The 60,948-nt window shown below is 38.0% G+C and overlaps 2 protein-coding genes across 2 annotated transcripts; one reads left to right on the top strand and one right to left on the bottom strand.

Moving 5' to 3' along the window:
- Positions 1-647: 647 nt before the first annotated feature.
- Positions 648-39,210, top strand: AIMP1 (aminoacyl tRNA synthetase complex interacting multifunctional protein 1). The gene is made up of 7 exons (XM_074147406.1): positions 648-687; positions 19,746-19,879; positions 20,643-20,756; positions 22,931-23,089; positions 26,161-26,372; positions 31,925-32,093; positions 37,833-39,210. Coding segments are annotated over exons 1-7 (957 nt in total). The 5' UTR covers positions 648-685; the 3' UTR covers positions 38,000-39,210.
- Positions 39,211-39,939: 729 nt separating this feature from the next.
- Positions 39,940-43,222, bottom strand: GIMD1 (GIMAP family P-loop NTPase domain containing 1). The gene is made up of 2 exons (XM_074147404.1): positions 42,830-43,222; positions 39,940-40,212 (listed from the first exon to the last, which is right to left on the bottom strand). Exons 1-2 carry the CDS (start codon positions 43,220-43,222, stop codon positions 39,940-39,942), a joined length of 666 nt encoding a protein of 221 aa, XP_074003505.1.
- Between the last annotated feature and the right edge of the window lie 17,726 nt (positions 43,223-60,948).

Genomic DNA, 60,948 nt, shown 5'->3' with positions numbered 1-60,948 from the left:
CTGTCAGGCCCTATAAGCGCGCTCATCCGAGACACCTATCCCCCCACACCCACCCACCCGAGGCACTACACCCAGGCCGCCGTTCGCAGCCCAGAACCCAGCCCAGAAAGGTGCGAACCGGCGCTGCTGCCTTTTCGCACCTCACGGCGCTGCGGGGGAGCGCTCACCCGGCGGCCCCCAACCCTCTCCGCCTCGCTCCCGCCACACCCGCCGGGCCGGCCGCTCGCCTCAGCCCCTCTGTCCTCCACCAGCCACCGGCAGGGGCTTCTCTCGGCGGGAGCTGCCGGCCTAAATCCGAGCACAGTCTAGCGGGGCAGGGGCCAGAAATACCTGAGGGAGCGCCGCCGCCCCGCCAGGCACCGTGGCGTCACTGCACCCCGCCGGCCGCCCGAAGGACCCTAGCGCAGAGGCGTCCTAACATGGTGCCTGAACTGTCGTTTTGTTTGGGCGTTTTAAAACCAGGCACACACACCACCTACCCCCCGCGTGTGTACTTTGTCAGTAGTCTGAGAACGATGTGATGAGCGCCTTGGCAGTAAAAAAAAAAAAAAAAAAAAAATGCTCGCTGCGGGTAGCGAGGCTTTCCTTGGCGACTTCTTATCAACCTTAGGCACTCACTGGGCAACCCGGAGGCGGGGGTCCTTTTTCCCTCAGCGGGTGAAGGAGTGTGGCGGCGGTTCGGTTCATGTGAGTGTCTCTCGGTGGGGCCTGCGGGCGCCCAGCCGCTTTCCAACACCGGGGGTGGCTTCGTCCCTCTCAGCGCGCCCGTGGGTGCCTTAGTTCGGTCGCCCCTCGCCGCTGGGGGAGCTGCGTCGCGGCGGTCTGGTGCCTCAGGGCCAGGCCGAGCTCTCTGGGGCGGGCAGGTAGGAGCCCGGCAGGGCCCTGTTTGCTTCGAGCCGCTGGTGCAGTGTGTGGGGCGGCTGGAGCGGGAGTTCCCCGCGGGCTGTGTGGTGCGGCGGTGGTCGTAGGGAGGCCGCTCCTGTCCCTCTGAAGGGATTTTCCCTGTAGCGGAGGGGCAGGATGAGTGTCTCGATTTAGAGGAAACGGCGTTATGTTCGATGTGGTTTAATTTGTGTAAGGAATTTAATCTCGAGGACGCTGTAGCTGCAGGATGGCATTGTAAACATAGATACCGCACTTTGCGGGTAGGAAACATGCACGTGAAGTGGTTCTTCTGAAATCAGTTGTTTTCCTTTGTTCAGCCCATCGACTGACGTGACAGTTTGGAAGTGTTGTAGTGGTGTGCTGTTGAAGAAAATGCTGCAATAGCCTGGAAAGCACAGGCACGGAGTATCCACTGAGCTTTGCATAGGAATGGCTGTTACTAACAGAAAAGTAGATGCTCTTTGTATATGTTCCTTATGGTTTTGCATGGCCATTAGTGAGTGAAAAACAATATATAACTAAGTATTTGGTCCGTCCTCCGTAGAGGTACCTGCAAGATTTAACCCATGTTCTGTGCAGGGTTGTATGGATTGGATAACAGGGATGAACTTAATGATTTGTTGCTTGTTAGATTGCGTTAAAAGTCCACAGCTGACCAGCATACGGCAGTGTTACTGAAGTACTGTATATCTTGAGCTAATCAGTAAGAGTTCTTGTACTGCGTTTAGCAGCTGGCAAAATGAAGAAAATACTACTGCAAAATAAGTTATCCTTGTGTTTCCTGCTCTTTCTGTTTCTTTAGTTCGGATACTTATTATTTTTAATACAGTCAATGCTTTTAACAAATAGTTTTGTGATTCAGGATACTTACATGAAATATATAGTAAGGTGAGACAGTAGTGATTAAATATAGCACCCCATTTTTGAATGCCCTTATCGTTCACTTACTGTATTATTTTTCAGTTCTGTTTAAATAATAATATGTTATTTGGTAGACCTGTTGAAAAGTAAGCCCCAAGTCTGCAAAATAAAACTGAAGTCCCTAAAAGTTAACTTTTAATACTGGATATTATTAAAAGGGATAAGGCCTTAGAAATGAGTAACTAATAGAACTTTGATAAGTCTTATTCAAGGATCTTTGCTTGTCAGCATGGTTTCATCATAACTTAGATTATCATAATGTATTCTCCCCACCCTGTTGCACTTTAGCAATATATTCTTGCTATGGTAATTTTGACTTTAAAGAATTTTAAGAAATTGATGAGTTGCTTTGATGTTTTAGCAGCACTGAATCCTGGAAGTGCAAGATGTCGCAGGCAGAGAGATTTAAGTCAAAATGATTCTTAAAGCTATCTTCAGCAAACTTGGGCTTGGAATGTCTTTTTCCAGTTTAAATATGAAGCTTGTGCATATTTTCTGTATATTGCTATAGGTGTATTTGTTTCTTTTACACCTTTAAATGTAAATAGAGAAGGAAACAACTTTTCATTCCCCAGAGTGAAAACAGTGGACAGTCTGGAGAGAATACTATCAGATGAATAAGGTATTTGCTAAAAGATGGACATTGTGCAAATCTGAAAAGTGTCAATCAGGCTGGAAATAATAGGACTCCTGAGTTGTCTAGCACCTTAAAGACTTGATACTTCTGATGATGAACCATATGTGAGTGGGAAAACAATCTGAAAAAATAAGTTTAATGCAGAAAAGGTATGTTGAAGTTGTTTTGACATCATTATAACTCTATTTTAATACAAATTTAACAATGGCAGGCTAATCTAGGGCCTCTATATTGAAGGTTGGCCAGACAGCCCATGGATATTGTTTCATCCTTTCTATTTAGGAGATATTCTCTGTAATAGCTTTTCTCCTAAATATATATCATTGAAGTCTGTTTAATGCATTATTGTTATTTCAATTATATATGTTATCCAAGAAAAGACTAGCAATGAAGTTAATTGTATGCCATGATGTGGGGAAGCAAGCAACCCCCTAGGACTTCTTATGCTTTTGCAAAATCTTTTAAATAAATTCACGGCATTTTCTTAAAGTTCTTTCTGAAAATCAGTCAGGGCTAGAGTCTTTGACTTTCTACTGACCTGGAAATTTCACAATATTATGTTTTTCTGAAAAAATGACTATAAAATACCATGTGAGTAATGCTCCATCATGCAAGGCGTATTGGTGGCAGACTTCCTTTTTCCTGCTCTTGTTCTTTCTGAAGTTGCCTGCTTAATATACATGACAGAATCACATTTTTGAAGAACAGAGTCCTAATTTAGAGAACGTTGAAATATATATATTTAACTGTAATGTTTATCACTGAAATTCCATGCTATGTGCTTGACACACTGAATTCCTAATTTAAGTGACACATCATCGCAATAATTTGATCAGTATTTCCAGATTATCTATTAATCTTTTGTTTGCTTTTCTTCCATAAACTCCATGAAATTGTTTGTGACTTTGAGAGTTGGGGGCTGCAGTGAGGGTTGTTGTTTCTTAAATTAGGACTAAAGTAGAAAGTAAAAAACTTTGGGTTTATATTAGTCTGTGATATATTGAGATACAGTGCAAATGTGTCAGTTGGCCTGAAGGTTTAAAACAGCTTCTGGAAATATTGTAAAAATGCCTCAAAATATTTCTATACTTTTATTATACAGCACGTTTTATACTATAGAACTGTGCTAGATAGTAAGAAGTAACGTAAGGTAATAATCAGCTGTAGTGATTTGTGTGTTTTCTTTTTAAAACTGCTGCTCTGTGTAAATTTACCAACTAGCAGTAGAAACAAATTTAGAAAAGTACCAGTTTTTGTTTTGGGTCATCGTCGTGTCCCCCTCCCCCCCCCCCCGCCCCTTGCCTCCTCGTCCTCCACCCCACTTCAAAGTAGAGTAAATACTTTTATGGATGCGGTGTTACTCTGTTCATTTCTGAAAAAGCCCCAAGAAGCAGCAGAGGTAGCTTGTACGTACTGAGGGTAAGAACTCAAATAATGCATCAGAATGAAGAGTGGATCTTGAATTGGCAAGAAAAAAAATGTATTGAGATGCAAAATAGGAGACAAGTTTTATCCAAGGCCTGTCTAGACCAAGGGTGAAAATAAAAATTGAGCTCTTGGATGCCTCTACAAATCCCACCTACTTTACAAGACCCCATAAGCATGCTGGGGAAATACCTATATAATAAAAAGAAGGTAAAGCAGTTATCATAAGAAGGATTGATCAAGTGTGCAGGAAGACAAATCTGATAGCTACCATAATATTTTTGAACTTTTCTGATTATGTCTTGATTGCTGTGTGGCGCAGCTGCTATATGAATGAATTCATTCACATTTGTCTTTTCTAAGGAAGTGTTTTCTAGAACCTAAGAATGTCAAATGCTAGACAACACAAATAAAGCTGAGGGGTCAGCCTAGAGGGCAGCTGCTAGGAACATCAGATGTGAAGAAAGTAAATAGCATCTCTTGTTTCTTGTAGTGATATGAATTATATGATGTTAGTCCAGCAGGGACCCCCAGAAACCACTGTTTATTCTCCTTCTAAACAGTTACCTGTATGTTTCTTATTACCATCACCAAGAAACGTTTCCCTTGTTAGTTTTCCTGTCGTACTGGGGGTAAGGGGGAAATCAGTGTTTAGTTTTCATTTCCATGGTTACATTAGTATTAAACAGTAGGGGGGAAAAAAAAAAAGAGTAAAAGAATCTGTCTTTTTCCCCTGTTCCCGACGTGGTGGAAGCCATCCTTACTCATAGTTTAATATGGTTTCAAAAAGATTTGGATAATTCTCAAAGCAGCCTTCTGAACAAAACTGCTTTCATTGTTTTGTTTTGGTTTTTTTTTTTTTAATATTTATATAAATAATATTTTTTTTGTGCTTGGGAAGAAGTGCTTTCCTTTAAAAAAAAAAACCCTTTATGCAAAAGCTGAAGTATGGTTTACTGAGAGCTTGGTGACCACAGAACAGTCAGTCATCAGTTGAAGTTTTCCCAATTTTCTTTTCTCTTGGAGAACAAGAAAATATAGTGCTGTCTGTGTTATGACATCAGAGGTCAATTTCTTCAGAGTGAGGGTAAAATTAATATATTGGTGTTTTACTTCACAGGTGGTTTATTTATCCTGCTTTCATGGTTATCAAATCTTGACATGTTTTGTTCTCCCAAATAATCACACTTGAATGTGTGGAAATATCACAATTAGAAGGGTAGGTTTTACTATGTGTTTTTTAAAGTTAAGCGCAGGGACATAAAAGAGGGACATATTATTGGTTTTGTAATGGTGGGTGTAATGAAAAGACTTTAGCAGAAGAGGAGCAAAAGATCTCAAGTTCAGTCTCATCTATTATACCTTAATCACGTCTGACAGATGTTTGCCTAACCTGTTTTTAGTGATGTTCCACAACCTCCATAGGCAGCCTGTTCAGTCCTTTACTTGAAAGTTTTCCAAATGTCTAACTTAAATCTTCCTTGCTTTTTCCCGTCTGCAGCAGACCTGGTGAACAGTTTAGTCCCATTCTCATACCAACTTCCTTTGCGTTTGAAGAACGAGACCAAGTCTCCCATCTATCTTCTGTTCTCTAGACTAAACAACTACACATCTTTCAAGCTTTTTTGATCTTCTTTGAAGTGTCTTTAAAAAGTAGAGAGACAGGAAAGGAGAATCTGAACAAAAGCAAATATCTGTGGCCATTGTGGGGGGTCTTGAGTATGCTTGAGGCAATGTGAATATTGCTGGGGAAGGCTCTTGAGCAGCTGAGGCAGTTTGACTGTAATAAAATGTGGCTAGGCAGGCCTTTCCTGATTTGCCTCTCCTTTATTTCCTCCTGTCTCCCTCACACTTCTTTTCTAGAGAAATTTCAAGTTTGAGCTGTTTTGGTTTTTTTTTTTTTTTCCTTTGAACTGGAGGGGAGAGGCATGGCAAGGGTAATAGATTCCCAGGTGAGAAGTTGTTAATTGGTTCATTCATTAATTAGTTGCCTTTACACTTTTTGAGACATGAAGTCTTCCAATGGTGAAGTCCATAACAAGCGTAAAACATTTTGCTAGCATTTCCCTCCTGAAAATGTAGCCCCCTGTGGTTCCAGTCAGTTGAACAGATCTGATAGACAGAAAAAGGGAAAGACTGTTTTGGGCATAATAAAAATGTGCTAGTTTGCTTGGGTAGCATGACAGCTCCAAATGTTTTGAGATTGTCACCATATTCATTTGAATATTCCTAAATTGTCCAAGCATACATCTTTATATTTAAATAAGAAAAGTACTTTGCCTGAGCATGCTTCTGAAAAAAGCTTATAAATTCAGTGTGGTTACAAATTTGCAATCAATTATAACTGTGGTTTCAGGCATGGCAATTGCTGGCATTCCTGATGATAAAATTAAGTGTGCCAGATTCCTGTTCAGTTTTTCAGGGGACAGTTGCTAATGATGCCAGTCATGGCCTGCTCCTGGATGGTGCTCTGTAATACCAGGTGATTGGCCAACACAAGAAGAAATCAGTATAATTTATAGGATTTTTTTCTAAATGCTAGTTTTGACTTTTTATTTTCTTTTTTTTCTAAAGAAACCATCTTAAAAATGGCATGCCTTTCAGGACTTGCAGATATTTCAGATCTTAGTGTCCTCTTGACTGTCTTACTGCTAGCTTGTAAAATAGTTTGCAATGTCATTTTTCAATATCATATTTTAAATAACTGGCTTGATGAAGTGGAAAAAGAAGAGGAGCAATTCAATTGCTCATTTGTTCCTTTGTATGCTATTTATTATGCTATGGTAATTAATCTACTCCAATAAATCTAATGCTGCTGCTTATAGGCTAACGTTGAGTTCCATGAGCAGTAGTGTGTGACCGCTAAAGAATTTGTTTCTGGATCGTCATGTATATTCTTCCTCTTAAATGTCCTTGGCTCTGTTACTCAACAAATCTTGCCTCCTACCATGAGGGGATGTTTGTCCAAAAAATGTTTATTGTCCATATGGAGTGTGAACATTAGTTTGGAATAAAGTTAGGAATTACTTTTAAGGGCATATGTGAGGAATCATCTCTACCTACCAAGATGAAAGATAAAGCTTCTCTTAAGTTACATTTACGACTAAGAGTCATGATAGTCTGAAAAGGATCTATTTTGGTGATTAAATGCATCATCGGGGTCTGTAGCAGCAGCTGTAATCACTTGTTGACACTTGCTGTTTCTAAAGAAAATGACTTTGATACCTGACTGAAATGGGAATTAGGTAAGTTCCACTCTGCTATGTACAGTTTTTGGAGAGAAATTCCAGAAAAGAGATACCTGCTGCTGATCTAGCTTTCACAATTTTTGTTACACTCCACAACTTTTTGTACCATTCTTAAGTTCTTATGCCACTTTATGTAAATTAATGGCCTAGAAAACTGTTCCTTGACTTCAAAAACTGTAGAGGGAAGCTTAAACTAGCATTCGTATTAGAAAGCAATACATACTGTATTTAACCATCGTTTGTTAAACACAATTTATGTAGAAGAACCCATTCTTCTTTCCTCAGAATGCTGGAAAAAACCTGACAGAGATTCTGTGCTGGATTAGAGGAAAATTGAATTCCTGTCATAACTGCTTCCCTGGAGTGTTGTCTCCTATCCTAATTATCTGAAAGCTGACAGATCCTGAGATGCTTTTTACATTTGAAGGCGGCTGGCAATGCATAAAACATCTTCAAAAATTGCCTCAAGTTAGCAAATCTCTTCTTGAGATCATTTGGTACAATCTTTTGGCATAAAACTACCTATTATAGAAGGCTTTTATTTCCATTTCCTTCTCATCAGGAGCTTTCCCAACATAACTTCAACTGAGTATGAATTAATAGTTTAAAGATTAGTCTCTGACTTCAGGACTCTCTCTCAGAAACGATCTGTGGCTATTGGATCTGTTTTCTATCCCAGAGTGTTTTTCAATTACAGTTTAATATACAGCTTTGTAGTGGCATCTTGTTTCAGACTCTGAAGATAAGTGAGCAGATCCTTTCAGCAGGTCAGTTGGCCGGGGCAGCCAGGGACTGCTATTCCCCACAAGAGTGCATGGGCTTGCACATGGCACGCAAGAGGCACTATGTTTGGCTTGGTAGCAGCTGCTCTGGAGCCAAGGCCGTAAGTTCACATTTGTGCTTGTCTTACCATAAGGTTTTGAAACCTTCTGTGTGAAGTGCTCTAGTAATTGGTAACAGTCACACACTAAGGAAGTTACCATTGCCAACTAGGATATGACACTGAATTGTACACCAGGGAAATTACTCTTCTCTTAGGGGTTGTATTACCCTGCTACGTCACAGTGGGTAAGTAATTTTACATCCATATGACCATCTGTAAAATAATGCTAAGAATAAGAAGTAGGCATGGATTATTTTTTTTTTCCTTTACATACAGCTTATAATTAAATTTTACTGAGAATTTACATACAAATTTGCACTTTTTGAAGATACTAACCCAAGATATTCTAATTGAAAAAAATTGATTTAAAATAGTTGGATTTTTAATAGAATAATTTGGAACACAGCAAAATTATAATTTAGCTCAATTTGTCTTAAACTGTGGAAACAAAAGAAGCTTTGAATCCGTAGACAAAATACGGCTATTCCCGAAATCTTTCTTCCTGAAAGAGGATTTTCTGGTCGGATACTGTCAGTCTTAATAGCTGACACCAGCCCTTTCAATGTCCCAGATGAGTGCACAAGGGTTTTGTTTAGGTTTGTGGGCATTTTTTGGTGTGTGGTTTTTGTTTTGTTTTTGTTTTCTCTGCACAGATCTAGTATTAAAAGAGGTGAAAATCATTTTCATCCTAGAAGTTTTAAAAGCTGTGAACCCGAAGTACTTCTCACTACCTGTAACTACCAAGAAAGTTCTGAAAGGGCAATTAATTACAGGACTGCTTACTTTCTTGGTACCATTAAAAGATACAATATTGCTGTGCTTTCTCTCAAGCACTGCTTAAGTATTTATAGAAGATGTGGTCCAGAAGTTTAGGTATAAACTAACATACTATTAACTCAGTAACCACATTGCTATTCTGGACTGTGCCCAAAGGACTACTGAGTACACTTACTTTGAAATTGGGTTATCAAGTGCTCATAAAACCAGGTATTTAGTAACAGTGATGTTCCTAACAGTCATTTTTGAGACCAGCGTGTGAACATTTTTGTGAGAAGTTATTAATGAACATATGGAATGTTAAATTGAGGGAAGAAGAAGGTACAGGCACTATCCTGTAACAGCTAGAGTTTTGCAAAGGATGCTGAAAGGTAATCCAAAAAACTCTCGATGTTCGCCTCTAGTTTAGAATGTCGAAAACAACTCAGGCCAAAAATGACCCTTTCAAAATTGCACTCTTTGGTTTGGGGAGGTCATTTCTATGTGCCAGCTACAACAACTACAATAGTCCAAAGTGTCTTTTGTTTGCATGGGGTTTACGTGTGATTTATCAGTGTTGGACAAACTATTCGGTTTTCAAAATGTGAAATAAATGTATAAAATTTGAGCAGTGGTTCTCTGTTAATAAGGAGTAAATTATTCTCATTTTAAAAAGAAAAAAGCCCGTGTTCAATGTCAGCAACATTTGCTGTACAGGAAAAAGTGGCGGGGTTTTTTGCGTACAAAGGACAGCTTTCTGTAAAAATTTATTTCAAATCGGTAGAAGACCTGAAATAGCTACATAATAATATAACCCTTCGGTGGATGTTTAGGTCTGAGCATAAAAGCTGACATTTTGTTTGCAAGTAACATTTGAATTGTTACTTTGTGCACTTTGTATAGAAATGATTGACAGGTAGTTGTTGTACAGTCTTAGCTTCAGAAGTTGGTTGGTTTGCTTTCCTGCTGAGAATAGCGAAGTCTGTAAAAATGTAAATCTACAGAAAGCTTTTTTCCTCAGAGTTCCTTTCCTTTATCTCCAAAAGAGAAAAAAAAAAAATTCTGTATATTTCTACCACACAAGTTAAAATCACTCATCCAAAAGCTAGTTAGTTACAATACTTAATAATTGTATCTGGAGATTTTTCTAAGCAGATGAGATGCTTGCTAGGAATTTTAATTCTCTTCGCTCTGTACGTGATGAAAGGAAAGTCTATGTTTTGAGGCTGATGTAATGGAATATGCAGTGATAGATACTGCTGGCACGTGGTTTTGAAGAGACACGTAACTGCTTCTGGCTGCTGAGGATTAGTTGTTGTCAGCCCGCTTTAGATTTAAAAATTAATTTAGGCTTTTCACTCCACAGCTGAATAAATTTTCTCTCCGCAGTCTAAGCTAGCATCTTTATAGAAGATTTTCTTTAAAATATCATCCTCCTTTATTATGTGAGTAAATTCAGCACTGGAAACTACAATTATTTGTGTGATGAATGAAGCTGGATTGTTGAATGTGTGTGGCAGAGTTTTGTAAATAAGATGCTGCAACTGCAGCCTCAGAGTTTGGCCAGGACTGCTTTTCCCCTTAAAGCTTTCTTTGACAGCTTTGTTCCTCCCCATTAAGAGATGCTTGATTTTATTCTTGCATTGGTTACACACAGACACATGCACACACGAACATGCACGTTTTCAGGTTTAATTTTCTTCAGCTTTTATTTGGCCCACATAAAAGAATACCTAAAGTTTCTGCCTCGTGAATACCAGCAGTTGTTAATGCACTTGTAGAGAACACTGTTTCTTTTGCCGTACATCTGCATGATATCTGCTGAATGCTTTCGTGAATAAATAGTGGTTATTTTTAACCTTAGCATTTGCTTTAACTGAGTGGTTAAGTCCCGTTTTCCTTTAGCTGTGCTACAAGATGCTGGTTTTACATGTAGAAAAGCTGATATTAATGTAAAAGTAATAAATTTCAAGATTCTTTTTAATCACAGTTGAATTATGTAAGATAACTATTAGGCAGGTTTCAGACATTAAGAGTATTGTGAATTAAAATTGCGAAGGGGGATCAATGTTCCTATGAACTACCTAACCAATACCATTATTTTGCAGATTATTGCTGACATAAAGTACATTGTTTGATGGTATTCTTATTTCCAAACTCATTAAGTTACTGAGAAGAAAGTATCTTTAGAACATCTTTTTAGCAGCTAGGGTTTGGGACAAGGGTTATTATCCTTATTGGTCTGACAGACGCAAAAGAAAAAGATTGGATTTTGAGAGATACTTTTAAAATATAGTTTTGTTCTCAAGTGAGTCTTGTCTTAGGGAGGGGGGGTGAACTTTTCTTTCTTCTTTACCTTTTTATAACTGCTATGCCTGTTCTTAATTAAGGAGGTGGTGTGAATGCTCACTTTTTTAGGGTAAAGTTACAAAAATCAGTAAAATACCTAAGAAACAGTGTTCTACTTGGTATCAACGGGTAGATTTCAGTGAAGTTCTGATTATTCTTCTGCTATCTGATTTATGGGTCGTTTACTCTAGTTACAACAGTCCTCTAAAGCTTTCACTCCCCAGTAAAACCCTAGAGGGTGAACCGCAGTACAGATTCTTCTATTTCCTGTGGCATATGCTGACCCTGCAGACTTGTCCAGACACAGCTGGGTCCTCTTATATTTCTGAATTTATAGGCATATGTGTGCATCTGTAACTGTAAGGTCCATCACCTGTCGAGGAAGTTTTACGAGGATACTTTGAGGTATGAGTAGCAGCTCCTTTTTTTATTTATATTCGGCGATAGCCACTGAATACGCCATGGTTTGGGAAACTAAGCTTTTATAAATTAAAAAAATCCAACAACCCTGTCAATTTTTGATGGAAGCTTTCTGTTCCAAATAATTGGTTGTATTTTGGGTTTGGAAATCGGTGCTTAAGGTCAAAGAACAAGGGAGCATGTTGTGGGTGTCGCGCCTTTTCCATCATGGGATTTATGTGAGAATTCCTTCTGCACGTGGTGATCGTTTACCATAACGATTCTGATAGTACTATTAAAATATTAATGCAATGGGATCCAAAAGATACACACTGCTGAAAAAAATACATAAGGCTGTCCAACTGTTTTGGCATATGAGCTGCTACTTAAATTTCAGACTGCACTATAAAGCACAACCAGATGACTCTCCACTGAACTTCCAGGGGACCTGGCAGATGTAGTGGGTGTGTAACCTGTTGAGGCTTAAGTCAAGCAGTGCAAAGAAGTTTATTTTTTTGAGCCATGTTGTAAGCCATCCATGTCTATTCAGTTACTGGGCAGTCTTCTCGGATTAATAAATTAAGTAACATGTAACTCTGTATACGGTCTTTGTTACTGAAAAGTTTTGGTAGTTCTGAAGGCAAAAATTTTGTTACAAACCACATCCAAATCGCTTGACTTTTGTCTTAACCTGGGCAGAACTCCCTGTAGTCATGTCTCTGCTCTGTTTAGTCCTTCGGGTGTCTGCTCAGAGGTGGGAAAGAGTACAAAGTTAATTCAGAATTGGACTGAGACAACTGCTAATAGAAACTTCTCCCTGAATACAAATTTAGCACAAGCTTACAGCCAGGATGTGAATGAAATTGCAAGTACTCTTATCTTAACCTTTGAATGTTGCAGCTATAGCGTGTTAAGATACGATGCAGTTAATTAATATGTTGTGGCATCTACTAAATCTTGAAATGCAAAGTTCAACAAAATACTAACATAATTTTTACTTCTCACTATTTATTTTCTAATGATCTCTACCATACAGATCCAAGAGATCCATTTTAATTCAAATTAAGCTTGTCATAATAGTCTTAAAGTAAAAATTTCATGCTTGTGACTTTTGTACATCATTCCCTTTCAAGACAGGCTTGTCTTCATGTTTAAAAATAATCTTTACTGAGTAAATTCTGTTGCCTTGAAATTGGTACCAGTGGATGGGCCTCTTTTTTTGTGCAATGTTCCATGACATTTTTAAAAAAATCTCTTTCATGCTGCAGTGTTTTTCAGTATGAAAAAGTTTGGTTGTGTGTGTTTTTACTATTTACAGCCCTTTAAAATAGGGAGGGGTAGGCTCTTAGGACGACTAAAAGACCTGTCTGCAGCTGGCGTTGAGCCTGATTTATCTGGCAGCCAGAAGGCTTGGACTGTAGTCTCCAAAGCTAGCAAATCATCCCTTAGGGCTGGCATTACTTCTTGGATGGACTGTGTTAGGCAGACTAGTTGTTTGGAAATCTGTAAAGCAATTATTCTGACTCTCTCAGTGCAAAAGATGTGAGTTGAAATAACATATGGCAGAAATGTACAACTTTTCCTAATAATTTGCTGCTTGGAAAATTGCTTTCAATACTGACTACACAGGAGTTTATAGTTATGAATAATTTAAAAATTGTATTTAAGTGCTCAGAAATGAAAATATTCAGGCTGTTCAACTGTTTAAAGCCCCAGTTATAGCAGTCACTTGTTTGGGAGATTGAGGAAGATAAAATTCTTATGTCTTTTTGCAATTTTAAGTCTGCAAAACTGTATTGCCATACTTTACAATACCCTCTTACATTTTAGGCTGTAATTCCATTTTACTTGTACTAAAAAGAACATTCTTTCTTTAGCAAAATACAAGGCTAATAGTTAAAATTTCATTTGATGTTTTATAGTGCCACATATTTAATACCTGGTAGGGGATTGCTGATGTAGTAGCGAAAGTAAAAAATGGGGTTCCATGAGGATTTATTTGATATTAATTTCTAGATTTTGAGTTTTTACATTGCAGTTTATTAATATTGCTCAAAATATTGACAAAAAATAGTCCGTGGTGTTTTTGTTGTTTTCTTTTTTAATTGTGCTGTCATTGCTAACTGTTGCTTTTCAAGTGTTTGCCATTGTTCTGATAAAAATATTTTGGTAGGTCTCCTTTGCTGTATGCAGAGAAAGATCTAGGTAAGCGTCTCCATTTCCATCAGTTCATCGGGGCCTTAAACCATATTTTCAGTGTGTAAACTTAAAGTAAGTTTGTAAGATTTAGGAAACCTACATTCTTCCTTTACAGAGCTAATGATCTATGTCTGAAAGAGAGATGAGCTGCTAGTTAAATATTAACTGATACGTGCCTGTCTTTTCAATGTGGGTGCAATGATATTTAAGTGTTATGGGGTGCACTATGTCTTTTTGCTTTATTATAACAAGGAATCTCGGGCTTTGATTGTGATTAAATAGTCTCAAGCAATGCAAAAGTTGTACCTAATATCCAAGATACTTCTGTTTTCTTTCTCGCCATTACATTGCTGCTTACTGATACCTTAGCCTATTTGTTTATGGGCTTAAAAGGCACATTTTTGAAACCTGTTTGTGAACAGCTTCACGTTTTGCTTCATTTTGCGATTGAGGAATTATATTATTTTCCAGAGATAAAACTGTGGAAAACCTGTGTTTCCGATAAGTAAATCTGATTCTTCTTTTTCTTTTGAGGCCTAGAAACATTTAATCTTTTAGAATTGCATTTCCTGAGAAGGAATATTTGGGTGTAAAAGGCATGATTGCATTTTACAGTGTGTAACAGGTATAAAACCAGTGACACACCCAACCTTCTGTAGTAGTGATAGGTAAGTCCATGAAATTTACTGAATATAGTGGATTTCTGAAATGTCCTAGCAATATAATTATATCACTGAAACTTTGTAACTAAATGTTATAGACCATTGCTTCCCTAATGACAAATTGAGAGCTGCTACTGATCTTCAGTGCTTTAATTAGAGTGAAGTAGGGAGATGATCAACTCAAAACTAAGATTTGATCTCAAAACTAATCAGTTGTAGCTCTGCTTAGGTTTGGAGTTGGGTTTTTTTGCAGTTTTAAATTTCATAGTTTTGAAAACTAAACCTTATGTTTTTCTACCAAAAATGTGAAATCAAGTTGGATGTTGTAAATTTTAGCCAAAGATGTTTATGGCATCAGGTCTAGGGTACTTCATTGTAAGTTAGCAGAAAACTTTAAGAGAGAATTGATTTTTCAAGCATGAATCCCAGTTCTCTGAGAAGGAGAAGATGGGACAGGTTACAACAATTTCCTAGTTGCACCAATACTTTGGTTTAGCAAATGATAACATAGTTCTGCTCTCTTTTTTTCCTTCTGTTTTGATCTGCTTACTACTGTTCCTTCCTCTGCAGAACAAAAAGGTGTGATGTGAGATTCTTAAATCTGATTCACTGTGTGAAGCATAGGAGAGCAGAATCTGGCAAACAGCTGGGAAGTTCTGTTATATTTATGCGATTTTGTAAGATTGTCTGCCAGAAATGACCATACTCAAAAAAGATGCTCAGATAGAAGTCTTTGAACACATTTCTTGCAAAAATAAAGTGATTGTTGATACGTTCTTTTACAGAAAGTAGAATACTTTGCTATACAAATTGGCCACAATAAAGCATCTTCAAGACATCTCACAGAAGAAGAAGAGGAGTTTAATTTGAGAGCTGCTTGAGACTTAAGACCAAAAGCTTAGGAAGAAGAATGGCCATTAAATATTTTTCTATAGTTTAAATTAATGAACTTTAGCATTGGAGAAATTACCTTTATGTTGTCAATAACTTTTAGAATAAGGGTGATCCCGCTGGTTCTGCATTGTAGTGACAAACATTTAATTTGAACAGAGCATTTAAATTGAAAAAAACGTGTAATTTTCTCCTGTAGTGGCTCCTTGCCTGATCTTAGGTCTTGGTTGGCAGCTCTTCATAAACATGGCATTCTCAGTAAGGCATATATTTGTGCTACGTGGGCCATCTTCTGTTGGCTGTCTGCTCTTTGGCAAAGATTTTTGGATTGGCTTTGCTGTAGAAATACTTGATTCTTCCATCGCTAGCACAAAGCAAAGAGCAATGATGGATGGGAGCTAAGCAGCTGTGCAATGAAGAATGCTGCCTAAGTGTGGCGAGCTGTGAAAGTTTACCCTCTTATTGTGGAGGAGTTAGGGTATATGCGGGAGAGGAAGAGAGAAGCAGGCAGGTGTGGTGATTTTGTTTCTTTTTACATCATTTGAGACAAAATTTGGCAACTTTTTGTCTTGACATATGGCCAGGGTAACCAACTGAAACGTGCGTGGCATTTGGTTCTGTTGCATTATGGCCCATGGAAAAGAATGAGAAAAAGAAATAAGATGCCCGTCATCTAGGAGAGCAGCATAAATCTTCACTGAATTGAAAATCCTGAAACAAAGCTGTACCACTATCATAGATATACTCGATGCATACATGGAGAATATATTGGCAGTATTGGGAGAACATAAGGCAGTAAGTCTTACTGAGCAGTCTGCAGGTTAGATCTGGTGCAGTCACTAATCTCTGTGTTGACATTAACAAAGCTTCACAACAAAAAGCTGAGAACTTCGATGTACTGAGCTTTTTTAAGCCTTTAGCTGGAATAAGGAATGCTTAGAGCTAATAATTTTAGATTTGGGGAATCAGATGGCTTCCAATTTCTGGTGGTTTTTTTTTTTTTGGTTAACTGATTGTTTTTCCAATAGTGAAAAGTAATTGGTTCCATGTTTGGACTATGGATAGATTCCAAAACAATTTTTAGAGTTTAAGTTTTAAATCTTGTCATTAATTTTATGGGGGGTTGGCTTTTTCTTGCTTTTAAAAACAGGGAATAGTAATACTGAAGGGCAAGCTCTAACAGGGTTTATGTTTTTAGCATTTTCTTGGTGTGTTGACTTTTTGATCTGGATACATTCTAAGGTCTAGGCTAATGTTGATAAACCAGTATTTGTAAAACATGTTGAGATTTTAGGGTAATTGTACTATATAGAGAGCGTGCCACTTTGGGGACCCTTCCATATCACGTGTTCTTAAGAAACAAAGTAGAATAACGCCTGTTTTCTCCTGTGAGGGTACTGCAGCTACTTAGAAGACCACAGTAGGTAATGCTTTCTGTTTAAAAAAAGATAGGTAATTCTTTTAATCAGCAAGTAGAATGATGAGAAATGTAGCTACTTTTAAGTGTTGATACGTAACTTTATGAATGACTGCAGGACTTGAGTCTTTCATTTGAAGATTGAGTTCCATTATAATGGAGCAAGTGGGTTTCAGAGCAGTTCTGAATGTCTTACAGGTACAAAATAGTCCTTTGAGGTCCTTTGAGACATCCTGAGAGGTCTGAGATTAAAGTTTTCCTTAGCTGAGCAACGAGGTAACTTCAGAAGGTTACCTTTTTCAGGAGATCTGAATATAGCTACTCCTAACTTGTTTTTCAGAGCTATTTTTTTGTTTGAAGGAAAAGCAGCTTGTTAGGCACGATTGTATGAAGTGACTCTACTTTCATTTGGCCTCTGGAACATACTCTGCAACACAGGTCAGAATGTATTTGTAAAAAGATACGATTCTGTTTTTTTAAACTGTATTATTGCGGATTTTCTTTCCTATTTTTATTTTGTGTATCACCAATAGGGATTGGTTGTTTGGGGGGGTTTTGGTGCAGGTTGGGGTGGTAGCAGGGTAATAGAGGGCAAAGGAAGTAGGGGAAAGGTGGAAAAAAAAAACATCAGCATTGCAACAATCAAAGGTTACAGTCAATGATTTTTGGAAAGGTGTTTTTAAGTGTTTTGTGTTTTATAATAAAGGGTGGAGCTTAACTTTTTTTTTTTTGTGTGTGCCCTTTTTAGATACAGTTTTATCACTCTCTGCTGTATGGGTTCCTGTGCCTGTGTAGCAGTTCATTTCAGCCTGTTGGCTCTTTGTATTATTATCGGAAATACCTATTCCTTTGTGTTATTGTTATAATACTAGGTTTATAGAAATTTATTTGACAAGTGGGAAAATGTCTACCCATTGTAATCATGTAACTTTATTTCCAGATCTTCAGTTCATTAGCCAACTTGGCTAAACCCTGTAAAATGTACCCATTCTATGCACTTTGAAGTTTTAGTAGCATTTCTGTTGTTGTTGGCAGAGTTTCCACTGTTAGTATTGTGTTCCCCTGAGAGAATATGTAGCTTGCAAGAAATCTTACTGGTATGCAGACAGTAATACCCTAGGCTTTGTATTATGCTGTGTTGTACCATAATAGTCTCGTGTCTATTTCCATTTGACATCTAAATCAGTAACTTATTGGAGTCACTGTTTTCCTTTTTAAACCTCTCTAATTTTCAGACTGCCCATGAAAACAAAATTATTTTCTTATTAGCAGAGATTAATTTGACTATTAAGATTACTTCAGTTGTCCTGGAGACATGACTTCACTGCTCTTTTCTCCATGAGATTTTACTTCTTTTAAAAGAAAAATCTTTTGTGGATGAGTGTAGGGTGTGATGGCAGGAATACTCTTGTATCCCTAAGCGAAGCAATGTATGTAAAACAGGCTTTGATTGTATTAGATTGCAAAGAAGGCAAGATGTTGGCTCATTCATCACTTCTGTGGGACGCATATACCCCATGTATCATCTGACTATTATATCTCTCTCTGGCTTTGTGAATTTTACTTTGCGAACTTTTAATTACACAATTCCTGATTTGTTGTCTTTTGCCCTTTTTTTTAAAGTTATATAGCTGTGGAGAATTGAGTTCTTTGTAATAGAAGGTCAGATATCAAATGTAAGTTGATACTGAGAGTGCAGCAGAGGTGATACGTTGACACTGGCATGAGCGTGGTTGTATCTGTTCACCTTTCAGTTTTTTCTAAACCTGTTTTGTCTTGAGTGTGGCTTTTGTTGCAAATCTCAACAGAGAATATTCATACATTAAAAACAGATTTAGGTCATAGTGTCAGAATAATCTTGCAATAAAATGGGAAGTTTTCTGCCAATTTGGTATGAGAAAAGGCATTTTTGGGCTCTGATAAAGTTGAGGAGCCAATGTGTGGATCTGGATTGCTGTTTTGTTACCAACTCTTCCCTTTGTTGCAGTTCGTGGGCACGTTCACAGGAATTACATCAGTGTTGCTTGTGAAGATCTGCGAGGCTTCTTTTATTCCCACCTATAATCATTTTTCTTTCTTGATTTACAGACAAAGCAGCTATTAGTACAGATTCTTTCTTCATCTAGATAACCGAGTGGAAGGGTAAAAGCACTTTCTACTGCAGATATGAGTGACTGTAGCTGTATCTCATCGTTCTGTTGCTACTGTTTGAGCTTTTATGGTTAGGCACAAATGTTGCAGAGAAGGAAGTAGACCAAATTTGGTAGCTTTCAAGAAATAAGGGCTGTACACAAGGCATAGCTAGTTTCTGAAACATCAGACTAACACAGTAAAAGGAGCTGAACATCCTGAAAGAAGGTTGGACATCATTTATTTGTCTTTACTGGTCTTCTGTGTTTCCTGCTTCTTTAATTTGTTACCTGGGTGCCTGGCCTTCCATTTGAGTGGAAACAAAATAAGACAATAGAAATCAGTGCTAAAATAACTCTGCAATAAAAGTTGTATTAATCCAAGATGAGTAAAAATACTGACGATTCCTGCTTAAAAGTAAAATAACGGTAAATTCTTAATGTATGCACAACCTCAATGTGTGAAGTATTCAGTATATTCTCCATAAATTTGTTAGAAAAGTTAGGAAATTTTGTAGGATTTTTCTATTTTCTTAGTCTCAATAAAATTCTATGTACACCTAATAAATTTTTCAGCTAAAACCAGGGTACAGTGTTCTCCTGTCCAACCTTTTCCCTTTTATTCCCTTTTTTTTTTCCAATTTAGTCAGACCTTTCTTTCTGAGAAGGTGGATTTTTTTTCTGTTTCGTGGAGGAAGAACATGTTTTTTGCACCTGGGAAGAAAAGTAGCTTTTCTTCCAAAATATATGAAAGCAGCTGTCATACATCAGATTCCTTTTAATGTTGCTTTTTGTTTGGGCTTTGCATTAGGAGGTGGGAGCACAGCTTATTCATTTAGCAAATTTTCTTATTCAGCAACTGATTTTAGAGTTACTTCATGTGTTAAGAGATGGTAGCATTATAACATTAAGAAGTCATTAATTTTAGACTGTTGTTTGTTTAGGTTTTTATCCCGCTTCTTGGTAAAGATGGCAGCCAACAACGCAGTGCTGAACAGACTGGAGCAGAAGGGTGCAGAGGCCGATCAAGTTATTGAATACCTCAAGCAGCAAGTTGCTCTGCTCAAGGAGAAAGCTAGTAAGGAATTATCTATCTTATTATAAACTTGCTAACCAGGTGGTTAACATTAAACGCTCATAAGAAAAAATGAGAACATGGGCAACTTCTTTGGTGCTGTCAGCCTTTTAAGTGTGTTTCAAGTTCTCCAAGATAAAGCTTGTAATAGTAGCACTGTTTCAGTGTCTTGTGGTTTGTGATTTTTTTGAACCCGCTTATTCAGGAATAGAAAAGGCATGAACGAGGAAGGATTAATGACACAAACAGATTATGGGAATTTGATAGGAGATTTCAAGAGTCAGGAAGAATACGAGACTGCGTTTGCCTGAATGTGTTACTGCTTTTTCACCACTATAGGGTTCTCTCAAGAGTATCATACTTTCAACTTTGATATTTTGTATGTATTGGTATCAGTGAATTAAGGTGCTCCATATTACAAACATGTTTAAGCTTTTTCTAATAGGTTTTTTGGAATTTTTTCCTGTAAGTCTACTTAGGGGACTGAGAAGCTAGTATATTGAGAGGCAACTTGAGTACATTGTAAAAAAAAAAACAAACTACAACCCACCTATTTCAACAAAAAATATTTTTATTGTAAAAAAAAAAACCCCAAAAAACAAAAAACCACAACCCACCTATTTCAACAAAAAAGGATTCCAAGGTTTACTGATGATACACTCCTTGAAAGTTTCCACTTTTTTGATGTTTGCCTCACCATGTTTCACATTCTCCAATGAATGCTAGTTATTGAAACCTGTCATTTTTAATATACTGTCAACTCTAGTCTTGCAGGCATCTCTTCGAGAAGAGAAGAAACTGCGTGTGGAAAATGCTAAGTTGAAGAAAGAAATTGAAGGGCTAAAACAGGAGCTGATACAGGCAGAAATTCGGAATGGAGGTGAGGAAAAAAATATCCTATTCTCATACAACATAGATCTAATTAGCGCAAATTATGATCAAAACTGTAGACTATCTTAATTCTTCTTGATTTTTATCTTTCTCTATGTAAGTCTATGGCATTTCTTACAAATTCTGGATTTTCCTAGGTTCCGTGCCTATGACAAGTTGCTTAATTCCAACGTTTTAGTAAACTGCAAGCCAACAGGTACATATGCCAGATCTTAATCAGACGTGCAACTGGTTCTTTGTATGTTTTTGTAGAGTGCCTTTCATAATAAGCCCCGATTGACTGATGACAGTGACTCCTTATAATACCTTAGAAATTGCTGAATGTCTAACACTTCTTGATATTCTCAGTATTTAATCTAGCATGACTGAAAAACCCCTATGGAAAATCAAGCTATAGTTCAAAGTACAGATGGGCAGTGACTTACTAGAAAATCTGTGGTAGTGTGGAATTAGAAACAATGTGTTTTGAGTTTTTTGATTCCCTGCTTTAGTTAAGATCAGTCTTTCATTGTGCTGTTTTTCCTTCTTTGTACTCCTTTGTGTAGCTCTGTTCGGCTCACACCATCATTATGTAGCTCATATTAAAAAAGAAAGGAGAAAAAACAAAATTGTAGCGTTTCAGGTCCAGCGTGTCTTCTTTAAAATTATTTCCAAAGAAAACCTCTTCTGCCCTCAACAGCTGTTGCTATTTTTACCCATGCTATCAGTATTGTAAATTGGGTGAGATAGTGTCCAGTGTAGCTGGATGCTAGCATTCAACTCTACTGATCGTTTTACTGGTAAACTAACACATTGAGTCTTCAAAAAGACTAGCATTTTATAAATGCAGAGAATTCTTTTTCTCCTTTGGGCAAGAATAAAGTGCTTTCGTGTACTAAACCAAACCATTAGTTTATATTTCTCCATTGTCTGTTAGTCTGCAGCAATTCCTGACAGGTATAGGATATTTCACAGGATCTCTGTTATGCTTGAGAGAGAAATCTCAAGATACATGTTTTTTTCCAATATGGGAAAGGACTAGTAAATTAATATTTGGCTTCTAGAAAAAATATCACTTGGGATTTTTTTTTTCGAAAATCTGTAAAATAAAAAGTCTTTCCACAACTAGCAAGCAAGTGGTTATTGGTACAACAAGTCTCAGATTCAAATGGTTTTTAAAAATCGTTTATAAGAATGTAATTTGTGCAAACCACTATAGGGTTTAAGAGAGCCGGTATCAACAAACAATGTGCAGTTTTTCAGGAAAGTTAATAAATGTCTCAAGTCTAAAAAGAAGCATGTTTGCAGAATGGGGAACTGTATAGTAGTGACACTAGAAGGATTTGTCAAATAGTTATTAATCATAGAACAGCTGAGGTTGAAAGAGACCTGAGAAGATCATCTGGTCTAACCTTTCCCAAGAAAGGGAGCCTAGATGATATTGTCTAGCCACTGATGATGCTTACCCAGTACAGTGATTTGGTTAAAAGCCTTAATGAGATTCTTGAGAAGAGCAAAATGTAGAAGGGAGTTGATTCTTATGCTATCAATTGGTAAAATTGATAGTGAGATGATGTCCAGAATTCTGTATCATGAGTTTACAAAGAAATACAAAGGTAACGTGGAGAATTTAGGGAAGGGAAGTGAGGAATCAACAGATGGGTTTAAGGCTGCAGGTGATTTTTTAGAATGTGGTTATTCAGGCTCATTTTCTTTAGTCAATCAGGAAAAAAAACAGTTGAGGAATGATCCAGCTACAATATAAAAATTGATTTTGTGCATCGAAAATTATGGAGTAGTCTCCAGTATGACAAGAGTTGGTAGCTAGGAACTGAAACTAGACAAACACAAATGAGAGATCAGGAGTTAGTAGCAAAGATAACTAGATGTTGAAATAAACTGCAGAAAGAGGTGGTGTTTGCATGTATGTTTTCTTGCATTTAGCAGTCTTTCTCATTTAAAAAACATGCAGTCAAAGGCATTATTCTTAACTGATCAGAATAATCATGTACAGACTGAGTTCTAATAGTGTTTTGTAATGTTGTGCTTCATTACTCAGCTGTTGTGGTTTAGGTATTTTAAACAAAATTGAGTTCTTTCTACTTTTCCATTTATGTTGGAAACTTAAAATGTCAGTGTTCAAAGTTCTGGTACCCCTTCTGACTTTTTTGGTTTTGATTTTAGTGAAACAGATCGCAGTTCCTCCTGGTACAACAGTGTCTACAGCTTCATTTTCAGATGATGTTCCACAACCTACAGGAGTCGCATCGTCTCCTGGTTCCAAAGATCTAATTAAAGGTGAAGATGAAGAAAAGAAAAAGAAGGAAAAAGCAGAAAAAAAAGGTACTTCAGTTTTCTTAGCTGTGATAGACAGTTAAGGCATTTATTTTATGCAAGTGCTTTTAGATTATTTTGAACACATAAAAAAACAGTTCTTACAGCCACAGTAGGAAGAATCATGTGCTAGCTCTTAAAATCTTGGAAGTACTTGAAGCTAATGAGCTTCAAGTAAGGTACAGACTCTTACTTAAATGGGATACGTGCCAAATATCTTTTAATGTGACTGAACTCCCTTATTTAAAAAGAACAAAACAAAAACTAAGCGACGCCCCCCCAGCCCTGCCTCCAAACTCCCAAAAATCCCATCACAGAAAAAAGCAACACCAAAATGCACATGCACAAAGGAGGGATGGCAGGGTGGGGTTGGGGTGAGGGGAAAGGCAGGGGGGAGGAAGAGGAGGACACAAAGTTTAGAGAAGTTTTTGGGAGACTGTGGGGTATTTTGTTCTGAGAGTTAGTTCTGAGACTGAGACTGGAAACAGTGCAAGCAAAGGGCAAAGACCAAGTCAGCAAAATACTTTGCAAGCAATAGTAGCATAACATAATACTGAAGGAAGAGTCATAAATTGCAGTTTTCTGCATTCTCCAAGTATACTGGGGTTTTTTTGTTTGTTTTGGTTTTTTGTTTTTTTGCCTGGAAAATTCTTACAGGCAGTGAAGTTCCTTCAGAATTGATCAGGTACATCCATGTGAACGCTGGTGAAATGGTGTGGCTAAGAGGAGCCAAGGAAAGGACATAGGCAGATAGCATAATCTAGTTTTGGCAATGGGGAGGAAGTGTAGTAGAAGAGTACGTAGGTTTCTTAACACCTCTCCTCCTGCTATTCATTTTTAGCTGTCTGTATTGACTTCTGTTTAACAAACTCACTCAGAGAAGAAAAGATGTGTCTGTTCCACTTGCACAAAAGTGCAGGTGTCCATCTTGTAACTTAAACTCATGTTTTGTAATCATTCTTGTATGAAAAATATTGTGCATTTGCTCTGAATTGATTTGTACAGCTTTTCAGAATTTGCATATTACGCTGATAGGGCACTGTATCTATTTGATTGTTCTGGTGAGCTGTACACAGGCTTATAAGCTACTTCCTGTTTTTTGGTGTACTGCAGCCTTTGACCCATTAGTAATATTCCACAGAGCTGTAAAGATAAAAGGAGAGGCCACATGTCATATCAGGCAATTAGCTGTTTTCTTCAAGTCTTCAGTGGCTACAGAGATAGTATTCAGCTGGTAAAGAAAAATAAAACTTGTATTTCCCCTCAGCTTCCCCTCCAAAAGCTAAATTTGGAAAGCAATCTGTTTGACTTTTTCCTTCCAGAGATTTGTTTTTGAAAAAGGCAACATATAGCATGAAAATTAACTAGAAGCCCTAACAGGCTTTTTCTCTGGAGTTCAACATCTATTGTAGGTAGAGTATTTAACAATCAAAGTAACCAATACGTAAAACTTGTTTTCTAGTCTTGAAATTGATGAAATTATAGAATATTTCAAATCCCTTTGCTTTCTGTCACCGATCTCACCTGTTTCCTCTCTGGTTATTCCCATGTTCTTAGTTCCGCTTCTTGCAAACTTCATCTGTGAGGCTTCTCTGGATATTGATTCTGAGCTGACTGACACTGGCCAGAGGAGTGCAGTTCTCTCCTTAGCCCACAGCACTGAAATGGATATTTTCTCTGTATCTGTATATATGCTGTGTACAGACATGCTTTGCCGTGTTCTCTTTTCCTTATTTGGTGACAGACTTCGTTTCTCTAAAGTGAAATAAATAGGGTACTAGAAGCTGATTGTTTGGCTACAGACTATTGTAGAGAAACATCATGAAGTGGAGAACAGTGAGGAATGATTCCAAGGATAAAAACGGCAGGTCTTTGCAATGATCTTACGTATTAAATACTAACTATTTTGATGGCATTTTTTCAGTTTCTCTCCAGTTACTAAATATATGACTGGTTTTATTAATCTAATTGTAATCTAATTACAATTACCCAGTCATAAACACTAGCATTTTTTATTCATCATGTATGAACTGAAGTATTTTTGAAGAGCTATTGCTTATGCTAATAAAAAGGCAGTATTTTTTTGAGTGTATTATTTAATCTCAGCCCTGTACTAGAGCAGTGATAAATTAACCAAGTTGCCTGCTGCGTCTACTTTTCCTTTTTTGCTCCCTAAAGAAGGGACTTGGTTTACGTTAATGTGTAAGCTATCTTGGATGAAAGAATAATAGAATATGCTTATTTTAAGTAAGCACTTCTTAGACACTTCTTAATCTCTCAGAGATTATAGTTGTTAAACAAATCTTGGATGTCTTTTAAGTGGGACGGTCATATATACAAACTGGACGTAACTTGCTTTTCTCAAAGAGAATATCTAAATAAGAAGCTGAGTACGGGGAGTATTGCTTCACTGCTGTTTTATACCATACGGTATGTATGGTTGATGATAAAACCTTGCATTGCCATAGCATAAAAACTCTGCATCAGTGGAACCTCGTAAACCATGAGCATTTTCATGTACTAGCATATTTGGCAAGTGAAGAATCTTAGCTAAGGTCATTTTGAAGGGTTGCTTTGCAACTGTAACAGTGCCGTTGCAGTGACTTAGCATTGTCCTGCAATGCTGCAATGCCCAGTCAGCAGCTGTCGTTAAGCACTAGTAACGTGATAGCTTGTGATTATCTGGTCTCCCTTTGCTGGTGAAATGCCATGGCAAGACTTACTGGTATTTGCTAATTATTAAACCAGGCTTATTGATGTGGCCTTTAGCAGAGTATGTATGTCACTTACATACATGTTAGCTATACTTAAAGTTCGGGATGACTTCACTTTACAAGCAAGAAAGTACCTCTGTCCTGAGGTGGTAATTACTTATAGTAACAATCTAAATTGAAGTGTGTATGATGATTCTCCACTGGAAGCTAGTAATAGAGGTGCTAACTCTTTACTCTTCATTTGTGTTTTACACTGGATTTACACTTATTTCTGAGATTGTAACTCATTTTTCCCTTGCAATAGTCATATGCATTACTTACGCTTTTCTTAAAGGTTTATTTCATGAACTAAACTTTCTTTAATAGGTGAAAAGAAGGAGAAGAAACAGCAGCCAGCTCCTGGAAGTAGTGATGCAAAACCTGTAGATGTTTCTCGTCTGGATCTTCGTGTTGGCTGCATCATTACTGCCGAAAAGCATCCAGATGCAGACGCTCTGTATGTTGAAGAAGTGGATGTTGGTGAAGCAAGCCCAAGGACTGTTGTCAGCGGTTTAGTGAAACATGTTCCTCTGGATCAGGTATTGACAAAATTATTTACTGGTAGTTTTTCCTTTCCTAAAGTATCTTTAGACCTTCATCTGTTTGTAGGATGTGTTTTCATTGTGCTAAAAGATTTTTACAGTCATGAAAACAAAAATAAACTGCAAATGGAAGTAATGGTTAACAACATTTGCCGGAAAATGGAGAAGTACTCTTACACCAAGACAGTTCCTTTCTGCTTGCAGTGCTTCTGTCCTGGGATCTTATTCTGACTCCTCTGTGATGCCATTGGCACACAGTGGACTCCTAGACCAAACAGATGTGACTCTCCCTTCAGGTTTGGCATGGACTAAAGCAAAGGGCATTTAAATTTAACTTTGCTGTCAAATAATCTGGCTGTTAAGCTGACTTAAACAACTGTGGAATACAAAAAGCATATTTTTGCTTCCTTGTCTGGAACAGAGTCTGCCCCTACGCTTTTTTAGTTGATACAGTTCTGTGTTTGACGTGCATGTTTATGTATGTCTTGGGAACAAGCTGAAACTTCAAGATTACATTTTCTTTTAACACCTATTCTAGAGGGTTAGTGGAAGGGAGGAATTGACTGAAGGCTGCTTCTCCGTTTAAATGCAAGCGTGGCAATTAAAGCAATGTTGTATAGAGCAACTGCAAAATGGGTCATGAAGGAGTTGATTTCAGTGTGGAAAAGCTACTCAAATGCCTTTTCAATTCCTATTCACACCCTGTCCCTGTGGTAAGACTGCAAATATAGGAGGCAATCAAAATTTTGATTGTTGTTTTTATGATACAGAAAGTTATTGAACTGAAAAAAATGCACTATTCTGCACTGATCACCTGATAGTGTCAAGTGACTGGATTTTAAGTGGGCAGAATTCAAATTACTCATTTTTAGCAGTAGTCTGCTCTCAAGAAAGCATGTAGAAAAAACATCTTGAAAGCCTTTATAAATAAGCTTATGAACATGAAGTGTACAGAATACAGTGGCACTAAGAGTCTTTTCTTTTGTCCTGCTTTCTGTCTGGAAAAAATAATCCAAAGTACTCATTAACAGAGAATTAGGGTTTGTTCTTACACCTTCTTTGGGAACAGTTAGTTTGTGTGTCTGTTTGGTTTTGGCAAGTCTGTATTAGGCAGTAAATTCTTAGGGGCAAGCTTCCATCTTTTTGTGTCTTTTAAAATGTTCAAACATGTGAAGGCCTGGCATGTGACTACTGCCATATATTTAAATAAAAATGTATAATTCAGATCAAGTACTATAGAAATAATTCATCAAAAATTAAACTATTTATGATTGCAGTGTTTGATGTGGTAATTTAGCAGTGTTCTGAGACTGTAGTACTTTTATCATCTGACTTCACCTTCGGTTAAAAAGCACATGTGTATCTTCATTAACATTTCAGTATGCAGTGCAAGTTATTTATGGGTGTGAAAACTTCTTGCGTGCCCACTTTGTATGTGGTACAGTGTGGCTTTGTGTACCACTGGTGATGAAGGCAGGTCAGAAATTGCACCCTCAAGTAAGTACCATGTATAGGTAGATACATGTGTCATCAGTAGCAAGGATATGGTACTGAAGCATGAGGTGAACCGTGTCAATGCTGAAGTCTTTCAGCAGCAGCTGAGAACAACTGGATAACATTCTGAAATGTCAGCAGGAACAGACAGCTTTTCTGCCACTGCATTTGGCTTTTTGAAATGGATCTGTGCATGTTCCTAGCATCATAGCCCATTGGCCAAACAACCAAAACCACTGCAGTCTACAGTGGACCCACAGCCCGCAACCAAAAACTCCACCACTGCCACAGACAGAAGTGAAGGCGGCCAATAACGCAGAAGAATGGAAGCTTGTAATGGCAAGGACCAGCAGGAGGAAGAGACTTCCCCCGAAGCCTGAGATGCCCTTACAGAACCGCTTCACTGCTCTGCAGACTGAAGAGGAAAGACCAGTCAGAGCAGGAGAGATGCTGGAGCTGAGTAAGGCAGCTTAATTTTCTCGTCATATAAGTGCAACTAAGAAAAAGGGACGGGGATGGTAGTAGGCGACCCTCTTCTGAAAGGTACGGTGGCACCTGTTTGCCAACCTGACACACTCTCTGGGGAGTTGTGCTGCTTGCCAGGGCTTTCTATCAGGGATGTCACTGAGAGACTACCAAGCCTCTACAGTCCCCTGGCTACTATCTGCTGCTGTTGTTTCACATGGGCACCAGTGGTATGCCAGGAGCAGTCTGAGGAGTATCAAGGATTACAGAGCTCTGGGAGCAGCAGTAAAGGACTCTGGAGCGCAAGTATTTTTCTCATCAATCATCCCAGTCAAAGGGAAGGCATTTGAAAGGACCAGTCGAATCTGGCAAGTCAACAAATGGTTACAAGACTGGTGCTACAGCCAGGGGTTCAACTACTTAGACCACGGGACTTGCTTTGAGAAGCCAAGTCTACTGGGATCTACTGGGAATAGCATCTTTGGTCTAAGGCTTGGCAACCTGGTGAAGAGGGCTTTAAACTAGAGTTGCTGGGCAATCAATCTATCCAACTTAAGATCCAGACAAGCATGCAATAAATTGAGGAGGGCTTTTTGTTGCTGTTGGCATTGCAGCTCACTGGTTTTAAAGCAATCCGTGCGTTGGTTTTAACTCATATTCACTAGCCATTGCAGTCTGATTTTGAGTATCTGATTTTGAGATATGGAGGGATAGTTCATAATCGGTTATACAAATAAGTTTCAGGGTTACTTAAGAAAAAAGAGCAATTTAACACTTTTTCTTTAAGGATATGGTTTTGGGTTTTATGTAGGTAAACTTCAGGATTTACTTTTCCTCATTTTAGTTTCTTTGCTTTATTTCTCACCCACCTCCACTCCCCCCTTCTTCATTCTATCAGCATGTTGGGAAAACACTTTGATTCTGAATGTGAAGTAGCTGTGTGTTTAACCATAGAAACTGTAACAACTAACATTTTTACTGAAACTAAATCGGTTTCTCACTAGTTGAGTTGTCAGTTTTGAAGTTTCTGGATTTTTGAAACAAAAGGATTGGCTCTTTGGAAGGCCAGCAGAGGTTGTTACTGTTTCAAGGAGATAATATTAGAATTTCCTTTGCTTATTCTCAGCTCATTTATGTATCAAACACTTCCTGTGATGGCAAAGCCCTATCAGCTCTCTGTAGACATAGACTTGCTTCTGTATGTATCCTTTTAAATGTAGAGATTTACCCTATTGTTCTTAGCCAGAATTTGCTGTACTGGGTAATAACACGTGTGGAGAAGAAAACATACATTTACTGTCTGTCTGTGTCAACTTCAGCTGCTTTTCAGTAACACCCTGTATTTCTGATAGCACTTTTGACGTACTGGGAAAGGGAGTCACGTTTCTTCCCTTTTGTTTGGGTTGGGTTTTTTTTGTTCTTTCTGCCCAATCTTATCTATCTGTCAGGAAACTCTCCAATTTAGTTTTACAGTTACTTTTAAAAAACTAGATTGTTTCTTTTGTTCCTCTAATTTATGGGGCTACAGAGAGTGGCCTTCAGTAGAATTACTGTATCTGACTCTTAGTATATGACACATTTCAGGATTTTATTTATCATTTACTGTAAAAAGTTCTCATAAGAGCAATGCAGACAGAGTGATACCTGAACATCAGATTCCTCGATGGCTTGGGTTTTTTTGCACTTATTATGCATGAGTATAGAGTACTTTACTATTGTAATTGAAGTCCTGTTTTCTGGAAACATCAACTCCTGAACGGTAAGTCCCTTCTGTAAAAATTAGCATAACCAGTTAAAAAAAACAACAGAAAAACCAAGCAAAACCAAACAAAAACACAACAACAAAAAACCCAAACAAAAAGCTAAAACCTTTTGCATCGTTAGGAAGCATTTGCTTAGGTCTGGTTTCTTTTTTTCTCTAACTTAGGGAATTGTCATTTATCTGAAGACAGTTTAAATATTGATCCATTTATAGTAAAAAGGAAAACCAAAACCTTGACATAGGAATGTTCTGGTTTTGGTTGACTGTCTTGGGGTGGGTCTTTCTTTTTGTTTTACAAAAGCATTTGTTTAACCTTGTGGGTTTCCTTACCATTTGTTTGTCAAATCAATACACATATCTTAGTATTAGAGTAGTTTTTTAAAAAGCATTTGAAGACAATTCCTAGGTAAAGTGAGGGGATAATGTGTATGTTTGAAACGTTGATAAATACTTCTTAATTTTGTAATAGTAATCAACTCATACAGAAATCTCATGCAATATATATGAACGTTTGGGCCACTGTGACTGGAAAGGAATGACGTGATGCTAGTTTGATGAAGATGGTGAGCTCCGTTTCTGTATTAATGCAGTCTGGGTTTGTCAGTTGTATAATCTGTAATAAAAAAGCAATGCTCTGAAGTCCAGAATTTTTTCCAGTTAGTCAAAAACTAAACTCAAGTACCAAACGCAGAAATCTTGTTTCTTTTATTCTGTATATCCCTTTGCTTATTGTTATTCATTGCTAGATAATGTCTACAACTTGCATTTTAGAGTCACTGACATCTTACAGCCATTTCTTGTGTTTTGGGCAATTTATGTCCATAGCAATAACTTAAAAAATTTTCAGTCAATGGTCTGCCTTGACACTTATGCAAGATCAACTTTTCATTATAACTGCTTCATTTTGAAGTTTTATTTTTTGTTTTTTAAAATGTTCTACTTGGAAAATATGCAGTATTTGGAATACTTGATCATATGAGTTTTATTAAGTATTAATCATGCAGTTTTAAAGTTTATATTGTAATGCACAAAGACTGAAATCTAGAAATACATGCATATATGTGCACTCAAGTATGGGAATTAAGGCTTCCTTTCTGTCCGTCTCTTAAGAACGTTCTGGGTTTAATTTTTATTCAGTTTGAAAGTGTGGTTTCTTTTCTAGGCTAAAGTGTGGCAGTCTCCCCTAACAGAGTGTGTTTTCTCTGGTTTACTATTACAAATTTTATTAAAATAAAAGAACAAAGGAAGAAACCTAGTTTTACTCTAACAAATTGCAGTGCACAGTATGTATAGCCATTTTCTGTGGTTAAAAAAAAAAATCAGAGCACTTGGGTTAAATAAGATAAATGTTAAGATTCAAGCGAGCTAATTATGTAGAACACCTGTACACTTCCAGTACAGTTTGAAATTTTTATCTGTAAGCTAGCCTGATTTGTAGAGCGTTATTATTATCATTAAATGGAAATTGTTTGCTTAGTAGCGCTATTTTAAAAGTGGACTGAAGTGGTGATCCAGAACGAGTAAAGGTGGAATGTGGGTGAAGTGCATCGCCTGGTTTTTTGGACTTATGAATTGCACATTTGGTATTTCCATGATAAGTGTGTCACAATTCAGAATTTACTCTATTATTCACTGGAAAACTCTTACATGGTTTAAATGTTACTTGTTACTGGTGTGGAGGCATCGAAATTGTACATCTGTTGCTGTATGCTTCTTTGTCCGTGTTAAGGTCTGTTTATTGTAATTGTTTTGTTATAATGAAATAACCAGAGCCTCCAAATGCATATGGCATTTAAGTACTCACGTCCTTCTGTTTTTCTCCCCCAAGATGCAGAATCGGATGGCAATACTACTCTGTAACTTGAAGCCTGCAAAGATGAGAGGAGTAGTATCGCAAGCAATGGTGATGTGTGCCAGCTCCCCAGAAAAAGTGGAAATTCTGGCTCCCCCACCCGGGGCAGTACCTGGGGACAGAATCACTTTTGAAGGTTTTCCTGGTAAGTAGGTATTTTGGAAATTGGAAGAAAGAGGTATGCCAAGGTGACCTCTGAATTAATTATATTCAAACTTTTTTATTATTAGCATGCTAAGATTTTGTAAATAAAGGATTGAAAATACTTAGCCACCTGCCAAAAACTGGAAAATACAGGGAAATAACTGTAACTTGAAAAAGTTGTGTATTACTTTAATATAAAATTACCCGCTTCAGGTCTCAAGACATGTATCTGCTTTAGAAATATACAGGCAAATGTATTTGCACTTTACAAGTTACAATAAGCAAATATAAAGCATCTTTCCTGGTATCTCAGTGGAAGTGATAAAGTAATAAGTTCCTGATTCCGGCTCCTCTCCCTAATGAAAGTATCAAAACTTGATGTAGGCTTTTTTTTGTTTTGACTTGTTTGTTGGAGGAAGGGATGAAGAGAATTTGGAGGGGTTGGAAATCTATTTATGAGAGGAACCTATAATATTCAAAACACCAGGGTGTTTTTCTTTGTTTGTCTGGAAGAATATTACTTTTTGGGTCTCCAAAGACAGACATTAGACTTCTTCCCACTTAATTAAATCAATAAACCCATATTTTTGGGGAATACAAATAAGAAAATAATCACATTTAAACTTTCTCAAAAGATGATTTTCATTCATTTTCCCACTTCCTCTGCCTCCCACTCATCTGTGAAAATAATTAGTTTCTCACCCTGCATATTGGGAACTCAAATAAGCATCACAGATGTAGAACGTTGGTGAATTCTTCCCTCCTACCCAAATGCCAGTTCACTGTTCTCACAGGCTGAAAGGTTTACAGTCAGATTCAGCTTCTCCTGTTGCTGTCTTCTTTAGCACTGTTATTTTGTTATCTCTATCATGGTTTCAAGTGTTTTTCATCAGGAGGTGCTGGTCCATTATGATTCCAGTAAGAAAGGCACTCAGAGTCTGTAAAGTATCATTTAAAATGCTATTTATTAGAGCTGACACTGAAAAGAGAGAATAGTATAAATAATCTTAGTTCACACAGGTGATGGGAACCCCAAGTTGGTGCAGCATCAAAGAGGCTTCTGATCCACCTGCACCATGCTGTGCGCTCCCTGTCCATAGAAGAGATTCCCCTCTTCTGTTCATCTGAGCTATTGTTGTATTTTCTTAGTCATTTAGACTGTCAAACAGAAAAGAAGTTTGAATGAGAACTTGATGCTGCACTACTCCATAAAGGTGAGGACACGCAGGTGGCTCAGTCGTTGGTATCATGTGGGAACTGCCTGCAGGGTCCTCTGTTACAATGCGCTGGCTGGGCTTATCCTGCACCCCAGGAGTTTATGCAGCACAGCACAAGCCCAGACCTACTCAGGTCAACTGTTACACAGTTTGCCAAGTTCTTGATAAACAGCGGTCTTCTGGTCAGGATCACTGCATCACTTAAGAAGTCCTCTAGCTCCCAGTGTTTCCTATATTGGGCGGAGTTGTATGCATGTGCGTTTATCAACAGAGTATTCATCTTCAGGATGAATTTATTACTCAAAAGTTGGCTTTCACATGTGAGAAAATAGTGTAGCGTTCTGTTTTCTACATAAAAAGGTTAATATGTTTCTAAGCTATTGCGCCTCTGACGATTTCTAGCTGTACAGAACCTCTTGGCAAGCTCTATGCTCAGATGTATCTGCATGAAATACCGGTCATAAATATATGTGTATATGTATTTATATAGATAGTTTTATACTTCTCGTGATTGAAACTGTGATGCTGTAAAAAATTAGATATTTTGTTTGGCATATGATAAAGGAAGTAATGGTCTATCTAGGTGTTTTAGAAACAGGAGGAAAGTTCCTGTGATTTAATGCTCTAATTGAAACCTTTTTAAAATAATACTGTGTTTAAGAAGGAAATCAGTCTTGCAGCACTTTTTTCATTTTTGGTTTTCTGTATTAAAAAGATACCATGCTTGCTAGTTGAGATGCAGAATTGGTAAGCTGTACTGAAATCTGAAAGGCTTCAGCAATTGCATTGACTAAATTATAGGAATACTAACTCATAACTTCTTATCGTTGTCACATATCCATGAGTAAAGATAGATTAAATGTTGGATGTGTGACCTCCGTTACGTGGAAGGTTACACTCATATTGCTTCCTGTTGCTCTGGATGTGCAAGAGATAGCACCAAGCTGTAGAGTAAACCCTTCTTTTGCATAAGCCCTGCAAAATGACGTACAAGTCAGCCTGGACACGTGGCTTTTTGGAGGGGTGAAGGGTCTTTTTGTCTAAGACAGAACATTTCTTCGAACTTATATCTCAAGTAGCTTCATATACATGGCATTAGAAAATAATGTGAGAGCTGTTAGTAGTGCTATTCTCTGTTAGCCAGCATGTATTTTCTTGCAGGTGACTATTGAGGTCAGCTTTCTCAAAATAATTGAACTATTTGACTCCATGGTTACAGTTGCAAAAAGCTTATCCTAGAGCAAATCAGTGGTAGGCACATTTGTTTTAAAAGTATTCCCAGGTGTTAAGGCATACAGATATTGTGTTGACATTTTGATTCTTAAAAGACATAGAATAAGCTAAAAGTGGTGTAAAATTTGTATTAGTTCTAAATTTATGACCTGCAGCCTGGGATGCAAGGTTTACTACACTTTGTATCAGTTTTCTTCTGACAGGAAGCCAAAGACATGGAGCTCTGATAAGTGCCAAATTAAGGCTTTAAAACCCGTTTGAAAGTGTATGCATCCAGGGCTATAGATCGTAGCCTGAAATATGGCAGCTGTTTCCTAATGTTTCATAAATAGCTTCTCAGGAAAATTCTTAAGTATGAGATTAAAGCTAATCATTGACTTTGAAAATATACCTAATGCTTAATGGCTCAAAGTAGCGTGATGTATCTCCTAGTTCATAGATTCATAGATTCATAGATTGGTCCAGGCCGGAAGGGACCTCCAAAGGTCATCTAGTCCGACCTCCCCACAGTCAGCAGGGACACCTCCTACTAGACCAGGTTGCCCAGGGCCTCGTCAAGCTTCACCTTGAATATCTCAAGGGAACGGGCCTCAACCACCTCCCTGGGCAACCTGTTCCAGTGTTCCACCACCCTCACGGTAAAGAATTTTTTCCTAATATCCAATCTAAATCTCCCCTTCTCCAGCTTAAAACCATTGCCCCTCGTCCTGTCGCTGCAGGCCTTTGTAAACAGACCCTCCCCAGCCTTCCTGTAGGCCCCCCTCAGGTACTGGAAGGCCGCTATGAGTACCGCTATGAGGCCGCTATGTAGTTTCATAAAGCTTATTTTAAAGAATTTTAAGACTTTTCATTTGACTATCTTGAAGTGACTAGGAAAAAGCAAGAAAAGTCGTATTGATGGATGGAGACTTACAAAATTCTGACATCTGCTTCTGTAACTTCATTTGTTGCATATTTGTCTTTTGCATGTTGCCTTTGTAAACTAAGATATTAATACTGTGCGTTGATAGGTTTTGGTTTACTTTAGGGTTTTTCTTCAATTCCTTTTAGCTAGAGACTTAGATTTTTGCAACTTACCTTCTTGTGCAAGTGATTAACAACTTCGGGTGGATTTGGTGTGTCGTGTCATTGTCCACCCCCCCTAGAAAACTGCTACACTGAATTACATGTTTAAGAAAATTTGGGACCTCTTATTTGGCTCTTTTTATGTAAAGAGAGTGGGAAACTCATTAAATCATTACAAGTTTAAATTTATTTTATTTATAGAAATCCTTCTAAAGAATATTTTCTGGGAAGAAGGAATGCAATGAGGAGAAGTCACAGGAAAATGCACAGCCTAAATCTCTGGTAGTGTTTAAAATTGGTGCCTATACTAATCTCATACGAGCTCACCACAGATCCCATGGGAGCTTGATGCAGGATTCCAAAGAAACTTATTAACATCCAAAGCGTGTTTTTTATTATAAAAGTCAGGTTTTTTTCTTACTGAAAAAATTCACTTGCTTTTTAAGTTTGAGGAGGGGTAAGGAAATGCACAATGGATCATTTAACATTCTGTTTAATGGTTATATTAGTTCATACACATTCACTTTGGTCTAAATCCAAGTCTGGTTTTGTTCATGAACTTGAGCATTGAGCAGGATTTTTATTTTTGTGAAAATGCGTAATTAGCTCTGTTTAATTTATTAACGGTTTTACTGATTTTTCTTTTAAATATTAAGGCCCTGTTGTAAAATGACTTGACTGCATTATTGAATCTTGCTCTGGCAAGGCTAGCCTGCTTATCAGAGAAATCTGGCCTGGTCTGCTTCTCTTATGCAGTTACAGATACAGAAGCTACAGAAGTCAGACCTGTCTACAGGCAGAAGTAACTTACTTTTGCAAGCACTGAGAACGTGAGTAGATTGAACCACTGAAAATATTTAGAGGAGAAAAACAATAAGGCAGGCTGGAATGACAGTAGTTCATTTAACCGCCGGGTGGTCAGCCAGTCAGGAATACTTTCAAGCAGAAATGAATTTCAACCAGCTACTAAAACCAGGTACATTAATATTCCTATAGCCTTAATAGTTTTTCTTCCTGAACTTTTGGGGATACTGAGTAGCGCAAGATTAGAGTACTTGACATTCTACTCACTTGGAAAGCTCCTCATTTTCCTTTAGAAACTCCTGGCTCTTCTGAGAGGATATCAGGGAGGATGCGTTTACTAGGATTTGTTTTAGCACCCAGCAGCGTTATGATTAAATAACCTTTTTTTTAATGAAAACTCCTTTTTCTTTAAGAGAATCTGCATTGTATTAGAATTAAGAGATTAAATTTACTTGACCTTTGAACAGAAAATAATTGTATGGTGAGTTGTCTTGCTTTATCTAGATTATGTCACCAGGCAGCAGATTATTGAGTGTAAATTTTTAGAGCAAGAGAGTTTATTTAGCTTAGTTATTTTGTTCCTATACTTTGCATTTATTGCCTGCTTAAAAATAGGAAAAATATGACTCTGGAGTACTTCACTATTCTATGTCATTTTTAACAGTATTTCAAAACATTAGTAGAAGAAACCTGCATTTTGTGGTCATTAGAGATCCTTAAATAGTCAGATTTGTTAATGTAGTTATACTGCCAATATCTCTCGGGTGTAGGTAGCTTATCATGGTGTATACAGAAACAGGTAACTGAAGCCATAATTGCTGAAATACAAGCTGACCTCTAATGCTTGTGTTGTTTTAGGCGCCAGAGCTTGTTGTCAAATAGTACAAAAAGTAGCAGAACAGTGCTGGAACTTGGGGCTAAAATTATATGCTAGTATCCTAATTTTGGATTATTCTTGTCTAAATTCAATATTTCTCAACTGTAAGGGCCCTCACTAAATTCACTTGACATTAATTGCTTGTAAAAATTTGTTAATTCCAAAATTTAAGATGCCGACAAACCAGTGTCTTGGTGAGTAGAGTATTTCTGCGGTCCACATCTACTTAATTCTTAGGAATCCTTTTGGTCTGTAGTAAATTTTGTAAATCAGAGATTAGCAATGGTTTAATTTCTTCCTTTTCACAGTATTTGTGGTCTGTTACTTACAACCTTTTTCCCCTGAAAGATCAACATTTTGAGAGAGGCTCTGGAGACATTTCCTAGACAATCCCTAATTCAAGTTTTCATTTAGAGAATCGCAGGTAATGTGTTTTTCCCTTAAAAGTGTGTGCAGTGATGCTGTCACGGATGTGTACATACTTAGAGCTCTTGCTCTGCCTTCTGTGTTGTGTGCTATTAGGTTATTCTTTGTTTTGAAACAGGAGATCCTGAGAAGGAACTTAATCCCAAGAAGAAGATTTGGGAGCAAATCCAACCTGATCTTCATACCAATGACCAGTGTGTTGCGACGTACAAAGGAGTTCCATTTGAAGTGAAAGGGAAAGGAGTCTGCAGGGCAGAGACCATGGCAAACAGCGGAATTAAATAAATGAATGGTTATTAGAAGCTTTTTCAGTTGTTGAAATGGAAAGTAATGCAAGCACAATAAAAAACATGAATATATTACTCCTCTGAAATGCATGGTTAATACCTTTTTTGTTTGAGTCCTCTTCCTGAAGTACAGAATGTGTTATGCCTCCAACGTTTTCACAGTTCACTCATTCACAATGCTTACTGTCCTTGAGGTTAAGTGTTGTCAACAGTCATGAACCACCCAGTTCTTAAGACTTAATTGCCAAGGCTTGTTCATGGTAGAACTACAGGCAGGCAAGCATATTTTCTGGACAGCTAAAAGGTTTAGAGGATCTATGGAGCAAGAGCATCTCAATAAGGAAAAAAGGCTGCCGCATTCCTTGTGTGCTAACTGCTCTTCAAGAGGTGCAGGACTAGCGGTTGGTGACAATTGTCTTCATTCTGCTAGTTACCTTGTAATAGTTTTTTCTCCTCTTCTTTCAAGCCGTTTTCTGATATATTATAAGCCTCTGCAACTTTGTTCTTGGCTGTGTTGTCTCAGTAGTCTGCAGACAATTGTAATGGGAAGATTAAGCTATGCCCCTTTGTGCCCTAAGGTAGACAAATGGACATAGTTTCATGTCCCACAGATAAACTCTTAAAATGTCAATAAGATCAAAGCTGTCACTTTGCTAAAAGAGTTCTTTAGCTAGTCCACCTATATATTTCCTTCTAAATGATAAGGAGTACTAAGAAAGAGCAAATAGCAAAAAGATTGCCAGGGCTAGTCAAATACTACCAAAAAAATGTTTCCAATGCCTGAACAAGTATAAAATGAATTGAGTTTTTGTTTTAATGTATTTTTATGCAATGATATTTCATACAAAAGATGCTTTGTTTTTAACAGAAATAGCTTCTTTGGTTTTTACAATTAGAATTATTCCATAATAGTGTAGGACAAGTAGTCATGGTTGCTATGGTAATAGCCTCAAATTACATCTTTTAATTCCTGCCTTTTAATAATCTGAAAATAATTTTAGATCAATTTACAATGAACCTTTTAAGTAACTATTTAGGGATACTTCAGATATTTTGGCATATATTATATAATTAACTGGTTGCTGTCTAATGATTGAAACAGTAAGTGCTTTTTTAACCACTGAAATAAAAAAACTTAGCCACTCTGAATTTTGCAGGCTTTGAACTTCATCCAGTAAGCTGGGAGAGAAAACAAAATGACAATGATATAAAATTAAAAGGAACAGGCATTAAAGAAGAGTTGAACAGTTTTCTTTTTTGAATTAGTTTTGTATGTGCCTGTAAATTGTGTTAATTTTTCATGCATCTGGGAATAAGCAATAGTAAATAGTTCTTTTAAATGTGCCGAATAGCATTAAGCACATGGGAGCTTTTTTATCTGCCTTGTAAACTACATATGCAATAATGGTTTATTAAACAAAATTCTTGAAGTTCAAAATCTCAATTGTAACTAATCTTGAATCAAGGTAAAGAAATACTTTTACAGTAGATAAATCTTAGCTTTTAATGCTGGAAAGCTCTTTACAAATTTTGGAATTCAGAGGAACTTCTGAAAGCTTGAAGAATTGGGCAAAGAGTCTCCCTTACAGTCTGAGCTCATGTGCATTTTTTTTTTTCTTCCAGATGTGTGTTCTGTATGAATTGCAGTATACAATCAGGTATAGTGTAAAATCTCATTTGTGACTACGTACATGTTAGGAGCGTGATTTGGAGCGCTAGCTTGTTCTGGTGTTATGGTTGAAGCCAGGATTCTGGATGCAGTAGTGTGAGGTACTTTATGAAAGGCAAGTAGTTTGGTAATCTAAAATGGTATTTCCAACTGTGTGTTCGAAGGTATTTGGTACGAATGTGGAATTTTCCAGCTGATGGCTCTTTTATTTCTTTAATTAAATGGTCCCTACCATAGAAAATGGACAAATGAGCACCTGAAAGCTAATTCTATTCCTTGCTGTGTTTAACTAGAAGCACTTGATAATTATTTTGTCTTATAAAATTCAAGAGCTTTCTTAAGACAATAGCTCTTTCCTCTTTAATTATGCTCTTCTGGTTGTCTAGGAAAATGTATTTATGGTGTACTGAGCTCAAAAGTGACAGCAGGGTACTCGAGGCACTGCGTATGTATGCTTCCTCACTGAATCCACCCTCTTCTGCCTTGTCTGAATGAGTAAGTAGAACTGCAGTGAAATCCTTCCATGTGGGACCCAGAAGTTCCTGTAATGAAAAACAAATCTCAAATAGTTATCTCTTGTTCCTTTTCCCCGCTCCCGCTTCATATGCTTATGCATTAACAGACCAGTTATATGTTCTTTTCCTGGCACTAAGCCAGCTCGTACTATCTGAGTTGCTGAAATTTCTGGGGTTTTTCACCTTCCCAAGACACTGACATCCACTTTTAGTTGGAATATGTGGTTGTGCAGTACTAGCAGTTCTCTTTCTCTTACTACAGATGTTAGTAGAATTTCTCCAGTTTAAGAATGTCTATCTAAATAAGGAAAAATGGTTGTTTAGCGATGTCACACATTAGTTTACATCAGCAGTTTCCACATATCTGTATTTCTACACTTTTCACAGCTCTTTGAAATTTTTTTTTGAAAATCACCAAATCACTTCATGTTGAAAAAATAAATGATTAATTTCATGTAACACCAACTGCAATTCCAGCTGTATCCTATAAAATGAACTGTTTTCAGCAATTCAGGAAAAACACAAACCAAATGCCCGCCTAGGTGATGGGCTGGAGAGTTTGTCTTTAAGTGCTGGGGTTCATCTGATGGAGGGGAATGGAGAAAACAAGCTACTTTTTTGTCAGTAAGTACAGAAAAATTTAATATGAATAAGAGATTGGGCTTTCGTTTACAGATGTAAATGAAATTACAACTTTAGTGCAATCATGCTAACTCCTGTGTGTGACAAGAAGCCTATTTTGGTAATAAAGTCCTCTTTGCAATGATCTTAACTGTAACCTAAATACCATGATGTATAAAACCCGTACAGAATTTTGGCATAAGCTGTCTGAGAAAGTGTTAGCTTATCAGTTTTGGAGAGAGAGGATAGCGAATAGATTTACTGAGGACTCAAAGTCAATGCTAATGTTAGTTCTGGAACCATTATCTGCCACTCAATTAGGCTATATTATTGAAATAAAAATCCAGAGTGATTTAAATGCAGTAGTCTTCTAGTGATATGCCATCTTCATTGATATGCCGTCCCTAATTTGCAGAGGATCATTGTGTAAACTCCTGATTGCTAAAGGTAGTCTTTGTGCTAATGTCTTCTTGGGATGACATACTGAAATATAACTAATACTGTTCGTATTCCTGGCACCCAGGCAGCTGTCGTGCCCTGTTTGTTTGTGGCTGATGAAGTCACAGCATCTGGTCTTTTAAGGGAAAAATAAATAAAAAGCAAACCCATTATCTAAGCTGGGAGCCAGTTGTAATCATAAAGTAGAAGTAAGTGTTGCTTTCTGATTATTTTTAAATGTGCTTTATTTCCCTTCCAGTAAGGGTTTTAAAGCTCCATTTAAAGAGAAAAAGCGTGGTGGCATTTCTTACGCTTTTAATGCCCATACGGACTTGATCCAAAACAGCCTCAAACTAGAAGCATGATGATTTTTTCATTGGCTTAGAGTAAAAATATTTTAAGTAAATATGCTTTCTCTTAAATACCACGGTGTATATATAGAGAGAGAACTTTATAAGGAAAAAAGGTAACACTGAAAACAAATATATGTAAACTGACAATGAGTAAGGATGTCTTGAAATTAGAACCAACTTTCAAACTACCGGAACAGTGAGGAGCAGCGTACCTATAGAGAGTAATAGGAAAGAACAGGAGAACAAATCAAACGCATTTTGAAAGCTACTTTTCTATTGATATATTTGTATTTTTTAAACTACATATGTATTATATATTTAGATAGTATCAGTTACAGCAGGTGATAAGACTTGATGAACCACAAGTCCCTCCCAGTCCTAAAGAGTTTTAGAAAGTTTATAAGTGTAAGACAGCTGCGAAGTGTAATGTGCAGACTTTGACAATAAATGAAACCTTTTGTTTCTTCGTAAATCATAGAAACCTGGTTCATCTGATCAGGTAGATAGACTGAGCAATATCTGTTGACTTCTTTTTTTTTTTCCCCCTTTCTTCAAAGATATGTATGCATGGTAATGAGAAATCTCCAACTGAAAAGAAAGTCATTCCTTTTCAATGACCTTCCCCACATATCTTACCTACTGGCAAATTTATTTTTTTTTTCCCCTCGGGAGCTGCAAAATATTTGCTTCAAGTCAGTTATGCTAGAAAATTTACTCTGGCTAAGGAAAATTATGGTAACTTCCTAGTTATTTTTCTCTTGAAGAGGTACAGCAGTAGTGCCCATGCAGTATAGAGCTAAATATCTTTGCCACAGGTCAGTCAGCTTTTCTGTGTGATTTTGGACCCGTGTCCTTACAGAGCGCAGGAGAGGGAGGTAACCTGGCTTTCCTTTAAATAGCATTTCTCTTCAACAAACTAGATCTGTCATGAGAAAGCATTAACTGTAATTTCTGAGAGAAAAGCTTACTTTGATAAGTAAATTTGGTTCCTAAATTCATTTGTGCCGAGCTCACATACAAAAGAGAGCAATTCTTGCTTCTCTCCTCTCAGGGTTTGGTGGATGGTGGTGGAGTTGTTAATGGCGGGTTTCAACTGCTGGACTGGGAAGCGTTCCCATTTTCAGCTGCACTTCTTGATTTCAATTTTGCAATCAACTCTTCCATAGCTATTGTCACCTGAAGACAAAAGAGTTGCCGTTAAGGGCAGAGACTTCTATTTTTTTGTTTGTTACCTGGATGAACTGAGTTGTGTGATCGCTGTCGTCTGGACACAGAGGCGAGTCGGCCCTCAGGACCAAGAGAGCCAGATGCAGGCCTTCCTCCCCGAAGTGGTGAGCCAGGGCTGATCTCACTGTGTCTCTCACCTGCTCCTTGCTCAGATCACTGTGGGGGTAGCTTGGAGTGTCAAGTACTCGGACGCGGAGAGCAAGCTCACAGCCATTTCTTCGTATAATCCCCGAAATGCGGCAGCTGCGTCCGAGGCTGCAGCGTGTAGTCACAGAGCTTGGGGAGCGACGACTCTCAAAGTCCGAGCTGCCCAGCAGGCTGTTCCCAGCAGTGCTTTTGCCAGTCTGAGTTCTTCCCAGGACAACAAGGTTGATGGTCATCTCATTGCTGTCTGCCATTGTCTGCTTTTTTATCCACAGGCCTGTCACTAAGTGAAGAACGAATAAGATGAGCCATTTCAGATAACTTTAAAAAATCCGGTGAAAATTAGAGAATTCGATGCCTTTTGACTGTCCTTCCCTGCCTGAAGTGTTTTAAGGAGTGCGTGGTGTAGATAGTCGTCAGGACAGCACATACACCTTTGTCTGATCCAAGGACAGATCTTTGCTGTCCTTCCCAGTCTGCTGCTTAGAAATAACAAGACCCCTTGGATGGTGTCACAGGTACAAGAGCAACCTAAAAGGCTGCACTCCTACACTGGCAGAAGCTGAAGAGCTGGGAAAGTATCGGATATGAGAAGAGCTTTAGGAACAAGTAAAGCAGATAAAGCTAAGGAGAGGCAACAGAGAAGGAAGGGAAGACAGGAGTTGGGGAACAACCGTGGAAAACAGCACTGGCATGCAGGGAGAGTAGATTATGAAAAGGAAGGAAAACTAGGGGAGGAAGAAGAGAATGGTGACAAATACATGCTGCTGTTATTAAGTGACCATGTTTCAGGAAGTAACTCTTGTTTTTAGGAAAAAGTGGATAGTCAGGGAGAAGCAGGTTTTAAAGGAGCACTTTTTCACAGCGGAAAAGAGTTTAGAATATGTTTTCATCAGCCACCACTGGAAGTTGAAATAGTAATCTGAAAGTGCTTTCTGACACAGATAAAGGTAAGTGTGCCTTATATTTATAAAGGCCTTATCAAAAACAAAGAAGAGCTGAAATATCCAAAGCTGCAGGTTCTTGCCCCATGTGAAATTGAGACTGGAAATGTACACTCTACAACCTTTTTGATTTATGGCACAGTTAGTGGAAAAGGAAAGCATAGACTGGTGGATGGAGAGGGGAGCTGGGTAAGTCTTATTTCCAGTTACTATAATTGTTCATAAATAAGTCCTCATTCTCTTTGAACTTTTCTGTAATCCAGTATCTGAAGGGGTTTTGGTGCACATTAATCATCTAACAGGAGTACTGGCTGATTAAATAAATACAGAGGTGTTTCAGATAGAAAATCATATCGGCAAACAAGTAGTTGATTTATAGTTATCAGTAACACCTGAACTTCAGAAACATTTTATTTTTTTTAAGATACAATGTTTAGGTACTCATAGAGAGATTGTGGCTAATTTTTGAAAGGGATTTCCTGTGATTAATTTATTTAGATTCTTGCATGTGCAGTTCAAGCTTTCTCCCTCATATTAAATCAATGCCCAAATCAATCTTTCGAAATAACTTCAGTACAAAGCCAAACATGCAAGAGCTATTAACATACTAATTTTGTTACACGCAACATTGAATGCTATACATGATCTTCCTTACTGAATTCATAGTGGGTTTTTCAATGATCAATTTCCTTTTTTTTTTCTTTTCTTTCTTTAAGAATACTTTTTAAAATAGACACCTTATGAAATGGTTGTCATCAGTTATCCAGCAGTTCAGATGTGCATTGTATTCTTTTTCTGTAATATAATAACATGGTGGTCATGCATTATGCATTTGCGCATTCCTTTTTTAAATCGCGATCAAGGATTTGTTCTTTTTTTTTTTTTCCCTGTAAGCAGCCTACACCTAAATACTTAAATTAATTTCATATTAGGTCACTTACCTTATTTTCCCATAAAATTCCTATTTCATTCAGACCTCATTCATAAACCACGTGTGCAGTACAAAAAGAAGTTCGTATGTGAACTTTGAAACTAACAGCAGCAATGTACCATGCTGAGACTGTTACGTACACATTAATCTGGTTAATCTATTACTGATAGATCCTCATTCAATTGGATATGTTTCACCAGTAATTGGCACTTGAATTTTTGCAACTTAGCTGCAGATACAGTTTTTGCAATCGCTTTAGTGATTGTATGAAGTTGATATTTTTGAAAGCTAGTTGAGTTCTACCAGCAGCTAAATGTGAGAGTGATAATGGAGGTACTGGGATTACTGTGTTGCATGTTCTTGAATGTGTGTTCACATATATGCATGTGAAGAGCATATGCACTTTCTCTTATTACTGCAATGAATTAGTAATTTCAATATTTTCAAAGCACAATGTAAACCACATGCAGATGTAAAGCTGTTTGCTTAAGAAAGATGGATTAAAATAATCAAAATATGGATTAAAATGCAGAAATGATTTGTGAATCAAGAAGAAAACTGAAGGCTTGCACTGCTGCCAGTCGTGCGTTAGCTGTTAGCTCAATAGGTTGTTGCATTTCTCTTGCAAGCATCATTCTTTGCCATGCTACAGTAGCATTAAAACTAGGGATAAAGGGATTGTCCAGAAAGAACCTATCACTTGCTTTTTAGGCAATTTCCCACAGGCAGGAAAGCAACTGATTTGAACTCCTATGCCTTAGTGGAAAATAAATTTGTGCTTTAATGACCAGGTTCTAGTAATAGAACGAAAGAGTGGACTGAGCCCTTCTTGTCCATTCATAAGGAAAGGTTTAGATAAGCCACCTCTCTGACTGTAAATCCAAGGTGGGTGGAGGCACGTGTTTACTCCAAGGGTGTTAAGATATGTGTCACTACAGTGAGAACAGGAGTCTGGTATGTAGACTGTCTGTGGTAGGAGGAAGGGGAAGGCGCTTTCCAGAGCCCAGTCCTGCTGGGGCCATTGTCATCCAAACGTAGCTCTGTGTGGAAGCCTGTAAGTATTGCTTTGCCACAGTACCAGGGCTGTTCCTGCCGGCCACAGCAGTGGAGCAAGACTTCAGTTCCTCTAGAAGCCTGTTGTCTCCATCTGTGGTGCCACAGGCGCAGCCAGTGCTTTGGCAGAAGGTAGAAGCTAATGATGCCTTCACAGTCTCCTCATGTAAATTCACATCGTTCATCATGAATGAGTTCATCTTTTGTGTTACTTGGCTGTATATGGCTGCACAATAATTCTGTTGCTGTATGTTTTTAAGAGCACATAGACATTTAGTTGCTTTCAGACTGCTTTTCACTGCTCTCAAGCCTGCCTGTTCTCGTGAGAGGTTAAATCCTTTCCTGTATCGTATATGTAGCTGAGGCAACTACTGATAGTTTCCATTGTGAAAATCCTTGTGGCTCAATGCTGTGCACAGCCTTTGTCTCAAGGCATATTTATATATAAAGCGTATAGCAAGGTTCCTTCATTTGCTAGTGAATACAAACTCGAAGACCACTGGATGGGGAGTGACTCACTTGCAAACCAAAAAGGTAGGTTAGTCTCGTAAAACTATGGATATTGTGAAGATAAAATCCAGATGCTTCCTTCAATTTCCCTAGAAGTCTTGACTTTGGTTAAATTGTCACAGTCTAGCTCTGTACTTTTCATCGGACTGTTCCCATGCGGCGTAATGCCTCTCATGACATCTGAGGCAGCATATATCCTGGCAGTTGCATCCAACTGAGCCAGCAGCCTGGCAAGGAGATAATTTAAGCTGTGCATGGACAAAGATTTAGACTACCAAGAAAGCTGGGTTTCCAGAAGCAGAGGAGCAAAATACGTCTTGCCCAGCTGGATGCAGAACAGGGCTTTTATGCTGGCAAGATGGCTGTAAAATTAAGAGTAGTGTAAATGAGGCACTACTTAAATGATATCTAACACTTGGCTAAAAAAACTTCCTAACAAAAAAAGGCATTTATTTCCAGTATTACTATCAATGTAATAGAGTCCGAGTTGGGATACATCTGGAAGGTCTTAGAACAGCAGAGGCAGAGGATTCTAAGAAGTTGTCTTCCTGGGAGTATATCACAGAGAAAAAATTAAACTGATTTATATGGCACTTGCTTGGGCTTCTCATAGTACATGGAAAGAGTCCTCCCCAAGGTGGCAGTATCAGCCTGCTCCACAGGTATTGTAAAACTCAGCTGGGGTCCCTTTGCTCTGGAGTCCTACGCTGAAATAAAACACCGTGTCAGAAATGAACTAAATCATTAGAAAATATAGAATAATTACAAGAGTCTTCGAGCATCTCCTGAAATAAGAAATGTAAAAGCATTTCTCCCTCTGTTATCACAGGAAACTTTTTTTACTTTATATAAAAAATGTGGACAGTGTAACACCTTAATGAATTTCAACAGCAGTAACGGAAATGTAGCAGTTAAGAAACTGGAAGTGTGATTTTACTGTCCCTTATATGATTCTTTTTCTAATGAAGACCTTTGTTTTCACTGGCTTTTAAGTTGAGTTTGTGACATTTATTATGGGGCTTTGGATATGACATCTTAAAATCTACTGTCAGAGTATGAATTTGCAAAGAACAAGTAAAGAGTACGACAAAACTGCCTTGGATGCTTTTTAGCACTGCTCACTGCCAATGGGTGAGCTATTTTTGTTGTTGTTGTTTTCTTTGGTTTTATATAACTTTATTTTTGAAATGGCAAAGAGAAAACTAAAACTGAGTCTATTACAGGTTGGCGGGCAGGAAGGCTTCCTGTAACTGATAAGCCTTATACTGCTCCCATAGAAATACCAAGCAAGTCTAGTGAGTAATTGTCAAGAAACTAAGGAAGTAACGCCCCTAATCTAGTTGAAAATAAGCAGCATTTGGGTATCAGCTGCTTTAGTTGTCTTTGAAAAACCAAGGCTAAAATCATTTGCAGGTAACCGTTGGATTTGTATGTATCTACAGGGGTAACTGGAGTTGCAAGGCCTCTTCGTCACATTATTGTGTCAGCTACTGTTCCATTGTAGTCCCTGTGATCACTCAGTTGTTTTTTACATACCCTAAACAAGCTTATACTTGTTAGGATATACCAAGCAGGCTAGATTTTGTAAAGTAAAATAGCTTAGTTTCTCTTTAGGCACATGGCATCTCTTACCATGTGTAAGTTTCAGTTCCCACGGCTTCCCATCCCTTACAGCTTCTTTCCTCATGCGGACTCTTATTTTAGCCCAAGATGATGCCATAATAAGTAATTTAAGATGTGCTTTGATGAATTTCTCTTACTTAGAGAAAACCCAGTGAGGCCATTTTATGGATTGCCACACATGAAGGCAGGCTCTTAGCCTTCCCAAACAACATGAGAAGTCCAGGAAGGTATGCAGTCCATGTAGTCCGTGTGGCTTCAGTTCTCTTAGATGTGTAATTTCTAAGAAACACCAGGCACGTCACAGCTGAGAGTGATAGGACAGATCTAGTGATGCTCTGCTCCTTTTGGACTGCATTCACAACAAAAAATTCTATGCTGATCCTAAAGGAACACACACATAAAACATGATAATGTTTCCTTAAAACAGATTTTTTTTTTTTTTTTCCTTTGCTTAGTCCAATCCTTAGTATCCTTAGTATTTTTGAACAGAAGTAAGCAATTATCAGCAATTATGTTTCTCTTTGCAGTATAGGTGGCAGTGTAGGTCATGTGCTACTACATTCGTATTGCTGAGGGGAAAGGAGGTGGGGTATAGGTGCAGACTAACGATGCTATTGCACCAGCTTTCTCACAATGTCTGTTTGTACAATTGTGGAACCAGCTCCCCAGGTTCCCATTGGACTTCTTACAGCAGATTATGGGTTCAGGGCAAATAACTGCTGGGAGAAAGGCAGATCAAGGACCTGCCTTGTGTTTAAAAGGAGATAGAGCAGAACTATCAGCACAGTGAGAACATCAGCCAGACTTTTATTTTTTTTTTCTCAATTCTCCCACTGAATCACCAAGATCCACAAGGTATCCTTTTCCTTCATCCTCTGCAAATAATAGACAACTTCAAATTAGAAACCAGTGTCTTTGACGTGCTGATCTGGTAAGTCGCTGCTGTGGAAGTACTGTGTCTCTTCAGTTGGGAGGACTGATATTCTTCAAAGCACTCTGCTTCTCAGTGCACTGAGAACAGACCACTGTAACAAGCCACAGGAGCACAGGGTCTTCTTGTTTCCTGGTTGTATGGTTTGGTGTGACATGGCTTTTCAAAATGCTGGGGGATGCATTGTAAAATCAGGCATTTCACACTTACTGTCACAGGCTGCCAGTTTCTTAATTCGTGTAATAACCCCCACCTTCTCCAGTGTAACTGATGATTTTCCCCATGGCTGCATATCATTATTTTTTTTAATATGCAAGGAATAATTTTAATATATGATATTGTGATATACTGTCTCTTGAGCAGATTGCTTAGAGATATTTCGAGTCTCTTGTTTTCATCCATGTTGCCAGAATATGTTTTCTCTAGAATAAATGTTGGACATAAGTCACTAGTGAGCAGGTTTGGCCATAAGACTTTGCCACAAGGCTGACATGTTTGTGTCTGTTAATGTGAAATATGCAAAATATCCGAAGAAATAAAGGTGATATTGCAAGTTAGAGTATACATATTTAAATAATAGTTAAAAAAAAAAAAAAAGGCAAAAAACCCCAACAACAAAAACCCAAAATCATAATCTGTTGATTTCAAAGGTATATATTTGGGAAAGAAATAATAACCAGAAAGTATGAAAATACAGACCTAAGGAAGAATCCTTTTTCCCTTACACATACTTAGCTGGATGAACTCTGTGGCTGGCCCCGGACATATTCAGTTGTAACAACATGAGTCAGGGTACCATACTCGTTCACCTTCTTGTGATTAGACTCAAAATTCATCCATGTGTATAAAAACATTTTGCCCCTGGGGCAGAAGTCCTGTGAATGGAGAATATATCTGGAAGCTCAGGAAACCCAGATCTGGCTGCTATATCTGTAATACTCATTCCCTTATTCTGAGAAGCTGCACAATTTCTCAGTTTCCTCATCTAAATAGTATGGGGAGTATTCACCTCGTTTGAAGGTATGTAGTGGGATTGATTTAGCTGAAGGCAACAGTTTTCTGTAGGGCAATAACGGCTTTGATTGCATTAAAAAAAAAAAAAAAGTATTTTTATCATAAATGCTCCACAGGGATCCAAATGACTTAAGACCTACTTTCTAAAAATGTTCCCGTGATGCCTGCAGAGGTTATAACCATTGTAATACTAATAACCACAGAAGTTGCACTGATACACAGGGTTGGACTGGTCACGCTGCTACTCTTATGCACTCTAATCCTTAGGAGATATTTCATAGAATCTCAGGAATACAGAGCATATATAGTTTTAATTCAAGGATGTGAAAATGACACCTTTCTAATCAACAACATGGATAACCATATGTATTCAGGACAGATTTAGTACTCAGTTCTTTAATTTTCTTATTTTCCAGGTTTTGCAGGATGTTTGTGTTTCTATGGATAAAACACATCTTGTGGTCATCTCTTAAAATACCCAATAACTAACAACTTGATATTTTTTATGTTTAATTCTAGTTATGAATCTTTCCTGTCTTCTTTTCATATACCTACACTTTAAAGGCAATATGCTCGGTTGCAAAGAGCATTTCTTAAAAATATTTAAGAAAGAGGAATACTAATTAGAAATATTACACTTCCTTGGTTTTGATAATCATGATAGCTTGTGGACATCAAGCCTGAACAGAAGCTTTTTATGTTTTAAAGCACTGCAAACAAGCTCAACCTGAGGACTTCTTCCAATGTATTTAATGATGTCAAGCCATTGAACATGTAATGTAAAAATTATGCTGTAAAAAATGTCTTACAAGCTAGTGTGGCTTGCTTTGGCAACACAATTATTTAGAAAAGTGGAATTGCTGTAGATGGTTTATTAAAATTCTGACTAGTATGTATAAGGAAAGGGTATAAAATATACGGTTACAAAGCTGGTGTGTGGTTTGGGACTATGAGCCTCAGACTTGGTAATTAACCCCAATGCTTTAACTTTCCAATATTAACTGTCACAAAATACTGTGAAGTTGGAGCTTTTTAAATCTATCCTTTCTGCATGAGGGGACAAAAGGGGCAAAAATCTCCACCTGCCTTTCAGAGTGGAAAGGATTTAAGAAATCGTAATGCTTCCTCTTTTCAGTGCTGTGTGTGTTGTAGCTTCTGTAACGTGCTGCGTTCAGGAATGTAGTACCTCTATAAATTGTGGAATGCGTCTAGGATCTTTCAGGGCTTGAAGTGTGATAGACTGTTACCTTAGTCAGTGGCTGGAAATCTGCCTGTTGTTGATGCGAAATACAGAGCTGCATCACTGCTTGCTCTCCTGAACTTAGTGTTTTGTAGGTATAGACAAGAGAAATAAAGTCTGTACAAACACTGCGGACCTGAAGCCTAGTCCCAGTGAGCACTGACATAACTAGGAGCAGTGGAAGTCACACTTGGGCTTCAGATATAGGAGAGGGCTGAGAAGCTGTGGGTTGGTTGGACTTTTCCCTGGGTTCCTCCATGGTTGTTATGTCACTGCTTGGCAAACTGCAACACAGCTGCACACAGCGCAAGTCTTCTGCTGAGTGTCTTCAGATATAAACAGCCCCAGGTCTAGCACTCCCCACAGCACACGGGAGGCGTGAACCCAGATCCTTCTGGTGTCACACCTTACCTGGGTAAGTCACCAAAACTTAAAGGCTGGAAATTTTAAGGGTGTTAAGGATACATGAAGAAACAAATAGGGATAACTGGGGTCAGAAGGGAAGGCTGATGATTATGTGGCCTCACTAATCCACTATCAAGTTCATGGACTCTGATAAAGTACGTTAAAGTATTGTGTCCTCTTCATGTAGTCAACTATGGTTTTTACCCACATAGTTAAGTCCCTGATGTATTTTACGGTACAGTGCACTAAACCATGAGACAAGTTTCAAACGTGGTCTCATGCTGTGAGCAACTTCTGTGGGAGAGATGAGAGTATTCCATCTGTAGTACAATGCAAATGCAACACTGCTGGTGGAGATTCAGCTATAAACTACTGTCGTGCAACGCTCAATAGGCCTCTTCTCAGAACAGAGGTGTACAGGGGACAGCCGTAGAGCAGAGATCAAATGGTGACTCCCAGTAAGTTAACAAAGTTTTCTGTCTCCTGATTAAGTGAACCAGCAGGATTAATTCAGGGCTTCAAGTGAAGTTTAGTTTTGAATTGGAAAAAATAATCTTACGTAGCGAGTTTATGGTTTTACATTATCTTCCCTATAGGTCAAACAGTGCTAGCCTATTGTCATCAGCTGAGATTTTACAATCATTGAAGGGCCATGAAGAGCAGACAGGAGTACTAATTTTTTCAGTCTGCACCCACAACTCTTTCTTTAGAAATGATATTTGTCTCAAATGAGAGAACAGATTTGTTTAAAAAAAAAAAAAAAAAGACAGAAACTAATGCGGGAACAAAACTTTCAGCTGTCAGCATTTCTGTAACCTCACAAGACCCAATTTTCATGTCTTAATTTATAATCTTGGAGTAAAGAGAAAACATGTTTTTGTTTGTCCTGCTTCAGATTTGAATAACTGGATGATTATATATAAATTTGCTGCATTTGTGCTGAAGATGTGCTGTTTGTAACATCTGTCAGAGGGCTGCGTCTTAAACTCCTTCCCGTGATCTTTTGGTGTTATTTTCTGGCAAGTTTGGGACTTTAAACTGTTTTTGAGAATCCTCATTCTAGCACAAGGATAAATCTATCCTCTCTTTAGCATGTATGCTATTAGGATTCAGTGGCTAAATTATCAGTTTCCTTAGAACAGACAAACTAGTGACAAAATTCAACAGTTAGTTGAGTTTTGGTGCTTCCTGAGGGGGCTCTGAAGGCCCATGGTGAAGCCCTGTGGAATGTATGTTAAATAGGCTGCTACAGAGAGACAGACTTAAACAGATGGTAGAGGAGAAATCTTCCTTTTAAGTAGGAGAAGTCTGTGCATAGTGGTTTGTTACATCTTTGGTACCATCACTTAAGCTGTTTGGTTATAAGATAGATTGTCTTCTGGTAGCGTTTGAGAGAGTTCACTGGAGGCTGGGGGCGCATGATAAAGACTTCAGTCACTCTGTAAGAGCTCCAAGCGCAGTGTTTTTGCTGTATTTTCTCTATCCTTCAAACACGTAACTTCACTGTAGGAATAAATAAAATAGATGCTTTCTCAAAAATGCAAAGTACTAGCTTCTTAAAGCTGTAGTTCTTAACCTACCGCTAGCACCAGAGTTCCACAGGCAGCGTGTGGAGCTGACAGGCTTTGCAAATGGATGTGTCAGAAAAGGCAGACATCTACCAGAGCAAGCTGAGAAAGCACGAGAAATCATAATATGGAAGGATTTTACAAAAAAAAGAGTCGGCTTTAGTAGATGGGAGATACAGTGGCTGTGTGAAATATGCACTGTATTGTACTGACTAGTGCTGTATTGTTCGATGTTAGTCCACAAAATTTGGCGTGCTGTCTCACTCCCCATGATAATCACTGTTATGGAAGACTCAGCTTGTGGACCCTGGCAACTGAAAAGAGAAGAGGAGTTATGCAGATGACTTCACACTGTTTAGAATTTCTGCATTTGGGGAATATTACGGAATTGCTAACAAATTAGTCTTTTTTAATTGTAGCGGTATGTATGCGTTTCCTGTCCCAACATGTCCATGCTTATTCATAGCACACCAAAAGAATCACAGATTATTTTTTTTGCCTTTGAATACAAACAGTAGAAGAAAGATTATTTTCTAGACATCAAAGAGGATGAAGTCAAATGACCAATTCAAACACAGAAAACTGAACAAATTTCTAAATATTGGCCTGTTTTATGCCATTTAATAACAAAACCAGCTATTAAAGAAAGCAAAGAGAGGAAAGAGAAAGGGAAGAGGGGATTTGCCCACAGCTTGTATTTAATCATGGACAAAAAGTTGGTAGGAAAATTGTGATTTGGACTGTAATGTGGTAAAGCCTTTTTGGACCTTAGTCCAAGGATGATGTGGTAATTTGGACTGTAATTTGAATAAGACATATTGGGTACTTAAGCCTGCCCTTGCACACGAATGACTTATTTATGGTGTTTCACCTTTCAGATTTCTTGGATCTGAACGTACCTAACCTTACTGAAACACAGATTTAGACATTGGAGTTGCTTAACTGCAGCTATGTCTACAGTGAAACACAGCAACAGTTTTGAGTAAGTAGTTAAATATCTCAGAGGGAACTGGGGGTCTGTACAGGCAGAGGGTAATTTCTTATATGGAATTTTGCCAAGGAATACCAGCTACCTGTTGGCAAAAATGTCATATGAGCATGCTTTTGTTATTCCTTCTTCCCCAATACTGGGTTCACACAGTATAAACCAAAACAAAAAAAAAAAAACCCACCCCCCTCCCCCCCAGAAAAAGAGGGGGGTGGGAGGGGGGGAGGAGGGCATAGGAGGCAGGGGGACCTCTGCCCAAATTGAAGAGGGAAGAGTTCAGACATGTGTCCTCCTTTGATATGAGGGGGTGCCACGTGTCTGTCCTTTTCTGGAGGGCCTGCAAAGTGTTGGACTAGTGAGGAAAAGGCACCACAAAGTAGGGCAGAAGCTGTGAACTGAAAGATGTGGTTGGAGTGGGTGCTGCAAGAGAAGGACTCTGGTCTCTTTGCTGGTTGGTTTATTGGTTGGAGGAGTCTAACCTGAGTCTAAGAATATATAAGTGTGAAGAAACGGACTTGGCGAAACAAATAGTAAGGTTGTACACCTTTGCTTAGAGTAAGTTAAAATGACCACGGGGTTTTTTTTGTTTTGGTTTGGTTATGGGTGGTTTTTTGTTTTGTTGTTTTTTTGTTTTTGTTTTTAACAAAAACAAAAAAAGAAAGCCTGTGTGCCTGTTTTTATCTAATATTAGGAATGTAAATTCAGACTATCTGCAAGATTAGGAGACGGTATTGTGCAGCTGCTGGTGGGTCTCTCTGAAAATTAACATCAGTGATGGGGCAAAAAGCAGCTGGAACTTCTCAGGCTTATGGCAAGACTGTCATAGAGAGATGCTCCGAGTAGGCTGCTCTTTCATTGTCTTGCCCCCTAAATAATGTCTCCAATTTTCAGAAGTGCTCAGCATCCAAGAATTCTCATTTGAGTCAGTAGGAAGGGACAAATGTTGCAGTTTTGAATTAGACTTACGAATTTAAGTGCTTAAACATGGATGTAGCAAACAAACATTTTGTCGCCTTCTTAAGGGAAAGAAGAAAAAAGTTCCATATCTCCATTCTAATCTGGTCCCAGATAACAGTGCAGGGGTGGTCTCTGGGCTTTGGAACCTGGCTGCAGCTCCCGACAGTAGTGATGCAGGATTTGCTGAAGGTTTTGCAGAAGCATGTTTCAGAAGGGAGACTTGCTTTGAGTGAAAGGCCATATGTTTGGAACCTTGATCCAACTTCCACTGGCGTAGATGGGAATTTTAGCACTGAATTTGTCAGCTTCTCCTCCAAATCATACAGTTTTTGTCTTTTTTCCTGTGCATTCAGTTTTTCTGTTCTTTGGCAAGGTCCCAAATAGAAAGAGCATCCACTGGCTATCAAACTGTGCCCCTATCCAGCTCTTTCCTGCATTTGTCAGTCTCTTTTGAGTTCATCTTGAACCTTGTAGACTCTCTAGTCTGCAGCTTTTCAGATTCACACACTGAAAAGAGTGTAGAAAGAGTTTCAAGCATAAAATAGTGACTGTGACAGTAGCCGAAGAATACTGGCCAGGCTTTAATGCATGGAGTTACTACAAAAAACAGGATAGAATACTTGTGTGTAGGCACTGTTAAGTTTATTGAGAAAAAGGCAAGTACATTGCTCTTGCGTTGAGCCACTAGAACATGGCAATGGTAAAGCGTCATTCAGATTAGTTCGATTTCCGTGCAAAACAGTAACTCATGACTCTTGCAAACACGGCAGATCAAATTCCTTTCTGCAGTACCCAAGAATAACTCCGTTGGGTTCATTCGCTATAACGACAACAGTGCTCTTTTGGTTGGGAATGCTTATAAATCATTTGAGTAATGCTGGTTAAAACTGAAATAACATTGATGTAAGCGAGACCTTTCACTTCAAATTGAGATGGCAAAATATGTTCAGCCTCTTGAGAGGAAATGACAATGAGCTATGGCATACTAAAGGAAAGCTGAGCATTGTAACTCTTGGGATCATATTGAGAAACTCTTTGTAAGGCTATGGCTTCTCACTTCATATTTTCAAGTGTCCAAACTGACTTTAATTCTGTTCAAAAGGAGGACACTCAGACTTTTATTTTTCCTGCAAGTTTGCCTTCTCATTTCTCTCACTTTCACAAAGAACGTTACCTCAGAAACACTAAATGGGAAACATGTGCTTCAGGGCTAATGGCATTGCTGCTTTGCAAGGTCAGCTCCAAAGTCTCAACGTAAAGGCTTTGTTAATCTAAAGCGAAATAAAAGCAGCTGTCATAAAGCATGTGATATATAAACTCTCATTTAAAGTTGTATTATATTCCTCTTATTATTTTTAATAGTCTGAATTGAGAGAGAGAAAAATATTTATTGAAAGGATAAAAAGCAGCACTTTTCTAAACTTCTCAAAAAAGGGGAGACAAGTGTTTTGTCACTGATAAAAAGACACTATATTTGAGTGCCTTCCCCCCCGGCCCAGTACTCCTTTCTCTTAGGTCATATATTCTGTCTACAAAAGAACAAGGAGTGCTGGTATTCTGTAACTGCGAATAGCAGACAACATAGATAAATTTCACAGCTTTTTCAAGCCAATGAAAGAACATTTTTCCTCTTTCTCATTAAGTTTTTGTTCCATCACTCCCAGTCAGGGATTTAAGTCCCAAGTAAAGGAATTCTCCCATGTTCCTGCTTTATTTACCTGAGAGTTGCAGTCAACATTAAACAAAATCAAGCATTGCTGTTCAGGTCACGAAACCTCTGTGTGTTGATGAATACTGGTGTTTCTCTCACTGGAAATTTAAATTACTTCTGTCTTCTACTGGTACCTCCAATCCCTACCTTGTATCTCATTAAGACTAATGGAAGTTATGAGGTTGAGTTACTCCTTGCTAAAAATTATCATTTGGTCTTTGTTGGAACAACTTAAAATGTTGCACCTTAAGACCCAAAGGAAATGGTTCACATCACAGAAGTTTCACGTTGGGTAATGCAATGGGGAAAGGCATTGGCCTTGCTGGGTTGCTTGAAAGACAGTTCCAGCTATGAAATCCATGGATTCTTACCTGCCAGGACAGGAGATCAGCAGTTGCTAGATATGAACAGTTATCCTGATGGTTTTCATTTTGGCATTGTATCAATTCAGCTTTTTAAGATGCACAATGTTTTAGTTATGTGTAGGTATCAGGAGAAAAGTTGCTGCTTTTTAAAAAAAAACATGGGTCACAGTGCGTGTCTGATTCTTCTCTCTAAAGATTCTTTTGCAAAGGCATGTATTAAAAGCAGGACCTTCAGACATAACTTGGAGGCCAAACTATTTCATCAAGAAACTAAAAAGGTCTTGACAAAGGTAAACTGTGAAACTGAAAGGTAAAACTGCATGGAAGTGTTGTGTATGAACTTTTTCTGAGACTATAATGATCACTTGGCTCTATCAAATTACATCATGGCAAAGTGTACAAATGTGTGAGCAGTTTATAAGATATTGGTTTGGAAATGTGCCTTTTAATGTATCTCAGTAAGAAAAGAAATAACTGGAGAAACCTTAAACTACATTTTCTTTATTGCCTTGCTGGTCCCCATCAAAGCTATTACCTTGGCAATCAGAAAATTTGGAATATCTGCAGGGAAATTTGTTTGGGTTTTGGTTTTTTGGGGGTTTTTTTGTTTGTTTTTGTTTGGTTTTGTTTTTTTTTTTGAAGTATATATAAATTTCTCTTATGTATCGTGGATGTTTATTTTTCTCATCTTGGTTGTTTTCTTCCTAGTGCACAATGAATAATTTAGTTTTGATACTGTGATGTAGTCTTTGATAGCTTAGTCAGCAAGAAAATCCAGTGACAATTTTGGCACTATACAGAGAAAAAAAAGAATAAAAACGGTATTAGTAGAAAACTAAATGAACAGTTGCACAATTTGTAATTGGCACAGTGTTTTCCCTCCCGGTTCAACTGTCTTTCGATTTTTCTAACTTCAAAATTAATCTCTGGGTTTGTCTTATTTAATATCTGTTTAATGTATTTCATATTTTCCTTCCTCACTCTTCGCAAATCTCTCTGCATTCACTGTAGATCTTTTTAACTGAGCGTAATTTTATGACAGTATAAAAAGCCTTCATTTTTATGTACAAATATAGCTATTCTTTATAGAGCATATATCCATTTCATAACATACATCTTGAGATACTTGTTTGGGTGAACTTTAACTGGAATATCCTCAAATCTCTTTTATAACTCTTTTGGATATCCTTCTTTTGTTTTTGTTTTTTCTTTTCTTTTTTTGTGAAATCACAGTTTCTCTTTTTACAGTTCTTCAAGAAATCAGAAACCTTATTAAAACTGTCAAAATGGAAAAAACATGTTCTGTGAAGCCAGAATATCTGTCTAAGTGTTTTTATGGTCCATTCTTCCTTTTACACAAGATCAAAGCATCAAGGGACAAGAAAATAGGGTGAGAAAAGTCAATTCAAGCTTGCAGAAATCATGCTCAGGCCAAATATTTATCCACTGATTCATTAAAAATGTTGCAAAATGTAGTACTGGATTTTTAATGATCACAGGTTTCACTGCCAGTTCTTGTAGGACATCCTGTTCTAGTGCAGTGTGCTTTTTTTTTGTTGTTAAAAAAAAAAAAGTCAAGTAAATACATTAGGTTGAACCGTAATTCAGGGACAACTGGAAGCCACTAATGGATTATGAAGCAGTGGTTTTTAAAAGAATGTAAATACTTCTATTGGTGATGGTAGAAGACTCGCATTTATTTTGATGGTAGAGAAATTCCTTGTAATTAACCAAGTTCCTGTTTCTGCTCCCAGAATAAAAGAATTCCTCAAGAGTGAGGCAAGTCTGGAAAAGAAGTGGTACAGGCATGACAACAGTCATCTGTCACATTTCAGTTCTGCTGACACAAAAGGTGAATTTTCAGATTTCAAACCATGAAATGGTGAGCAACAGGTTACTTGTTAAAAGACGCTTGCAGAGTTTATAGGGATCTTAGGTGTGTGGAACAAAAGGATGTACAGGAGAAGCACACAGACCCTGAGCTCTGTTAGCAAATTAGGCATTGGCTGAGCAGGACACAGTGATAGTAGAAAACAGTAGAAAAAATGAGGTAAGGCAGAAAGGTGTGAGTCAATATCGAAGAAGTTGAAGGACAAAATAATTGTGAAGGCTAGTGAAGGGCTATATAACAATTTAGCAAGTACAATTGAAAGACATCTGCATGAAATCTACTACTTTGCTGAACTTTAACTTGTACAAACCACTAATACAGAAGGGTTTGTTCCAACAATTTTTTCATTTGAGGAACTGCTGTATTCTAGCTGCTGCCCTTGTTCCCTCTGTAGGTGGCTATATTTCAGATATAGACCTGTTCCTTTTATATAAGGAATAACACTACAAGAGGAGCTCAGTCTTTGGAGAAGTGGGACCTCAAGAGGCTTCAGCTCCTGAGGCGCTTTCCTGAGTGTCTTTCCACAGTGCTCTGCATAAAAATGAAGCCTGTCCAGACACCGCTGTTTTTCAGCCTGACCACAGGTACTTTCCACCATGTTTCCTGGTATACCACATATCAAAAACTCATTTTTTAAAAATAGAAGTAGAAACAGCAGAATGCACGTACAGCCATATAACCTATCTCTTAATGAGATAAGCATATGGATAGTAAGAAAAGAGAAGTAGATGCTAAGAGGTAACTTCAGAAACTCAGGTTTTTTGTTTGAAGGAGCAGAACTGAAGATACTTTTGCTGAAGAAAACTTTTGCTAACAAAGCATAGGGTGCCTGCTATTCAAACTGCATATTGCATGTCTGTATCCACAGCTCACTCTACAATTTATTTTAAAACCGATCCATGACCTTTTTTTTCATATGTTAGTTTTAAAAGTGAGAATACATAGTTCAGTGCAATGGACCGTAGTGTACAACCAGATATAACCACAAAGGTTATATACTAATGAAGGTATAAAATAGAGAACAAACTTGGAATGACATGCATGGGAGAACTTTGGCTCTCATACTACACGGAAAAAGGCAAGCAGAATTGTCTCTTGTGAAACATGAAGGATATTATGTAACTGAAATTTTAAACATACAAGTTTCTTGGCTTCTCCTTCCAGGATTACTGGAGTAATGAGGGATTCTACTCGTACTTTTCAAAATGTTATTAATGGCATTCCTGATTGCCAATGGAAGTATCTCTGCTGACTCCTGATAGACTGTATTCATTTCTTTTGGAGCTGTAAACCACTGACTGTTCCCAAACATCCTAAAGATACCCTTTCTCAGTCACTCCAGGAGACAACTTCCAGCGAAAAAGTCACCAAGCTTAACACAGTTTACACACTTGTGTACGTGTAAGCAAGGAGAAGTGCCCAGCCTCTCTAATGTGACAAGAACCGCAGAGAAATGGGCTCATGCTGCTCCATGGTGCTCACCCCCTTCTCTAGTGCTGCTGCTATGGCAGTGTTTTCACATTCACCATAGAGCAGCAATGAGTATTATAGCTAATGTGGTATCTTTACCCTGTTAGAAGCATCAATGCCAACAAAACATGCACTTTAAGGAAACGTCAAATTCTTACTTTACCATAGTTTTCCACATCAGAAAGCATGGGAAAGTAAAAGGAAAGTGGCTCAGACTAAGCTGGATAGCAATTAGAGTGCAGGAAGAAGGGGACTAATTATCTTTGCTCTCTTGGGCTAATCCCTAAGACCAAACAGTGGAGAGACGATAGAGAAGATTTGACAGAGAAGGGAACTTGATTCCCACAAGGAAAACTGTAACCTTCTTGCAAGTTTTTTC

Source organism: Numenius arquata, chromosome 5 (genome assembly GCF_964106895.1).
Source record: "Numenius arquata chromosome 5, bNumArq3.hap1.1, whole genome shotgun sequence".
In the NCBI taxonomy this organism is placed as follows: Eukaryota; Metazoa; Chordata; class Aves; order Charadriiformes; family Scolopacidae; genus Numenius; species Numenius arquata.
The sequence above is the reverse complement of the archived record's forward strand: the minus strand, read 5'-3'. Positions and strand labels throughout refer to the sequence as shown.

Bases quoted from the DNA above. Each gene is read 5' to 3' on its own strand.
- AIMP1 (XM_074147406.1), top strand. The intron at 23,090-26,160 runs GTACTTCAGTTT...TTTCTTTAATAG, and splicing joins GGAAAAAGCAGAAAAAAAAG to GTGAAAAGAAGGAGAAGAAA. The intron at 26,373-31,924 runs GTATTGACAAAA...TTCTCCCCCAAG, and splicing joins AACATGTTCCTCTGGATCAG to ATGCAGAATCGGATGGCAAT.
- GIMD1 (XM_074147404.1), bottom strand. From the start codon at position 43,222: ATGGCAGACAGCAATGAGATGACCATCAACCTTGTTGTCCTGGGAAGA. The intron at 40,213-42,829 runs GTAACAAACAAA...TTTTCATTACAG, and splicing joins ACACAACTCAGTTCATCCAG to GAACTTCTGGGTCCCACATG.